Here is a 71,688-nt window from a genome sequence, read left to right as displayed (position 1 = left end):
CAGGTGTACTTTGGGACGTCCCATCCTCGCTCCTACCTGTCTGCTAATGTGATGGGCATCAAGTGTGTGACTGGGATGTCCTGTCTGATGAGGAGGGATGTGCTGGACCAGGCTGGGGGCCTTGGGGCCTTTGCTCAGTACATCGCTGAGGATTACTTTATGGCTAAAGCAATTGCCGACAGGTACGCTCACATCTATTTTACGTCTCAATCTTACCCTCCTCCACAGCCAGGACCAGGCTGTGGAGGAACATGCTTGACAAATGAGTCACACGCACACTGGATACTGCATCAGGGAATTCAATGACAGGATGGAGAACATTGTTAATGGATTCCAGCACTTCTATGACTTGCCAAGAAAGTTTCTGGGAAAAATGGACAGATTACTGCAGCTATTGTATGCTGATCCAGTACTCACTCAATCGTGAGCTCCCTTTATAGCTATCTTGTAGCACATGAGGTCTTCATCTCGTGTTCTGGACGTTTAGGCTTCCTCTGCCTCTTGAACCATTCCTTTCTTGATTCCTGGAAGAGACGGCACACATATTTTGGCAAACAGTTTGGCCTGCAAACCAAAGATCCTACACTTCGTTCCCTTTTGTTGGAAAAATATTTAACGTTCAAAATATAAAAATTAATGGGACTAAATTGTATTCATACAATGAAACAATTCAATTTTAAATCACATTTCAATTGCGACTTCAAGGCCTTATCCTGTTCTTTAAGTTGTCGGATCCACTTGAAGTCTGGACCTGCTTGACATCTGGGCAACTGCTGCCCATAAGCAACACAGCCATTGGTCATATCACCAATGCAACCTAGCGAAAATCTTGAAGGAGCCAATCGCATATAGGGATCAGATCAAAGAAGCGAAAGCCATCTGAAGTCGGTCTATATCTTTGAGACCACCATAGAATACAAAACAGGATGTGATTTCACCGTTTCCTGATTGAGAAAAGGGGCTCCCACAGGTGTCATTAGACTTAACTGTTATTGCGTGTGTGCAATAGATTCAGACAAACCACAGAGAGCATGTACACAGACTTGTACATACACTGTACAAGGCATATAAGACATATTTGATGGTTAGCTCATTGCTGAAAATGCTAACAAACTTCCATTGTTTTCTATTATTGTTTTAATTATTTTAAAGAGGCTGGAGGTTTGCCATGGCAACTCAGGTGGCGATGCAGAACTCGGGCTCCTACTCCATTGGTCAATTCCAGTCACGAATGATCAGGTGAAAAGAAACAAGTTTCAGCTTACAAACGCAGATTGTATACAATAACTGCAATCTAGGTTTGTCAGTGTGCTGAGCTATTACCTTTTCATCTGCGGGTATATGCCTTAACTTATGCCTTGACTTACTAGCTTTATTGTTGTTTCAAAAAAGACCAAGCTAACTACCGGTATTGTTGTTTCTAGATTGGCTAAGATAACTAGCTGTTTTGTGTTTCTAGATGAGCTAAGCTAACTGTATGTGTTGCTGTGTTTCTAGATGGGCTAAGCTTACTGTCTGTGTTGCTGTGTTTCTAGATGGGCTAAGTAACTGTATGTGTTGCTGTGTTTCTAGATGGGCTAAGCTAACTGTATGTGTTGCTGTGTTTCTAGATGGGCTAAGCTAACTGTCTGTGTTGTTGGGTTTCTAGATGGGCTAAGCTACGTATCAACATGCTACCGGGTACGGTGGTGGAGCCCATCTCGGAGTGCTTCGTGGCTAGCCTCCTCATCGGCTGGGCGGCGCACCACCTCTTCAGGTCTCTAACCCTTACCCTTCAGTTCTCTTTTTCCAGGTCTGAAATGTATCTTAACCACACAGTCACACCTTTGGCTGGCTCCTGTTCATCTGCGGGGGAAACGAATGAATTCCAACGTGTATTCAAATATGGGCTTAATCAAAACGAGTGACAGTAACAATATAACAAGATTGTTGTTTGTCTGTCTGCAAACACATAGATAATTCCACTATTATCAGCGCTTTGATTGTAAGGCTATCTGACGTTAGGCTGCAGGCACAATGATACTATCAGCTGCTACTGGCTGGGTAGTCTTCATCGGGTTGACCTCGGGACGAAGAGAATTTTGTGAGCACTGACTTCATTTTTCTGTTCAAGTTTTCAACACTTTCTGCGAACCAGACCGTGTTCGCGGTCGGTGGAAAATACTTATTTAATGGAAAAAGGGCTTTGTTCAATTGGCTGGCGCGCTCGTGTTTATGTTGTTCAGTGAGACAGAGGGGGTCAAATCCCCCGTTCGTCATGGTGCAGGCTTTCTTGTTTCACTGGAGAAGGCAGGGCTGCGCCTGGAGTCTAGACCGCTTTAGATTAATTTTCAAAGTGGACCGGCCCACCGGGAGACCACCGATCTCCAGCCTCTGCTGCAGAGCGAATTAAAATCTATCTATCTATCTATATATATATATATATATATATATATATATATATATATATATAGCATTCCACATTAATCGCAATTATTACACGGGTCTTTTCAAAGCCATGGACCGTTCATGCATGGGCCCTTCACAACTTCCGGTGGTGTATTATATTTGATAATTCACCGTTGCTAAGTATAATCATGAGTATAATTGACCGCTGTCAAGGAAAACAACAGATTTTTCGCCTCTAATGACGTCTTTGGTATTCCTCCGCAAGTACCGGTAACTTGTCAACCCAAGCGTCTTCGGTCGCTAAGCGACGTCAACGTATTTGGCGGACTATTTCTCTGCTGATCAACACTACGAATGCTGGTATCAAAAATATGGTAAAAAGACACACCATGTGAAGTCATTTTTTCGTTTTGGCAAGTAGCCGTGTAATAAGCGGTATAATGTAGTGATCATCGAAAATAAGCCCATTCAGGGCGAGGCAAGTTTGCCTTGTCTGGGCTTTTTTTCCAGATAATTACCGGCGTTCTATACATTATCCCTTGCATATCCCGCTGCTTCGGGTTTGCCTTTGTAGGCGCATTGCGAGGAGGAGCGGGTGAATCCGGTGTCAGTGCGTGTGCTTGTATGATACGCAGGTTTATCCAATAAGTGGTAGTGTACCCGCGCACCATTGGCACTTATGCGCGCTTCTCTCTGTGTCCGTGTGTGAACGAGAATGACAGGGAGAAAGAGTGCTACGCGGAGATGAATGAACGGAATGATATTTATATTTCAAAATCGCTAAAAAATAATAAAAAAATCAGAATCAATTTGTGGCGCTCTGTTGATCCTGTGGCGCTGCGCCACACAGTGTTCAATGTATGGAAACACTGCTCCCCAATGCTTTTATGAATGAAGACAGCCGCATGTGAGAAGGAGTTCACCAGTGTTGCGATAGTTCACTTTCTACGTCAACTAGTTCAAAGTTCAGTTCACAAATTTAAAAATGAACTAGTTCAGTTGAACGTTCATAATTCAAAATTTTGAACTAAGTTCACAGTTCCAAAAAATGAACTAGTTCATAGATCTTTTTTTCAATATGTGCTGTGAGCTATTATTTTTTTCCGGTATTTTGAACATAGAGCCCACTTCGTGGTTTGTCTAGGTTGAAATAGAGTGGTTGAATCAAGCATCGTAGCGAATACAGTTTCTATCGTGTTTTATTGCACATTTAGCGCATTTTGTAAATCCCATTGATTTCTGTTGGAAGACTCATTGCTCGTTGGCCGGAAGCGGAAAGGGGGGGTTTTCACATTTGGTTGTAGTCTTTTCGCTTGGTTCTAGCCCTACTGTTGAGTCGGAGAACCGAGCGAAAAGACTACAACCAAACGTAAACAGCCCCCATTTCCGTTTCCGGCCAACAAGCAATGATTCTAGGAGGTATTCTAGTCCGCTGAGCTATGAACCAGAGAGCTAACGTTATGGATTGTACATATTTATAATTCGATATTCGTCTCAGCCTTTATACCACAGATACTCTAGGTTCTATAGCATATAACCGTGCTGTCTGATTACAGTTTGATTCATTTTTCACAATATAACAGATCTCGTTTTGAAGAATAGTAACCGCGCCATTCGTTTCAATGGGAATCGGGACGGTCTATACTTTCAACATAAAGTGTATTTATATTTTTTAATTCGTCCCAGCCTTTACACCACAGACACTATAGAAAAATGTACTCCAGGTTTACCAATAGTCTTCCCAATATTATTATTACTACTACTACAACTATAGTTATTATTAAGGAAAGAAATACGATCTTCATGTGCATATAGCAGGGGTCCCCAACCTTTTCAGCACCAAGGACCGGTTTGATTCTCCAAAAAATTTCACGGACCGGCGGGGCGGGCCCGCCAAAGGTTGCCAATTTGTTGATATTTTCATATAGTGTTGTGCATGCATTAATTTAAAATAACTAGTTACAGTTATTTGTGAACAGTGAAGGTAACAAACTCTTAAAAAAGAATGTGAACTTGAACAAGTGAAAAAACTATGAAACATAAATATATTGAACTAAACTTGAAGTAACATCTATCAAGTGTAAACATGCACAACACAAAATGTCAGTAAGGGAACTTAACACGCGTTTGTGAGGCCACAAAATACGCTACAATTCATTTTAATCAGTGGGAGCCCTGTGCTTGTTTCCCTGCAACAAGAAGGTTCCATCTGGGGGTGATGGAAGACAGTGACACCCTTAGCGGGTTTGAAATGTCCAATCGATTGCGCAATTTGGTTTTAGTTGCATTCATTGCCGAAAACCCGGCCTCGCATAGGTACGTGGTGGGAAATAGAAGCAACATTTTCAGCGCTTTTACAGATAGCTCGGAATACTCTGCTTTGGTTTTGGTTTTCCACTCATTCGTTCGCGTGGATCTTTGGAGGATGGGAAGTCGCGTTCGAATTCATTTGAAAGCGCAACAAGTTGATCGCGCACCAGCTGCGAGAGAATTGTTCCTGCCTCAGTCTCTCCCAAAACCCCCACTAATGTTTGGAACATATCGAATACTCCCCTGTCCACTCGTCGTCCCCACAAATCAAGCTTGGCTTTAAATGCAGCAACTATATCTGCCAGTTTAAAGACAGTCGTCATTCTCCCCTGGAGTGTCAGGTTGAGCTGAGCTCATAGTGTGACACTACTGAACTGAACAAGTGACGTGAGCTTAGGCTGCGCACGCAGCCGCTGAAGCCAATACGTGTTGAGGACGGGACAGACACAGTTATGCCTGAGAAAATAAGTTAAGACCTTGCCAAAAATGCAAACATGTTATATGCAATCTAACAACTGCATATATACTTATGGCATGTAAAAGAGTGACAGTATTGCGAAGTAAATTGAGTTTATTAAGTGTGCATGCATTTTGCATGATTTAATTATTATTTTATTGTTTTTCTATTCATGTCGTAGCCTACTAACCTACGGCCCGGTTAGGAATGTCCCGCGGCCCGGTACCGGTCCGCGGCCCGGTGGTTTGCGGAACGCTGGTCTATAGCATATAACCGCATTTTCTGATTACAGTTTAATGTAACAGTAAGCTGACAACACCGCAACTGCAAATTAACCACACGGAGATAACCATGGCAACCGGTCAAACAAATGTTCTCATTCTGCGCGCGCATCCGCCATGTTGATAAACAAATAACCCCCCATTGAACGAAGTTAAACCGAGTGCGCGTGCCGTTCACAGACACCAGAATGAACGAGTTCACAGTAACGGGCAGTAATCAGACAGTAATACAGTACGTTCAGTTCACGTTCGCCGAAAATATGAACGAATTCATGAACTATCGTTCAATGAACGCGTTCAGGCACAACACAGAACAAAACAGAGTGTCGGCTACAAGCGCGATTAACTAAGTGCAAAGACGCAACATATTATTTATTTAGCTGACCACTTGTTTTTTATCCCGACAAAAGCCTCGAAAGGTCAATTCCACTGGTCTCTCTCGTAGATCGCACCATCTTTCTTTGTTTAATGCGACTGCATCACCTTATCTTACATGATCAGCAGCTCGCGGATTCCTTTCTTTTCAGTTAGAACTGCTCACGATGATATGCTGCGTTGTCTCTTTTGAGACAACGCAACACCTCTACCCAAGCCCCCCCCCTTGATCCGCGGAGCCGTCGCATTTACATCAGAATGAAACCCAATAAACCGCCAATGTGTGTAGGGTCCGGGAGGGTAAATTGGGGTTCTAGCTCAAGCAGGCAATTTACCTCGGGCAGTGTAAACGCGCGGACCGTGCCGCGAAAAAGACGTGCATAAGATGGCATATTAGGCATTCACGCGCTGCTCGAGTGGCAAGCAGTGCGAGAGCCTGCTGCTCTCCGACCACAGTCGCAAAACTGTGGTCACGTAGACCAGAGTTCTGCGACTGAGGGCGTTGCTTGTCATCTGGAAATAAATATATTATTTCATCAAGATAGTGTATTGTTTTTATTAAATTATCAGTAAGTAACATCTCAAAATGTAAAAAAGATTTATGGGAAAAATTCGGAACGGTTCAAAATGTTTTTCGGGACGTTTCCGGGACGGTGGTGAAAAAAGTTCATTTTTAAACCTGCTTCACAGATATCTCATTATTTTAAACACATTAACATTCATCTGAACCACCCTAGCCCTTTACTTAACTAACCTTAACTAAAGTAACCGTTATCCTAACTTAACTTGGCCGTTTCTTCACCAAACTAACCAATTTCTTAACCACACTTAGACTTATCCAAACCATGCTGCTATCTTAACTAGCCCTTATCTTAACCATGCTAACGTTAATTTTAACATGCTAACCCTTTTAAAGATTTTTAAAAAAGCCGAGATCCGTTGTTGGTTTGAATTAATGTTAATAGTTTGAATCCTTTCATATATGGGCTCACTTGTTCTACAAATAACTTGATGGTAAATCAAGCTATATGATGATGATTTGTTCTTCTAGGTGTGACATCATGGTGTTCTTCTTCTGTCATTGCCTCGCCTGGTTCATCGCAGACTATATCCAACTACGAGGAGTCCAGGTACCGGCCTCTTAAAGTTATAATCTTATTTAGTTATTATCTCAAATTGTAATTGTTGGTTATTAGGTAAGTGCTTCATGCAGTGCTCAACTATTGTTCTTCTTAGGCTTTATTCTTTCTTTCTTTGTTATTTCTTTCTTTGTTCCTTTTTCTATCTTTGTTTGTTTGTTTGTTTGTTTGTTTGTTTGTTTGTTTCTTTCTTTCTTTGTTTCTTCCTTTCTTTCTTATTCTCTACAAATTTTTGGGACCCTACTCCTTCAACATTTGTTCACCTAGAGACTTGATTCCACTTTTAAAATGTTCATTTTAGTTTGGAATCGCACGCTACCACTCAACATTTTACAATGGGAGGACGGCCTCGCCGTCCTCCCATTGAAGCTTGCTGCTTCTTGCATATCCTGTGTACTTCAGTTAGAAGCTAAATACTAATGTTAACTATATTTTTCATGTCACACAAACAATATGTCATATGAAAGCTTGGAATCCAAGGAATTCAAGATCAATTGAGCATCAGTCAAACCAACCAACAGAATGATTTCAATAGCAAATAATCGCATAATACAAAACCAAAGTCTGTTGTATTTTCCATCCCACAAAACAAACTAGCTTTAATTTAATTTAATTAATGTGATGGGATAGGAGAAGAAGCATCCAAACAGCACAGTCACATGCTCTCTTCTGCTGGATGAGAAGTCACCCATCTCATCCACCAGACCTAGGTAAGATCCATAGTCACGATCTATAGGGCTTATCTAGGTTGAGCTATGATCAGGTATTCACAATGAAGCTCCTTATACCTATTTTTTTCTTTGTAGGCATTCTTATTCTAGTTTTTAATACCCGTACCTCAGCCTGTGACAGTTCAGAGATAAACTTTGGCCAGACACCCTTTTGGAGGAAGTCTGTGCCTTTCCACCGCAGGGAGGACGGTCACAATTATGTTCTGCTGACATTATTTAAAACCCCCAAAAGTATCTGCTCCGAGGGTAGTACTTTCCAAAGTACAGGTACGTTGGGGATCGACCAAATTTAAAACTCTGAAGCTGCAAACTGACTAGTTGTTTAGTTGACATCCATATTGGTCAACTACATTCATGCCCTGTATTTTTCGAATAAAGGTTGGTTTTGAAAACACTGTATGCTATGATATGCTATGCCATCACACAGCCTGTGATGGACTTCTTTTAGTTATCAAACAGGGAACCTCAAAAGCATTTGTCTCCAATAAATTGAGGAATTTGAGAATTCTCCAAAAACCCACAAGGCACCCGCTTAAGATAACCCCCTCCATCCCGACCACGTCAAACGCTATACAGCTTTACATTTGGATTAAAAAGTGAAACTCTATAATGATTGTGCACTTTAAATACATAGGATATTGAGGTGAAAGATCCCAGTTACCTATTTCTGGTACTGTGTGTTTTCAGGGCGGGGCGTTGAGCTACTCTAAGCTGGACTACTCGTTGGCCTGGTTGATCAGAGAGTCTTTGTCGCTACACATCTTCCTGTCGGCGTTGTTGGACCCCACGGTCAGCTGGAGGTCCAGCCGCTACCGCCTGCGCTGTGGTGGCACCGCCGACGAGATCATCGACGTGTAGCAAACCGTTGCCCTTGGACACCACCAAGACGAATATGTTTATTATATATCGAGGACTTGTTCTCAAAGGTTTTTTGTTTTTTTTAAACACACAAACCAGGAAGTAAGAAAATGTGATTTTAGTTTAAGTTTTATATTTGTGTGTGTGTGTGTGTGTGTGTGTGTGTGTGTGTGTGTGTGTGTGTGTGTGTGTGTGTGTGTGTGTGTGTGTGTGTGTGTGTGTGTGTGTGTGTGTGTGTGTGTGTGTGTGTGTGTGTGTGTGTGTTGTACAAATTTGTATTATTAATATTTATGTTTTATTGGTGCTCTTAGAAACTTGGGAAAGACTCAGAATCCGTTCAAATCTTTCACAAATGAAAACAATTTGAACTGTTTATTTTTTCATACATTTATAAACAGTTTGGTGTACAACTTTTACATGTGACAAGATTGAAGGTAATAACAAAATTGCAATTTTCTTTTTTTTCTTAAAATTGGTTTTGATGAAGTCATTAGGAATTAGGATAAATGTATCATTCCAAATAACACTGCTCAAAAATGAAATAAAATCAGCCAATTTTAGATTTTGTTGTTGAAATATTTTACTTAGATTTCTGACATCCAAATTGGAGCTGGTTAGAACTTCTAAATGAAATGTATTTATTTATTTAAACATTTCCATTTTTTTTATTGCTTAAAAAATAATTGATTAAGAGATGTGCGTAAAATAGGAAATAATTTTAATTAATGAGTTTTGAATAGGTTGAATTCTTTGTACAAATTAGATTCTAAGAATGTTTTTTTTTATTGTAACATTTTGATTTTGGCTTAGTAGTTACTATGATTAAAAGAAAACGTAGGAAATCCAAAAATTTTACATTTGAACTAGTTGGATGTTTTCGTTATTTTTTTCTTTTATTATGGTGGGATTCTTATAATTCAAACATATGTTGAAAAATATATTTAAAAAATTGTTTTTCTGAAAAAATGCAGGATTGTTTTTGTAGTATTTTTGTTCTATTGTTTTCCAAGAAACATTTCCTCTGCCTGTGTTTCTACAGATGTTTTGTTGAAACTGATGGGGCTGAATAAAAAAAGCAAAGATAAAACCCATCATAAAACTGTTGTTCAAATATGTCTCCCTTCCCATATTATAATTTTGATTATACAATTTTGATTTTACTTCATTGTTTCCAGGCGCATCCTGGCCTTTTTCATAATAAACAGTAACTGGTTACTGGTAGCACTTTAAAATATGGTTACATTAAGGGACAATAACTAAATATTAATGAAGACTGGTTAATTAAGTAAGTATTAACTAAGTTAATTATCTATCTGTCAAGTGAGCATTTACTTATTGTGGTAGTGCTAACAAGGGTTATATTCCTTTTACCCGAGGAAGTCATTTATACCTTATCCCTGCCCCTAAGCTGATGATGCAATATAATAACGCTTATTTCTTTTATTAACGTTCATTAGTCTGAAGATTTGGTAAATTCACACAAATTCAACTCCACGAAAACAAATAGTGGGCAGCATATTACCAGAAAGTTTTAATTTCCCCACCTGCTGTATTTGAACTGATCTGATGGCTATATCTGACAATCCTACATATTAAGAATAAGCTACCTTTATATGCTATCTACATAGTCAAAGTTAGCATTAACAGCTGTTAATAAAATTAACCATTAGCCTCATTTAGCTATGGTGGCATTAATTAATTATATCTGAAGTGCTCCAAGAATATTTTTATGGCACAGTAAAAAATATTTAAGTCCTGCATTACATTCTTTAGTGTTTGAATTCAATCTGAAACAACGGGTTACCTTATTGTTGTTAACCTGACGTTTATGAGCACAATGTATTGACATTGACATCTGTTGAAGGTGGATTTTGTAAATTGTATATGATATTGGATAGTTATGAATAATAATAATGAATACTTTTTTATCTATTATATTGTGAGTATTTTAGATGCTAGATTCTTTCAATCTAGCATGCTATTATGACACTCCTGTAGCATTGGCTTAGCTAACCTAACTAACCTGCTAACCTGGTAGCATTTAGCAACAAAAGGTGTTTATATCACTGTAAACATAATACACTGGTTCCTGCCTTTATGTTGCATTGATTTTGTATTTTCCTTACCCTGACCCTAACTCCTTCACCTTAACGCTCCAACCTTAACCCTGGATGGGTTTCATAAGTAGTTCCATTTCCACTTAGCTCTTGGTATCACATTGCAGCACACGTCGAATGGAGGCCACTTAGAGTGCAGAAGGAAAGACAGGCAGGAGATTTAAATCAAACGCACCTGCCCTTGTACACCTTCAGTCCAAAGTATCATGGATGGGCTGCCGTTATATGCTGTCGTGGCAATTTCTCTACCAGAGCAAAAAGCACACAATACTTGCAGACAATTGGTGGTCATATATATTTGTAATAAAAGTACGAACAAAGATACATCACAACATGCATCAACAAACAACATAATAGGCATACACTACAATAATCTGAGGCCTCAGATGGGAGTTCGCCCTGCGTCTTACTTCATACTCTAAAGGTACGCTCGGGGACGACCGCTGTGTGTCTAAATTCAGGAGTTTTTATACACTTAGATCGGATCCTTGAGGGCAGTGGGCCCCCAATAAACCAAAAGCCTTTGTTAACCAGATGTTAATCTATTGATTGTAGTTCCTTAAGAGGTTGAGAAGGTGGTTGAGGCTGTTCCTTATCACCTTTTGCTTCTCTGCGCTCCCCAGGTGGTCAAGGAAAACAGGCCCAAACCAAACTACAGACAACACGGAAACGGATGTGAAACCTGATTACATCACATGAAACACTAAGATTAACATTTAAGAAGACCCTGCAGAATAGCAAGATGGCAAGACAATACACGGAACGGAATGTGAAACCAGATTACATCACACGAAACACTAAGATTTACATTTTAGACAACCCTGCAGAATAACAGGGTGGCAAGATCATACACGGAATAGTATACAAACCCTAAATTCATAAAGAAAAATGTAACATGTAGATTTTCCATCACAATGCTTAGACATATGTTGCTTTTTACATATCCTCAGAATTGCCTGCAGACTCATTTATATGAGGCCAAGGTGTCTACCGCATATACATCAGCACTTGGTAATGTGCTGCAAATCATATTCTGTGGTAAGCATTCCACGTTTTGTATGCATTAGTGCAAAGGAAGACTATGCAGAGTCCAGCTGATGATGCTAGCTACTATAGGGATCCAGTGTAGATCAAGGAAGGGGGGGGTCACACGATGACATTTCGGTACGTTAACACATGGTGTGCTGCGACGTTCTGGATACGCTGCAAATGTTTGGTCGCGGAGGCCGGGAGTCCAGCCAGGGGCGAGTTGCAGTATTTGAGGCGGGAGATGACGAGCACTTGGATGAAGAGCTGTGATGCTTTCCTCCTGGTTGTCCATTACCAGACCGAGGTTCCTCACAGTTGCTGATGGAGTTACCGCAATGTCCTCGACAGTGGCCAATAAGTCCCTTCCTCGCACAACAGGGAGCTAAGTTTTGTTGTCTTTAAGCTTCAGTTGATTGCAGTCGTCCAAGTGCTGACGTCTGCCAGACATTCTGAGATGCGTGTTACAATCAGGGTGCTGTGTATAAGAGGGGAAAGATAGGAATAGCTGAGTGACGTCAGCGTAGCAGTGATAGGAAAAACATTTGATGAGATTAGAGCCCAATGATCTAGTATTATAGGGAGAACAGCAGGAGAGTCAGCGATGCAGAGTTCAGTGAGAGTGGCGAGGAGGATCTGGCGGTTCACGTTGTTGAACGCCATGGATGGGTCGAGGAGAATGAGAACGGATGAGAGGGATGAGGCTCTGTCACCACGAGAAGAGCTGTCTCTGTGGAGTGTCGGGTCTTGAGGCCTGACAGATGAGGGTCAAGCAGATTGTTTTTTGAGAGGATAGGACAGTTGGTTCCAGATGGCACATTCCAGAGTTTTAGAAAGGAATGAAAGAAGAGAAACCGGTCTGTAGTTCCGGATTTCAGTGGTGTCAATGTCAAGGGTCCATTTCTTAAGGAGTGGCTTGATTCTAGCAGTCTTGAAAGACACTGGAATATGGCTTGAAGTGAGCAGAGTTTATGAGGGTGATGAAGAATTGCAGGATGTCTGTGCAGAAAGCCTATAGAAGGGAGTAGGGGGTAAGGTCAAGGGGCCGGTGGTGGCATGGTTAAACGTAAATATTCTGAGGATATTTTCATAGGAGAGAGGAAAAAAGTGGTTAAAAACTAAAGGTAGGGGGAGAGAGGATGGCGGTAGAGGTAGAGGAGCTGATCGCCCTGGTCTGGGGTGGAAGGGACAGACGAAGTCCAAAGAGGAGGAAGAGGGATAAATGCAGTCTCGGAGTCTCAGTGGAGAGCAGAGAGAATGGTTCTAGAGATGGTTGTAAAGGCAGAACAGTTGATGTGAGAGCAGAAAGAGAGGGATTCCAGGTTACGGGAGAAAGCAACAAAGTGATGGTCAGACACAGGGAGCGGGGTAACGGAGAGACCTGAGGTTCCGCAGGACCTCTTGAATATCAGGTCAAGTTGGTTCCTGGCCCTTTTTGCGTTAAAGCCTATCTTTCCTAACGGGTTTCTGCAAAGAAAATAATTTGATAACGTTATTTTGTAGCTATCACTTTTAGCATTTGCCTGTGGCCACTTTCCTCCACAGGCCCTGTAATCTAATATAATAATATAAGGGATAAGGAATAAGGCGGAGGAAGGTTGGGGGATATATATGCATGCTTAAAGAGGCCCTGGAGCCTTGGATATTTGTTGTGTAGTGTGGGAGAATACGGGAGCCGCATTCTGGAGGAGCTGCTGAGGACAGATGGCACATGGAGGCAGACCAGCCAGAAGTGTTGAAACGGGAGGTGACCAGAGCCTGACCCAAACCAGGCTGGCCCGTCTGAGGCAGGACTTACAGTCTCTGATGGAGCGGGGGTCACAGCAATTCATTTCAATATTTTGAATTCTGCATAACTCAGCCATTTTTTATTTAGAGGCTTTAATAAGAATTGTCCACGAATTATAACGCCCCCTATGGGGAAAGTGGTATCAATCAGGAGGCTTGCTTACCAGGAATAAATTAGTTTCCGACCAATTTAAAATCAGGCTACGATAGTATTTTATAAAATTGTTTTGAAATCTATTTTGAGGTAAAGTCATAAAGTTACAAGATTAAAGTCCTTAATTCGAGAATGAAATCATAATCTAACGAGACATTTATTTGAAAATTTTAAAGAATAAAGTCATACAATTTGAGAACAAAGTTAAAAAATATTTAAATAACAAAATTGGAAAAATAAATGTTAAGCATAAAAGCCAGCTGGATCTGGTTCCCTTCCAGGTCCTGACTTCTGCCTACAGCCAAAACCAGCTTGTGGCGACTCCTACGGGGGTCGCGCCGGGGATTCTGGGGATCCGATATGCCGGTTGGGAAAAAGGTGTTTTATTGTCTTTTTGTGTTGGGGTTAAAGGGTTTGGGGTGTGTGGTCGGTAGGGTGTAGTTGTGTGTTGTGGAGTGTTAACTTGTTGTGTGTAGTGTTGCCGCCACCGTAACCGAGAATTGCATGTATGTTGGTTGGGTGTGCTGTGCGCTGTGTGTTGTGTGTGGTTGTTAAATAAATGCAACTCTCGGAGTCGTGCGGTGTATGGGGCCCGAGAGTTGCGCATCCGCTTGACCTGGGCTCCCGTCTCGTCCTTCCCGCGCTGCTTGCCACAATATTATGCTCTGGTAATTTTGGTATTTTATCAGTGTTAGAATTTGTAAACGCGATTTTATTTTAACTATAGATTAGGAAGTAGCTACTAAGCTAACAAAGGCTGTGCAACTTTGTTGATAGACATGCTTAGCATCTGATCTAAACGGTACCGGCCTCCGCGCCGTCCGTGAGAGCGCCGCTAGCACTGGAAACCACAGAGCTGAGCGGTTCTCCGGCGCCACTATAATCAGGGACAATCTCTCCTGTCTGACCCGTTCCAGAAGAGGAAGGATCAGCTGGAGCGGGGGAAACGCATACAAGAGAGCCCGCGGCCAAGGTGTGTGCGCCAACGCATCTACCCCTAATGGGGGGAGATCCCGAGGGTTGAGAGAGAACCACCACCTGCAGTGCATGTTCTCCCTGGACGCGAAGAGGTCCACCTGAGCCGTCCCGAACCTCTGCCAGATCAGTCTGACAATGTCGGGATGTAACCGCCACTCGTCTCGGCGGGGACCGCCGCGAGACATGAGGTCTGCCCCAAAGTTCTGGGCGCCCGCGATATGCAGGGCTCTCAGACTGAGGAGAAAAACTCGGTCCACAGAGGATTACTCTTGCATGGATGGATGCATGTTTGTCCTTAGCCTCAGGTTCAGACTCTCCATTTGGTGTGTTTCCTTGTACCATTTCAGGTAAGAATGGCTGTTTATTTTTCCTTTTCAGGTTGATTCGATACATGGCTAGACTTCTCATTCAGAGATTTTTGCATGGAAACGATTTCAGGTGAGTTAGGAACTTTAGCCGGTTCATCAGGTAAGTCATTTTCACAAAAGAGGATATCCTGATATTCCAGTGGTTCCGAACCAGGTGGATTTACACATGGCTCTCCTTCAGATTTTTCATATTTCTCTCTGTGAGTGTCTGTGTTCTTCATTGGGTTGTCAATGATTTTGATGAAACTTGTCTCTTTTATTCCATGTGATGGCTCAAAGTGATAACAGATATCTTCGTCATCCTCTTGATTCCAGCTGTTATCCTCTGGTTGATCTGGGCTTTTCGAGGTTTACTAATGCGCTCTGGTTCCTCCTCTTCTGCGAGAGAAAACCACAAGGGAGAAAGAGATCCCTATGGAGTGTTCCCAGAGGTCCATCCTCTTTCTCTGGTCTCACTGTGTATACACTGTGTAGGCATTCCTCCCATTCGTTTGGTGACTATATATATTGTCCACTCCCAGTTTGTGTTTACTTCTGAGACGAAGATTGTGGGCTAGGACTCGGTCTCCAACATCCAAGGTAGACTCACAAATGACTTTGTCAAACCTCTTCTTGTTTTTGTCAGCCACTTTGCAAGAGTTATTGATGGCTACTTGGTAGCTCTCCTCAAGATGGCTTCTCAACTTTTTCACATGCTGTGAATGTGAGAGGGGCTGTTTGTCGCTGACTGGTAGTCCAAAAGCAATATCAATGGGCAGCAGGGTTGCACCCAAACATAAGTTCATATGGGGAGAAACCTGTGTCGTCATTTCTGGTACAGTTGTAAGCCTGAGTAAGCGGCTTAACAAAGTCACACCAGCGGGTTTTCTCTGTGTCCTTCAATGTTGGTACATTGCTCAACATACTCAGTAAAGTCGTGTTGTAGCGCTTTACAGGATTACCTCTGGGGTGATACGGGCAGGTTCTCACTTTGCGTATACCTAGCAGGGGGCACAGTTCTCGGATGGTATGTGATTCGAAATCTCTTCCCTGGTCACTATGGAGTCGCTCTGGAAAACCATAATGGACTAAGAAGTGTTCCAACATACTCTTCGCCACAGTACTGGCCTTTTGATCTCTTGTAGGGATGGCCATGGCGTACTTGGTGAAGTGATCTGTGACCACTAAGATGTCTTTTTTGTTCTTGCTATCAGGCTCTATTGAGAGGAAGTCCATGCAGACGAGCTCCAGCGGCCTGGTGGTATTGATGTTTACAAGTGGGGCTGCCTTGTCAGGAGGGGCTTTTCTGCAGACACATCTCTCACAAGTCTTCACTTTCTTCTCAATCTCTTAAGCCATTTTGGGCCAATAGAAGCAAGATCTGGTAAGTTGTTACCAGACTGTTCGCTTGATTCCTAGATGGCCCATATTATCATGTTATGTATTATCAGGTTTTGCAACACAGTGGATCTGAGGGCTTCAGGGAGAACGAACTGCATCAGAATCTCTGTTCCAGACAGGCGCTTTCGGTAAGGAAGATCATCTTGTAGCTCAATCATCTTGTAGACCGTCCTCCTCATAACTCATGTCATCTTCCACCACACCATGTTGCCTTCGGGACAGACCATCTGCATCGAGATTGTGTTTTCCGGCGCTGTATTTGATGTCGAAGTTGAATGTGGACAATGCTGCCAGCCAGCGGTAGCTAGCGGCATCTAGCTTCGCTGTGGTGAGAAGGTAGGTTAAAGGATTGTTATCTGTGATAACAGTGAATGTGTTACAATACAGATAGTCGTGAAATTTGTCTGTTATGGCCCATTTAAGGGCCAAAAATTCAAATTTGTGAGCAGGGTATCTGGACTCACTGCGGGATAAACCTTGGCTTGTCACTCTGTTCTGTTCTTGGTACAGAGCAGTTCCAAGAAAGATGGTGCTTACATCTGTATGAAGGAAGTACTGCAGTTTTGGATCAGCATAGCCTAGCACAGGTGAAGAGGTAAGTTTTTCTCCAACGTTCTCCAAGCGGTTCCTTGGGGTTTAGGTATTTACCGTCACCTGGACTCGATTTACAGCCTTTCCGACGAGGTTGATAGCCTGGGGCTTATTTCTCCTCACCAGATTGACCTGGACTCAAAATTCTTTCATAACATTAATCTCTAGAATCAGATGCATCTATAAAACCTGGGTCTTATGCCCTAAAAATGTTTACTTTTCCCACAATTTCATATTAAAACCAAACATGATAAAAAGATTCACAGGCTACAAAAATAATAAAAAAATCACCAAAATCGCCATATAAAATCATTAGACCAAGCCTCACAAAAAACATCAAACAGAATTTGTTTTATTTAGTTCCATTTGAGAAATATAGACCAATGAAGTTGGAGCAGTTAGCTCATTTTTCTTATATGGACATTTTGTTATAGTATAAAAAAAACATACGACTATTATTAGGTGGATACCAACTACCCATAAACCCAAATTGTGGTACTGCACCCAAAGGTGGCGCTATTTTTTTAAAATATGAACTAGCCTTATTTCTCCTTTACCAGAAAGATAGATGATCTGATACCAGAGAGAAAGGATAAGGGTCACTAGAATCCGGGTTGGAGTCCCAGAGAAAGTACCAAGTTCCTTTAGGTCGGGTTGGAGTCCCGACGCGGATACCAGAGAGACTGTTGATCTGATCTTAAATACATTGCACTCATTTATTTGCATATGTTTTCTTTTACTTATTTATTATTTTATTTTATTGTATGACAATGTTTATATGTGAAGCACTTTGAGTCTGCCTTGTGTATGAAAAGTGCTATATAATTAAAGTTGCCTTGCCTTGCCTTGCCTAGATTGACCTGGACTGAAAATTCTTTCATCATATTAATCTCTAAAATCAGATGCATCTTTTTCACCATGGACTTCTGCTATGCTATAAATATGTTTACTTTTCCCACAATTTCATAGAAAAGCCAAATTTCCACAGTCTCAACCCATTTTGCCTACATAATATATATAATAATAGTCAAAAAATGTAGGCAGGCTATACATCATTTATCTGTACTTTTTACACACTAAGTAATTTAATTAATACACACACTGATTTTCCTGTTCATAATGTAAATATTTGACATTGTTGTAAGTTGTATTTATTTAATTACTTAGTGTGTGTAAAAAGTACCCATAAATCAAGTATAGCCTGCCTTAATTTTTTGTATGCAAACTTATATAGTATATAGTTCACAGGTATGTTTTGATATTGGTAGGTGAAAAGGTCATGTCGTATCATAGATTTAGAGCATATTGTAACGGCGGCCAAGATGTACACAGAGTCAGGCTTAACTCACCAGTAGCTCTGACTGCGTCCCATACACCGCACGACTGCAGGCTACTTTTATTCCACACCAACAACGCACGAGCAACAGCAGACCCAATGAACAAGCATGCATAGTCAGTGGCGGTGGCGGCAACGATAAACACACATGTTAACATTGAACAACACACAACTAAATAATACCCCGAACCCATTAACCCCACTTAACCTAGTAACAAACAATGGCGACCAAAAACCCTTTGATCAACTCAGAACAGCAACTCCCAGGATCCCCTGCGCCACCCCGGAGGAGTCGACACAATATTTTGAGAGTAAAGAAATTGTATAAAATTAAAAGGTGGGTTTTTAAAAAAGATAAGCTTTGTGTTTTGTGTGGGGCAGTTAGCTGGGTTCATTAGATGTGTTCTGACTTGGGTAGGTGAAAAGGTCAAGCCGCATAAAAGATTTATAGCATTTTTTAACATTAAAAGAATTGTATAAAATCAAAAGGTGGGTTTTTTGAAGCTTTGTGTTATGTGTGGGGCAGTTAGCTGGGTTCATCAGATGTGTTCTGACATGGGTAGGTGAAAAGGTCAATCCGCATCATAGATTTATAGCATATTTTGTGAGTAATTTTTTTTTATAAAATCAAAAGGTGGGATTTTGGAAAAAATAAGCTTTGTGTTATGTGTGGGGTAGTCAACTGAGTTCACCATAGCATTTAATAAAATAAATTATACTTTTATTTTTTTTAATCAATGGGTGTTTTTTGGAGAAAATAAGCTTTGTGTTATATGTAGGGCAGTTAGCTGAGTTCACCCGATGTGTTATGACATGGTTAAGTCAAAAGGTGAAGCCGTATAATAGATTTAAAGCATTTATCAACATTAAACATTGTGTAAAATCAAAAGATTTTGTATTTTTTTTGCAAAATAAGCTTTGTGTTATTTAGACAGGCCTTGCATTAACACATCAGTGTTAGTTTGACACAAATTTGTCCCTCGTAGACAGTGCTAAATAGATTTTTCGAATGTGCCGACGTCCAATATAAAACCGACTTTACCACGCTTCGTAAACAGGAACCTTGATACTGCATGCGAAGTACTAACCCGAGCCCTGATGGCTGCACGGTGTTGACCGGAAACTAGTGGGACTGGGGTAAAGGTTGACTTACGTCACAACGCGGCAGGGTCTCCTTCACTCTTTACCTTTACCCGTGTTCCGAAGTTTGTAAGGAAAGGTTTCGGTCATTCCAATAGCAAAGAAAACACAAGTCTTCGTCATGTTGCAGAACACAGGGTGAGTACACTGCTTGTGCTTAGCTATTGCTGAATGACATCTAATATATATATATATATATATATATATATATATATATTGATATATATATTGATATATAGAGAGAGAGATGTATGTATATATATATAGAGAGAGAGAGAGAGGGAGAGAGAGAGATGCATATACATATGTAGATATAGATATATAGATAGATGGTTATATCTTATCAGATCTTATGCAATACACCATTCATTCATTTCCATAACTCTTACATATGAAGGACGCTTGGGACGTCATGTCACAATGGAAACTTAAGAGCTTTGGAATATTGTTGTGTTGTAATAATTGCTTTGTTGATCATTGTTTAGTAATTAATCGTAAAATGAATGGTTATAACTAAGTTTTTATTAGCCTAGGTTATGGTACAGCACTATTACAGCACACTACTATTGCTGTACTTTCTGATGTACAAACGCTATAACAATGTACACTGTCAGTAGCCGCGTTTACATGGCACATCTGATCCGGCATAGATCTGTCCCTAAAATGTGTTCCGAATGTACTGTATACATGGCAGTAACAAAAGTGTCCGTTCTGTCTCTCGCGCACACCTGACACATCTCTGGACCGGCGGCGACATAATGGATGTCTTATCACTATAAATTTGATTTTAATGGAAGCACAGCAGGAGAGAGCTTTTCTCTGCCTGCTCCTTCAATTAAGAAGGAGGACGACAGCGCAGCAACGTCAATTTCTCGTCAGATCTTTATATTTACCCTATGCTCCGCCGCAAACAAGAGGAATTTGGATGCGAGTCCGCAGCCAAGACTGGTGGGAGAGAGTGGTCTTACGGGAATTTAGTGACCAGGAATCCTCGAAGGTGAACTACTGCAGCTGCCATCTCTCTAAGTTAAGAAGTATTTTAACGTTCAGCCTGCAAAAGTACTAGTAGTAGCCTACTCATTTACAGTTATCTCGGACGAGCGCGGACACTACGATACGCGAACACGTCATTAATAAACACCCATGTGTCCCGTCGCTTAGCAACCGGACACGCTTACCGGACTACTTTTACGGAGTGATAACAAAGACGTGAATCAGGCAATAAATCCACTTTCCTTGACAGCGGTGAAGTTCGGTGTGCTTAAAAGTACCGACGGAGCTCAGTGGACCAATTGCGAACTACTGCGGCTGCACTAAGTTAAACCCCAATCTATGCGGAATAAGTGTATACATGGCGATTTAAAACGGACTACAGCACCTCTTCTATTCGGCATAGAATCTATGCCGAACAGATAATTGTATTCCGAATGAGGCGTATACATGACCATTTTCTATGCCGCATAGAAATCTATGCGGCATAGATGTGTCCATGTAAACGCGGCTAGTGACGCTGCAAATGCAAAACCTCTAGTGGATTCTGCCGTAGCTACAGTTATAGCTATATAACCTCTAGTGGCTTGAGTTGTAGCTACAGTCATATAACCTCTAGGTTAGGGGGTTCCCAAACCCAATCCTATGCGATATATCGTGATATATCATACCAGTGTATCATGATCGTATCGCAAAGTCCTTGACGATACCCAGCCCTAAACCACAAGCATAGAGACGGTTGAGTTCCGACCAATGAAAGCCTGTCTTAGCTTGTGCTCAGGAGCATTGAGCTTAATTTGCTTGGTGGCCTTTCTTCTTCATTTCTTTGTGAGCTATGAGGGTTAAGTGGGTCGATGGTGACCTGTTCTTTGAGCAACGTGTGGATGCAAAGCTGCAGTGTGTGGCCTGCAGTGTACTTACTGAACCGCCCCGCCGGAAGGCCGATTCTTTCTGCTGCTCTGCTACAGTGTCATGAGTCATGTTTCAGCATTATCTAGCACCACTGCCACCACAGAATAAGGAGCACCCTGTCACACTGATGAGGATCCTGAAACACTTCTGTAACACCATCAGGATCCTGAAACTCTTCTGTAACACCATCAGGATCCTGAAACTCTTCTGTAACACCGATCAGGATCCTGAAACACTTCTGTAACACCATCAGGATCCTGAAACACTTCTGTAACACCATCAGGATCATGAAACTCTTCTGTAACACCATCAGGATCCTGAAACACTTCTGTAATACCATCAGGATCATGAAACTCTTCTGTAACACCATCAGGATCCTGAAACACTTCTGTAATACCAACAGGATTCTGAAACTCTTCTGTAACACCATCAGGATCCTGAAACACATCTGTCACACTGGAGTGAGGGTCCTGAAACACTTCTGTCCAACTGCACCTGATGTTAACGTCCTTGGTTTGCGTATGCCGTCAGCATTGAGCTGTGTGTTCTCTGTACTGGCAGGGCCCTCGCGGGTCGGACGCTCTTCGTGACCGGCGCCAGCCGCGGTATCGGTCGAGCTATCGCTCTGAAGGCAGCGCGCGACGGAGCTAATGTGGTGGTGGCCGCAAAGACGGCTGAGGCCCACCCCAAGCTGCCAGGAACCATCTACACTGCAGCCAGAGAGAGTGAGCTACACATGTGGCTATATATACACATATGCATAGTTATATAAACGATACCAATGTATTGAGTCAGATAATATGCTTCACATACACTACAGTTCAAAAGCTTGGAGTCACCCAGACAACTTCATGTTTTCCATGAAAACTCACACTTTTATTCATCCGTTTTTAGCAGTGCTAACATAATTGCGGGTTTTCTATTCATCAATTAGCCTTTTGTACACGATTAGGTAAACCATTAGACCACAGGAGTGATGGTGGCTGGAAATGGGACTCTGTACACCTATGTAGATATTCCATTAAAAATCTGCCGTTTCCAGCTAGAATAGTCATTTACCAAATTAACAATGTCTAGCTGCATCCTAATCTCCCCTATTGGGATAATTTAATTTGACTTGACTTGACAATACTGTATTTCTGATTCAATTAATGTTACCTTCAATGAAAAAAAAAAGTACTTTTCTTTAAAAATAAGGACATTTCTAAGTGACCCAAAACTTTTGAATGATAGTGTATGTATAAACCATGGTGTCAGTTTTATTTATATATATATATATATATATATATATATATATATATATATATATGTATATGAAAGTTGATGGTCTGCTGCGTACTGTGTGCAGTCGAGGAGGCTGGAGGCAAGGCGCTGGCCTGTGTGGTGGACGTCCGGGATGAGGAGCAGATCCGCTCAGCTGTGGAGCAGGCGGTCGCCAAGTTCGGAGGTAAAGAGATCTATGAAGTAGAGGTACATGAAGTAGAGGTATATGAAGTAGAGGTATATGAACTAGAGATATATGAACTAGAGATATACTGGTCACAGATACATTACATCTGAGAGATGTGATCTAGAGATATACTTGCTAGAGAGAAATTTAAAGCGATACATTTTCTATTATATCTATCTAAGTATGAATATATATATTTACGTATAAAAATATTTCCAACATGGAGGACGTATTCGCTGGTATATATATATATTGATTGTATGTATTGCAGGTATTGATGTATTGATGGTATACTGTTGCAGGTATTGATCGTATATTGTTGCAGGTATTGATATTTTGGTGAACAACGCCAGTGCTATTAATCTGACGGGAACTCTTGGGACGTCCATGAAGAAGGTTGACCTGATGCTGGCTGTCAACCTGCGGGGAACTTACCTCACGTAACAGAAAAATACACGCACACACACACACACCCCAGCACACACACTCTGGCCAACCGCAGAGCAGAAAACAAATTCCTGTTAACACCAGCCCAAATGAGCCCAGTATACATGGACAGTCACCTGATGTACCTTCCAGGCATGTAATATGGACAGACAATATTTCTGCCACAGTGCTACGACTCTCGACTGGATGGAGATTATTGTTGTTTTTTAGAACGCCGTTTGAAAAAAACGTAGGCTAACTTTGTCCCTCTCTCTCCTGTCTAACTCTTATGTCTCCCTGTCATAGCTCTAAGCTGTGCATTCCTCACCTGTTGAAAAGCTCTAACCCTCACATCCTGAACCTGTCTCCGCCTCTCAACCTCAACCCCATTTGGTTCAAGAACCATACAGGTAACCATGAAGAACACCTTCCCAGCACCAAACCTTCACTTCAGAATAATATTAACATGAGGCTGATTGGGAAAATGGCTGGGCTCTCTCCCTTCTGAAATGTCTCCGTCTCTCGCCCTAGCCTACACCATGGCTAAGTATGGGATGTCGATGTGTGTCCTTGGGATGGCTGAGGAGTTCAGAGGGCAGATCAGCGTCAACGCCCTCTGGCCCAAGACTGGTAAGCTAATGCTGCTTTGCTCACCTAGCTAACGCTTCTAAAGTGTTCAGCTGATTGTTACCAATTTAATGCTAATCTAATCATCTCAATTGATCCAGCAGCGTTCTCTGGTACCAACCACCCAGATGGCTGCTATGTATGGATGGGTTGTCTGTTAGCCCTCCAGATGGCTGTTAACAAAGATTCTGTGCAAAACATTTCTGAATAGTTTCTGGTCTCATTTCAGTCTTTGGAAAATTGAACTAGACCTAATTCCTTAGACCCCGCCAAAACAAACTCTTCAGATCCTCCGTTATCAGGCTGATGTCATATTTTGAAATCAAATCGACATATTTCTCCAGACCCCCTACAGTGGTTGGCTTTCCAACAATGGCACCCTTTTTACCCCTTTCACCTCTTATGAGTTTTCTGATCTGGTAAAGCTAATGTATTGAGTTTTCCATTAGCCAGTTATGCTATGCTAATGCTAATTTCCAAGTTATCCTTTAGCCATCCAGACGGCGGCTATGGATATGCTAGGTGGTGAAGGTATCGAGCGGCAGTGCCGTAAGGCTGATATCATGGCGGACGCAGCCTACTCTGTGTTTTCCCGCCCCCTGGCTGGCCCCGCCCACACCACGGGTCACTTCCTGATTGACGAGGATATCCTGCGAGAGGCGGGGCTTGGTGACATGGAGGTCTATGCTGTGGAGCCAGGTCATTATGAGAGCCCATCATTGATTAGTAATATTTACGTATTCTTTATTATTTATTGATTGCATCATTATGATTAACAGGTCACCCCCTCATGCCTGACTTCTTCCTCGATGTGGAGACTGATGGTAAGTCCTGTCTCCTGGTGTCCTTCTGTGTCTCCTAGTCTCCTTCAATGTCTCCTAGTGTCATTTTAATTTAAATTGTTGATGTCATTTTTCCAGTAGACACACCCTCCTCCAAAGCCCTACCCTCTTCCACGAAGACCAGCAACCCTATTGAAGAAACGTTTGCTCTGATCCGGACAGTCCTCAGCCAGGACCTGGTCCAATCAATCAAGGGCGTCTATCAGTTCGACCTATCAGGTTCATGATTTCTCCTGGACTTCTACCTCCCCGCAGTGTCTCCTCCTAACACGTTTCCTCTTGTCACCACCCGCCTCGTGTAATATGCTCTAATTTGAAATGTTAACAATACTTTCCTTGATGCGGTTCTAATACAAAAGAAACGTTGATGATTTAGACTATTGGCGTTTAATGTCAATCTCCCCTGACAGGCGAGCACACGGGCAGCTGGTTCGTGGATCTGAAGCAGGGGGCGGGGCTAGCCGGGCAGGGCCTCCCCCCCTCCCCTCCTGATGTTGTGATGAGCATGGACTCCGCCCTCTTCAGTCGAATGTTCCGCGGTAACCATGGCAACCCTGCTCCCTATTGGATGTTAAATACAAGATTATTACCAGTGATCCTGCTATTATGGGATGTTATTATGGGTCGCCTAACTATTATTCTGGGATATCTCTCTAGGGGAGCTGAAGCCCACGATGGCCTTCATGACCGGGAAGCTGCGTATCCATGGCGACATGACGCTGGCTATCAAGCTGGAGAAGATGATGGCGGCCATGAGCAAATCCAAGCTGTAGCGCACGTTGCCAGGAACACCAGTTTGTCTGCAGATGATCCATCAAGATTTAATTTGAATAATATAACAAACTTAATTTTGCTGCGGTTACCATGTTGCCTATAAAGTCATGTTAGCTATGGGAGAACCTTCCTTTAGGATCTACACCCAAGGTCTTTGAGTTGGAAGGTTGAACAGCTAAAATACATGACATGGAAGTACTGTAATCTGCTAGACTAATGCTGATACCTTGAAATATGTTGATATGTTTGTAAATGGTTTGGAATGTATTGAAGATGTATTATAGATGTTTCTGAGACTTTGTTAAAGCCTTACCCTTATTGTGATGGTTAGCTTGGCGCTAGTCCAACTGCAGAAACATTTTCTACATTTTGATATTTAATAAAAGAAAGAGTTAACCTGTGAACCTAACATGGCTGATTTATCATCTTAACATTTTTTGGACTCATTGGTCCATTAGTCCAATGAGTCAATAATTCTATTTAAAAAGTGAAACTCATATTATACGGATTCATTACACCCAAAGTGAAATATTTCAAGCATTTATTTGTTTTAATGTTCTTTATGGCTTCCAGCTCATGAAAACCCAAAATTCAGTTTCTCAGAAACAAAGCATAAATGACAGCCTAGAACTACTTGTGGATGTCTAGACCAGCCACTTCAGCCTATTCTAGACCAGCCACTTCAGCCTAATCTAGACCAGCCATTTCAGCCTATTCTAGACCAGCCACTTCAGCCTATTCTAGACCAGCCACTTCAGCCTATTCTAGACCAGCCACTTCAGCCTATTCTAGACCAGCCACTTCAGCCTATTCTAGGCCAGCCACTTCAGCTGTTTCCAGACCAGCCACATTCAGGATTTTCCTTCCACTTCGATTCTTCAGATTCATAAACTTCCTGAAAAAAAGAATACAATTTAATCCAACTTACTTATAATTTATATCTTATTATTGACATATCCCAGTTTTTAAAGCTTCTGACAAATATTCAAAATTCATCATCATCAGTAAGAGTGAAGTGCTATATTGTGAATATACAACATATTTTAGTATGAATAAGCGTTCTTCAATATCAGAATTGATTTATAAAACTATTTTGCTTATCAGCGCCATAGGGAAAGGGCGTGAATATTGCATGCCCAATAATAAAACTGATAGTGAGGTAGCCTGATAGTTGGGTTTTGGAAATAATAATTTTCTTATCCTTCGATTTGTTTTATTCCAAATTAAGTGGGTAATAATTTGAACTAGGCTTTAAAAAAATACTTTTTATAAGGACTACGGTATACATTGAAATAAAAACATACATTTAGGAAGCCTGTTCATTTTGATTAATGCCAGCCAATGTAATGGGAAGCTGTGACCACCTATCACAGGCAGCCATAGTGTCCTCAAGGAGGGGCTTAACATTCAATTTGAATAAGTCTGACATTTTCCTTGCAAGAGTCATACCAATTATTTCAGAAACTTGATTTTGATGTACAAAGTTGACAGTTTTGGTGCAATATATATCATTAAAATATAAAAAGTTTAAACACCCCGCCCCATTGGTCCACGTGTCTCACAGCACCCCACCCCATTGGTCCACGTGTCTCACAGCACCCCGCCCCATTGGTCCACGTGTCTCACAGCACCCCGCCCCATTGGTCCACGTGTCTCTGTTTATGAGCCCAGTAGCTGCTGCCCTCCCCTCACGCTCCAATCAAGATGTATCTGATATTTCTCATCCAAGTTGTTCGAAATTAAAAAAGTTTTGTACTTTTAATCATGATTTTGTACATTTTTTGGATTCAATTAATGAGAAACTTCAGATCTGTGGATTTTGAGAAGCAGTTTTCAAGTCACCTAATTTGGGGAAAACTCAAAGATGGAACTGCTTTTTGACCGGACCTCAGGGTGAGAGGAGAATGCGCAGGCCTACATTTATTTAGATTAGGTTATGCCAGACCCCCAGAATCTTCAGACAAGACGAGGTCGGAAGAACGGGGCGCCCCCAGGAGACGGGGCTCCAGCCCCTCTATAGAGCCGTTGGTCGGTCAATATCTCCATCCAACCAGCCCATTACAAGTACCCTACCCTTCCCTAAACAATCACTAAAATCACTAAAACTCCATCCACCAGCGTGACCAGCAGGGCTCTGGTGTGGCTGGAACACAAATGGATTTACTAAGTGAAAACCGATTGTATAAATCCAGGTATTAGTATAAAGGACCCCAAATTAATCAAAAATATAAATTAGCCTTGTCAGGGGCTTCAAAATAAGTATTTAAAAGAGGCAATCTTGAAAGTCTCAGTTTAATTTTCTATTGTGAAAAATATATATCCCTTGCTGCACACAGAAGTGAGTTGAAGAGTCTGTTGCACTAGCTCAACCACAGCTGGGTTATAGAAAACCTGTCCCCAACTGACACGGAGTTGGGGACAGGTGCAATGCAATGCGGGAGTGTCGCCACACACCACACACCACACCACACCACACCACACCACACCACACACACCACACGCACACACACACTTTTTATTACCTTCTTCCAGATTGGGGCGCTGGCCTTGAGAGCATTGATGCAGTAGCCCACAGCCTCTTGGGCCTCGCAGCGATGTGGCGAGGAGATCGCTATGGCAACGCTCGCCTCAGCAACCGGAACCAGCCTCCAGTACCAACAACAAACGAAAGTCAAATACTCCAAATACTTAAAAGTATAAGAGCTTTTCCACACTATTTGTCCACATTTACAGTACCACTATATTTTCTTATTTAAATAAGTAGGTAATACTTCAGTAGAAGGTAAATTACATTACCCCCCCCACGCCAGTATGCAAGATACCCTTAGGTCTGTTTACCCCTCAAGTCAATTCACCCCTCATGTACCGTTTCCCCTCAAGGTGTGTGGACCATAAAGCCTGGGTTCTAGCCTCTCTCTTCAGTGCATCAGGGCTGCATGTGTGTCAGGCTTGTATTGGGTTACGGTTGGCTCTATTGAATTACGGTTGGGTTTGGGTTATTAAGATGACACGAGGGATAGGTTAGGGTTAGTTAGACTGAACTGGAAAGAAAGTTCTACGAAACATTTCTTTGTTTCATAGATATCTGTCACTCCAGATAGATATTCACCAGCAATGATGACCCGTTTTGGCCCCAGTCACGTTCCATGTTAAACATTAATATAAGATTTTTTTTTTCATTCATAGGGTTAGCGCACTGCACTGATATATGCTCAAAGTTTTGGCATTGATTTGGGGTTTATACCTCCATCTGTAGGAGATAATAACAGAAAATAAGGCGGAAGCATACAAATAATAATGTGTGGCTTGCTTTGCAAACACGCTCATAATAATAATAAGTCATCCCAAGAAGGAAGATTGTTGAGCGCTGCCTTGAAGCAGTCACCTAATAGTAGGGCATTATCATAGAATAAGGGCATGATTCACCCTACAGACCCGAGACGATGCTGGATGCAGATGTGCTTCACCATTGGCCAGCGAGATCTGATGTCACGACACACTGCAGACAGTTCCGATTTGACCATGGGCTCATAGGCTTCGTACTCCAAACGAATCACCCGTCTGCCTTCAAAGTGCTCCCGAGTCGTTCCTAAGGAACACACACACACACACACACACACACACACACACACACACACACACACACACACACACACACACACACACACACACACACACACACACACACACACACACACACACACACACACACACGGCGGGTGAGGGGGTTAAGCATTTCAAAGAGCCAGTGAACCCACTTTATTATACTTTTTTAGTACCGATGTTGTCTAACTGTTATGAGTGTAATAAGCGATGTTCTATATGAAATCCAAAACACTGTAGTGTTACACTATAGGAAGCCTTACCCTCGGACGCAGGTATTAAATACATCGCTGCTCAGACGGAGCTTCACAATCCACACACACCTTGGCGTTAAACAATAAGTCCACAAAAGCCCAGCTTTCTTGTGGACACCACAGTCCACCGCTGCCCAGACAGAGCTCCACCCATCCACACACACCGCCCAGACAGAGCTCCACACACACCGCCCAGACAGAGCTCCACACACACCGCCCAGACAGAGCTCCACACACACCGCCCAGACAGAGCTCCACACACCGCCCAGACAGAGCTCCACACACACGTCCACACGGGGAGAATGCCAGAAACATAGGACTTTACCTTTTTTCTCTAAATTCAAGACTTATTTCATTAACAGTGATAAAATGGCATAGATTACTATGTTGATGGTCAATAACCACGTTTCGTAAGGGTTATGGTTAGTAAGTTTAGGGTAGAACTATACACCTAGAGAGGGTGAGGGTTAACAGGGTCAGGGTAACACTAAACACCTCTATTGAGGGTTGGGGTAATAAGGTTGGCAGGGTTGGGGTGAGGGCAACCCTTCTAGAGGGGTAGGACACTAAGGTTAACGCCACACACCTATGAAGAGGGCCACTGCCCCACAGGAGGGGCTGACGGCTGAGCTGTAGACCCTCTCAATGGACAGTGGCTCTGAGGACAGACCAATCAGGTCCCTGCTCGGCTCCATAGACCCGCCCACTTCCTCCCTGGAGGACATGGAGCTGGGAGGGAGAAGGAGGAGGATATAAAACAGTACGGCAGTGTGAGCCACTTGGCCCCAGTGTAGCGCTGTTGACAGGTTAGCAATAGCACAGCGTTGTGGATCATGCTGGCAGTGCCACCACCTTGTTGAGCGTGTATAGCATCGTACCGTTAGCCTCCGCTGAGCGGCGGCACCACGGCGACCTCGTCACCGTCCGCAAGGAGGAGGGCCTGGTCGCCGAGGGCAACGTACTGCTGACGGACGGCGAGCACCACCTGGTCCTGCAGAGCAGCGAGGCTGAGAGGGAGACAGAGTTACTAAGGGGACCACGGTTGCTAGGGTAACAATGGTTGCTAAGGTAGCAGTGGTAATACCTGGGGTGGAGCTCCAGGAGGAGGGCCCAGAGCTGACAGCTACTAGTTGCCGCCGGCAATGGCACGACCTCTGACCTGTGACCCGTTAACTCGGCACTCTTAGCAAAGTACAGAACAGTCACCTGGAAACACACACACACACACGCAAGGGTTACACAAGTGTGTATACACACACCCACAAACCTTGTCCAACCAAAATATTGCACGTCTTCCCTTGGATTTTCTCGCAACCGTTCATCTGACGGATGGTGAACTGGGTGGCTGTGTTGCTGAGGACCCCAGTTAGTGCAGGGCCCTCTAAGCCAATGTTAGTCTCCTAGAGCTAACTTCGATGTGTTAGCAAACTACAATAAGTTAATTTGTTGATTCAGAATTTAGCCAGCTTGTACAGGCTTAAGGTTATTTCATGCAGGTCACTTAACAGGGCCAGGTCATACTCTCAGTCTAAGACAGTGGTCGGAGGTGGGCTTGGACTGTTTCTTATAGGTACTGAATATTGTTGTTAGCGACTTTACACATAATAGATAGTATCTAAGGCCTGAGTTAATCCGAACATGGACAGAATAGAATAGCTGGTGTACAGTTGTCCCTTCTGTTGCTACTGTACATAATAATCAGCTTTACGAATAATAATTCATAATGAAGTTGCTTAGTTATGAATGAGGGGTTGAATGGGCGGTGGGCCAATGCTGTCACATGTGGTTATGGTTAATATATTATATTAATATAATATATTAAAATAATTGAAAGCAACAAAACAAAAGGCATTCAAAGCTTAATTTTTTATATACTTTATTTAATTCAAAGCTTATTTGCTGTAACAAACCATAACCATGCATGACAGAGACAGTGATCCCAAAATAGTTGTTCTGCTTTAAACATGGTAATTTGTCATATATGATCGTCAACATAGTAATATGCCATTTTATTGCTTTGAAAGAAGTAAAAAATAAGCATTATGAAATAAATTACACACCGTGCAGTGTTTGCATTATATGAGTTTAGTTAGGTTTAGCTGGTATTATTTGTAGATATTTGAGGACACTAAGTAATAAGTATTAATTTGTGGTATGAAGCAGTGGTATGCTTCAAAAGTTAGAGGTTAAATAGTTGAAGAGGTTAAACTCACCCTCGCCGTCATGGAGGCACTTTAATCCTCTCACCCTCGGGAGGACTTTTTACATATACACAAACAATTTCGTTGTCTGAATAAACCAGAAATGACTATATAGTCAAGTGGTACCAACGATTATGTTTAGATATAATAAGTTTTACACGGTCGCCTTCCGTGTGCTCGTGTCACATGACAATGGTCACGTGAGTGATGAGGTTCTCAGTTATGGCGCGTTCACTTCGCTGGAAAACAAAACATTCTCGCGACGTCGGAAAGTTCTCGTGAACGACACCTAATGACGCGCTTATTTCAATTCTACGTTAGGCAACGTAACCCATCGCCGTTAGCCAATAACAGAGCTGCCCAGTTGGTGACGTGTTGTTTACTAGTGACGCGCATGGACATGGCGGAACATGACAGTTTTACTCAGTATAAAACAATCAACCATTATATCACATACTTTACTATTGATTGACGTTGTAACCGTCTGTTGGCACCGACTTTGCTCAGTTTTAAACGTTGTGTACTGGTAAACCAGCTCAAGGGTAATCAATAAGGGCAAGTGTAGCCTTCCATTAAGTGGCAATACAATGTGCCTCATAAATAAAAGTAAGGAAGGAAATAAAGGCGTTCGAACTTGAAATTGATACTACTAAGTTCTGACTGGTTTATATCGGATACAAAAAACCTGCTGTGAAGAACTAACCAACGCAGCGCACATGAACGGTTGCTGTCGGGAACACGCATACGCTTTAGCGTCATCACTGCAGGGCCGTCTCGTTATCACAACAAGGACCATCAACGAACCTTAACCTGTGTGTTTCCATACCGTAGCAGCTAACCCTATACTTTGTGCAGCAGTAAGACTGGAGTTGATTAACATCAGGAAATTGTTCACTAAAATTATGTTCCAACACAAAAACATATTACAATATATATATTTTTCCCAATGTATCATTTATTTAATAAAGATGAAGTATAAATAACAACAACAATACAACAAGAAAGAAATCTCTCCAATGTTTAATTTAATTAATAAAGATTAGGCCTCAGTATAAATAACAACAATTCAACAAGAAAATACTCTTCAATGTTTAATTTATTGAGTTAAATAAATTATAATTAGTTAAATATATAAATTAGTATAAATAACAATAACTCTTTGATCTCCCTTTAAAGCGCTGACAGTCCTCTCTCCAGATTGGCCGACACCAAGGCGAACCAGCAGCCAATGAAAGAGCAGCGGGGGCGTGAGGGTTTGGCTTTGGCCATGGTTGCTGCGGTGATTGGCCTGAAGCCCTGACACTGTGAGGACTTGATGGATGAAAGACAAGTCTGATCAAACACGCACATATACAACCACCCTGTAACACAATAACACTCCAATTCAACAACAGCAACTCACCTTTTGGTAGACAGTCATCAGGTCTCCGAGAAGGAGCGGGATGAACTGATGCCATGCAGCGTTGCCTTGGTCTGAGCTGAAGTTGGTGGGGCTTGGTTGCCGTGTCCAACTGAAGATGCAGCTCGGCTGATGAGGAAATGGGTTGGAGTCTTTAAAAGTACTTTTTAAATGTAGGGTTACCACATTATAAAATGTACAACCATTGCTAGTAAATAGAACTGCTAGCAGTCACGAAATCTGTTCACAGCCCAGGCACCGCCGACACAATGACCAGCCTTTTCAAGCGATTCATGGGGGCACGTCATTACTTCAGCCGGAACTATGCCTTTGACAGGGGCCACAAGGTTCACCATAAGATATTTTTATACTTCCGAAAACACAGGCACACACAGACATACACACAGAGAGAGAGACAGACACACAAACATACGCACAAACAAAGATAATAACACACACACACAAATACATGCACGCACAAAGACACACGCACATAGACACCCACATACACAGAACACAGAAACTGGTTTAGTACAAAATGCCGTTTATGTGTGATTCTGGACCACCTGCAGGCGAAGTGGTGCATTCCTTTCAAAAACACTTGAATGTGCCATCTCTAACCAACTGCCCTCCCATCTCTCACAAAACAATCTGCTTGACCCTCATCAGTCAGGCTTCAAGACCACACACTCCACTGACAGCTCTTCTCGTGGTGACTAAGTCACTCCGTGCTGCGAGAGCCTCGTCCCTCTTGGGGACGAGACCCTGAACCAGGAGATCCTACTCGCCACTCTGGCGGAACTCTGCATCGCTGACTCTGCGCTATCCTGGTTCACATCCATGACGAATCGCACCTATCAGGTCACATGGAATGGCTCCAAACCCTGCATTCTTGACACTGGTGTCCCTCAAGGCTCTGTACTGGGACCCCTTCTGTTCTCCCCTATAATACTAGATCATTGGGCTCTGTAATCACACCACACGTTTTTCCCCATCATTGCTACGCTGACTACACTGTATTCCTCTCTTTCCCCTCTTACGACAGCACCCTGATTGCAGCACTCACCCCAGAATGTCTGGTAGACATCAGCCCTTGGACGACTGCCCATCACCTGAAGATTAACCTTGACAAGACTGAGCTCCTCCTTATACCAAGGAAAGATTGCCCACACATGGACCTACTGGTCACTGTCGAGAACATCGCTGTATCTCCATCACCAACCGCGAGAAACCTCGGTGTGGTACTGGACAATTAGTTATGCTGCAACGCGAACATCACGGCGATGACCCGATCCTCCACTGGCTCCCTGGAGCAGCTTGTATCAGATTCAAGATGATGGTACTGGCCTACAAGACGGCTAATGGAACAGCCTCTTCCTACCCCCAAGCATTGACCACCGTTGCAGACCACACATCCCTACTCTAGTACCCTCTTATCCTAGCTATCTTTGTTGTATTCGGGGTATGGGTTTACCTAACGATTGTCAGTGCTTTGCACTTGGTTCTATAAACATCTTTATTGTACAGACAGCGATATATTGTTTCTCCTTCTACTGACAAATGTACTTTTTGTAGGTCGCTTTGGATAAAAGCGTCTGCTAAATGCCCTAAATGTAAATGGCGCATTACGCTTAATAGCAATTACTGTTTTTTTACACTGGCGTCATGGAAGGCGATGTATACACAAAAAAACGTTGTACACATGTTAAAGAGCCAGTACACCAACTGTTTGAGATAGAATTCAAACATTGTAATAAAAAATTAATTTAGTTGAATTTTCACATTTTAAACGTGGTGATTGGTCTTATATCATCGTCAACAAACTAATCTATGCCATTTTATTAAATGGCATGGATTTTTATGCTTTAGATTTTTAATGGCATTCACTTTATTTAATTGGTTACATCTTTCAGTAACAGTGATAAAATGGCATAGATTACTATGTTGACGATGACATAGTGGTTTTGGGTTCACTGGCCCAAATTTCTAGTTCTGAGCATTCATTCAATTGACACTGTGACCTTCTAAGCCAAACCTTCACACACCTCTTAATGGGTTGGAGACCTATGTTGCCCATCTAGTTTCCAGTCCTTGACCATTTCTCAAGTGTCATTGTAATTTTTTTAATATTGAAAGATTTTTTTTTCCGCATCAGTCTTGCACTTTTTTTTACAGAATCATGACAAACAACCCGTTTGACTGACTAAGCTTTTGTGCCTAAAAATGTATTTCCAATGCGGAATAATACTACTTAACTCTATAATAACAATAGGTACTGAATACCTAATTACCATTTACAACAAAATAATTATTGTATTACTTGTAATTACACCATTCAGTTACAAGTATGATCACTGATTAGGTCACAGTTCTACTACCTTGTACTCCTTTTCGTGCGACTTTTTACATTCTTCATCAGCTCTGGACAACTCCTACAAATGGAAATGATACAGACAGCTTTATATTATAGTCGTACGATTCGAAGAACTGTACACAGCACTACTAGTCGTAGTACCAGAGAATGTGGTAGTACTAATATTAGAAGGACTCTGTCCCCACCTGCTGGTAGACCACCGACAGCAGGTTGAAGGCGTCGCCTTGAAGCTGCCGCAGACAGCTCAGTCTCCCTGACGTCATCGAAGTAGAATTGGATAAGAGAGGGTTTGGGAGCCGCAGTAGTGCTGGGAAATATAGGATAAAGATACTGAATATGTAAAAGTGAATATGAATTGTTGCTATTATAATGATCCATTTTACATTTAACAAAAAGCAATTCTTAAAAGTACCTTTACTTCATAAATAATGCATACATTTATTATAAATAAATACTTACTTGCTGTTAAAATTTTGTACAGTAGGCCTAGTCCCATTTTTGACATTAAATCAAATGTAGTAAGCCGTTTATAAGTTAATAAAAAAAAGTATACAATTACTTATACTTGTAATACTTTAAATACCAAGTAGAAAATTAAATATAAAAAATGATAAAATATTAGGAAAATAAGACTAAATATGTCACGTTTAACATAATATAAAAATGAACACTCGTACTTCAAAATAAAAGCCGTAAATGAAGCTGCTACAGGGGAGAGTATCTTATAGAAGCAGATCATCCACGTCACGGAATTCTCCGTAAGCCTCTTGACTCATTTTACCAACAAACAGAAATAAAGTAAACATAGTTTGTTTAGTATTTGTGCTTACATGCATCTTTTAATGCAGTTATAAGTGTTCCGTTTAAATTAGTTTTACAAATGTTCCCGAATGGTGACAAGGTTTTAGGATAAGGTTCCAAGGTGATAGGGTGGGGGCTATATGCTGAGTAGAGGCTGTGTGTTGGTACTAACCCTACACCCCAAAATGGTGCTCCCCTCACCTTTAATGCTTGGTAAACCTACACCAGTTGGCCCTTTAAAATAATAAATACTCGACTAGTTAACTTATACCAAACCTAGGCAGAGAAAGAGTGAGTAATCTATGTTGACTCTAATATATGATTAGGATTGCTTTCAAAACACAACATGAAACCTTGAAAGATTCATATTACTTTAATTGTCACCATGGCTACCTTGTAATATTCAGAGGAAAAATGTTGATAGATATCAACATTTACTTTCATTCAACATAATATATTCTTATCACATTTCTATTCATCATTTTTATTTTTTATATGCTGATTCATGCAATTGTATTGTCTCTTTAAAATGAACCACCCTATTAAGTGCATCTTGAGTCATTTTCCCTTAAGTTACAAATGCTATTTTGAGACCAGGAAGCGATGAGACCTGGTCGACCGGGAGGTTAAAGGGGTTTGATGATGAAGGTCTTGTGTCTTACATGGTTTGGTACATTGTGTTCATAATTAGATTGTGTTTTCAACAAGAGAGGAGCTAGTGTTAGCGGCGTGCGGCCACGGCGCTGTAGGCGGTGCGTGCGGCCCACAGCGCCGCCGCCTGCAGGCCGTACTGCAGAAGGACCGCACCCACCCCCCGGTACAGACAGGCCCCGCCCACCGCTGTGACCGCGGGCTCCGGGGCTCCGCGGCCCCCGGTTAGCACGCCAGCGCTAGCGCCGGTCAGCGCGTCGTGTAGGCCGTCGTATTGAGTGTTGATGGGAAGCACCACCCCGCCCCCCGCCGCAAGATAGGCCAAACCCCCAGCCAGGGAGGCCACGCCCCCGTCGGTGTCGTCCACGATGGTGCGTGTGCCCTGTACCAGGAGGCGGTGCAGGGCAGTCTCCAGGGGATACAGGGCCATGTCCGCCGCCAGCGACGCCACCAGCGACGCCGCCAGCTCGGCAAAGTGGCCGTCCACCGCTGTCTCTGCGCTGCTAGCGCTAACGATGCTCCCCTGATCGTCATGGAGACCAGTGTTCTCCATCGCAGCCTTCTTCCTGGCAGCGGTCCGGGACAGGAAGTAGCGTATCAGGGCAGTGATGGCGGTCTGTAAAGCGGTAAGCAGTGCGTAGCGCAGGAGGGAGTGGAGCAGCGCAGGCGCTAGCAGGCGGCGGAAGGGGAGGAGCCTGCGTTGAGGGAGGAGCCTAGGACCCAGCAGCCGAGCCACGCCCTCTCGTAGACACTCCAGAGGGCCGGGTGGTTCACGTACCACCTCACTCTTTAGATAAAACACATCACCGGCTCTTTAGAAATAAAACTGTATAGACACTCATACATAAAATCTCTTAAAAAAATAACACACTTTATATCAGTAGTTTGGCTTCGGGGCCAACATTTTCCCATCGTAGATAAGTCGTGACCCACCTTTATACAAAAAGCTTGGTTTAGTGGTCAAACCAAGCAAATCGATTTCTCAAAAATGGGCTGGTAAACACGAATACACAATGACATCATGACCTTTTGTAAGCATAAATAAACAAAGATTTTAATCCCTGCCTTCAAAGCACATTACACTAGCACTAGAACTATTTAGGGATTTTTCTCGTTCTATATAGAAGTATAGATATTTTTGGAGCACACACTCTGCGACACATTAAGAACAAGTCCACAACCTACTTTTGGGTCGCGAACCATCAGTTGAGACACACTGCTTTATATTATACTTTACATTCAACATCTTCCAAATAGTACAAATTCAGTGAGTCATATTTTGAAATACCAAATAATACCACACAATGAACAATGAGCTTTATATTATAATACATTATAGTAAGTGTCAAGTGTGTGCATACGTAATAGCATGTATGTTAACCAACCTGCACGGTTTCCACAAGGCTGGCTGCATAGAACGGCAGCGCGACCATGACTGTCAAACTGAGAGAGAGCAGTTCATATTATTATACCAAAATATACTTATATTACCAATACTTACCTGAGAGATGACAATACTCATTGGATAATGATACTTAAAACAACCATAATGATAATAATAATATAGTAGTCTTCATCAGAATAATAGACTACTACTCATAATATTATAATAAGATGAAAGTACTACTAACAATATACATTTACTGATAATACTAACCATGATAATAGTCTACTTCTAATACAAATTATAATATACTAAATCTAATAATACTAGTATAGTCAATCAATCAATAATTGTAATAGTACTTTTCTTAATATAGTAAATATAATACTAAAATAATAAACTCATAATATTAATTCTAAGAAAACTTAAAATAACATGAAAAATACTATTCATAATACTCATACACTAACAATACTTATAATATCTAATTAAATATACTACTACCCATAATAATATATAATAATATAGATTAGGACTACTACTAATACGCTAATGTTACCTATCATAATATTCAAGTACTTGTATACAAATATTAATAAGAAAAGAAACTACTACTTTTTATAATATAGTAATCATAATAATACTCATACTAATAATACAAATACTAATATAATATACTATACTAATAATACTAATATCACTCCCCAACTACTACTATTACTTACTATTACTAATAACTATGAATACACTAACACTAATAATAATATACACATAAATAATAATATAATTACAATGAATCATGATACTAATAAAAGTAATATACATCATAATTACATACTAATACAAATCATAATTATCATACTACTACTACTACATACTACTACTACTATAATGAAGAATTATATATATATATATATATATATATATATATATATATATATATATATATATATATATATATATATACACACACACACACACAAACATCAGCGGCGGTTGGCGGTTTTTAAAGTGAGGGAGGAAGGACTGCGCGCTTGGTTGCCATTTGACCTGCTTGCACTGTTGGTGGCGTATGATGGCATAGGTATGTGAGACTGAAGTTGCGTCAGGGTGTTTTGGTGAACTACAAAAATAGCAGGAGGGATAACATGGAAATGGGCTACAAGGAAAGGATGCAAAGCCAATTAGTCAAATGAGGCCTACTCTTGATTTGTAAAACTAAATAAAAAAATCTTATCATATCAAGCCTATCATTGGGCCTATTTTTGCCCTCAAGGACTGAAGCTATTGGTGGTCATTTGGCTATGTTTATTTTCAGCTACAATTGTTTGACAAAAATGAAGACACAAGACTAAAAGTGATTCCATTTAAAATGCATCATGCTCTGAATCATTCACTAACATCCTTTCCACAATATCAAACAGAACGTTCAGAGTAACAAACAAAAAAAAGAAAAGTTGTTTGTTTTGCAAAGATATCAGCAACCTGGTCATACCAAACTGGATCTATGAAGTGATTTCAGAATTACGTTGTGTGTAGCTCCACGTTTTCTGCACCCTTTCAGACGGCTTGGTAACCAAATGGAGGAGTGCCAAAAATTGGTAGGCTCAGCTCGGCTATTTCGGAACCTTGCCCAACTTTTTGCGGTGGAAACGGCAATATAAGCGAACCGAGCCGCACCGAACCACAACTCTCGGTGGAAACGCCAATATAAGCCAACAGAGCCGCAACGTACTGCAACGAACAGTAGCGAAGCACTTTGACATGGGATAACATAGTGTTTCATATAGTGTATATAAATTAGACCACCATGCCTTTTTTTCGTGGTCCCTGTGCCTCTCCGAAAGCAGTGCACCAGACGGCCCATCACGTTCAGAAACATCAAACTGGTGTGTATATCCATTCTATCTGACTCCCTAGCGACCAACCTCGCCACCCACCCCCCTACCAAACAGTTGATGGCATGGTGGAACACTACAACCATGCACTCTCTCTCAGCCTGGACTTTGTAGCTCCTCTCACCACACGCTACGTGTCATTCTCTCGTCCCGTCCCCTGGTTGACCCCTGAGCTCCGCAGGATGAAGACCACAGGACGTAGGCTCGAGAGATGATACAGAAGATCCGGCCTCATTGTCTATCGTGAAGAATTTAAAGAACACGTCGCAAACTACAAAGAAGCCCTTTCCTAGGCAAAAAAAAGGCATTACTCCACACTCATCAGTAACCAACAAAAACACCCCAAACTGCTCATCTCCACCATCAACCATCTTCTTCATTCTCCCGATTCCACTAAACCCTCAGATGCTCCTGACCTGGAATTCTTCCAGCAGAAAGTGGCAGCCAACTACAGGCAGCTCCAGTCTCCTGGGTTCTCCCCTAGCCCCACACTGCCACAACAAGATTCTCACCCCTCAGCTGCTTGTTCAAATCAGTGCTGCCTATCTGACTTCTCTCCACTGGGTGCTGACCAGCTGAAAAAATGTGTCGGGACTTCAGCCATCAGTCTGGATCTGATGCCCACCAACCTGGTTAAGGCCTGTCTTCCCATCTTCTGCAAACAAGTGGAAAACATCATAAATGCATCTCTGGCTTCTGGTGGAGTACCATCCAGCTTTAAATGGTGGCAGTCATTCCCACTCTCAAAAGGCCAGGCTCATACCCGGACGAACCAACAACTATCGTCCAATCTCCAACCTCCCTTTCCTCAGCAAAATACTGGAAAGAGCAGTGGCTGCCCAGCTCCAACACCACATGTCCCACCATGTGCTCTTCCAACCCTTCCAATCTGGTTTCAGAGCCCACCATAGCACTGAGACCACCCTCATCAAAATGACCTGTTTCTTGGTGCCGACAAGGGCCATCAGCCTTTGACACACTCTCGCACACCATCCTACTCCATCTCCTCGGCACAGCAGTGTCTTGGTTCAGGTCCTACCTCACAGACCGGAAACAATTCTTCACCCTCAATGGCTCCACCTCTGATCCGGCACCTGCCCATCAGGGCGTGCCCCAGGGCTCGGTTCTTGGTCCCCTGCTGTTTACCATCTACATGCTGCCCCTAGGTCATATCATCCGGAAACATGGACTCAACATCCACTGTTACGCCGCCGTTACTCAACATCAGCACAAACCCCTCCTCCCAGATCCCACCCACACAACTAGTCAACTGCCTACAGGAAGTCAAATCATGGATGACCACAAACCTGTTCAAACTAAAATGTAACAGGACAGAGCTCTTGGTGGTGGCCCCTGCATCACTGCTCAGGAAGGTTGGAGACCTGGCCCTGGTTGTGGACAGGTGCTCCATTTCCCCACCTCCTGAGGTGCGCAACGTGGGCGTCATCCAGGACTCGACTCTTTCCTTCCGGTCCCACATCAAGAACATCATCATATCCGCCTTCTATCAACTCAGAAACATCTCATGACTCCGGCCTTCACTCACATTCAGTAACTGAGACACTCATCCTCGCCTTCATCACCTCCCGTCTGAATTACTCCAACGTCGTCCTGCCCACCAAGGCCCTTAGCAGGCTCCAATACGCCTAATATTCTGCTGCCAGGGTTCTAACCAACACAAAGCCCTGGCAGCATATTACTCCCATCTTCCAACAGATCCACTGCTTACCAGTAAAGTCATGCATCATCTTCAAAATCCTCATACTCACCTACAAATCTCTCCATGGACTCTCACCCCAATACATCACAGATTTCCTTACCCCCTACACTTAAGTCACGCTCCCTGCAGTCCTCTGACAAGGGCCTGCTGGCAATCCCCCCGACATATTGCGGACCTTTGGGGACAGGGCATTCTCTGCCAATGCCCCAAAACTCGGTAAAGCCTACCGATCCACATCTGCTCTGCCCCATCCCTGCCCCAGTTCAAAAAGCACCCCAAAACATCTCTTCACCAATTCATGTGCTATATAAATTATTATTATTATTATTATTATTATTATTATTATTATTTAGTGTTGTCAGCAACATTGTACGTTCCTTTGTTCCGAACTGTCGTCACAGCATCATAACGTTACTCATTTTTCATACATGTACATCTCATTTCCTCTACAGCTCTAAGAACTACTCTCTAACGTTCCATTAATCTATGGGAAATCCTGGATGCTATGGTAAGCGATCGAGTTCAGTAGCATCAGTCATTGACGACTTGGCTTTCGCGGTAGTAGCTAAACGTTTCCATGGTAACAGCGAGGTCCACCAATCAAAGACGTTGTGTTACTCTTTAGGATTATGAGTAGTGAACTGTTTTCAAATGACATCGCGAATAAAACATATTTTTCTAAAAACTAGATCTTAACGTCTTTAACTTATGGTTTCTACAGGAGCACATACCATTGATTCACAATATAACAGCACCTTGTAAGTATACTTTGGTTCGTTACGACATTATGGCTTTTAATCAAAACCTCTATTGAGTAAATGAATGGGATTTTTACTTCCGAAACCACAATGTTGCGCTCTATACACATACCGACACTAAGCTTACTACTAATGAACAAATTATTTTTACCCTTTGAGAAGGAAGTGTCCAGCGACTTGCTTGAAGGTCCATCGATGAGGAAGCTCTCTTTAACAAACAATGCAGAAATGAATTATGAACCATTACAGTTAGTACAATCCTGAATTACTATTAATTAAATAAATAAGTAATCAATTATTAATGAACTATATTAAAAAGACATAACTATTAAGAACAGTACATAAATAAATAATAAACTATTAAAACTCTGCCAATAAGACAGGAGGGTTATTGACAGTTAACTATCAATTAAATCTATTTAAAGTGTTGTTGTTAGTAACTATGAGATTATAAAATGATTTTACACCTGTTTTCTCTAAATTAAATGTGACAAAATGGCAGATTACTATGTTGATCATATAAGACGTGTCACCACATTTAAAACAATTATTCATCATCTTTTTATAATTACTATTAATTAACTATTACAGTAAATACACAAAACACAGTAATTAATAATGAACTATTAATAGACTATAAGGGACAGTTCAGTAATGAATGATTAACTCTTGGAGATTTGATAATGAACTATACGAGAGGCAGTACAGTAATTTAGTGGACAAATTAACCCTATAGTATTCCCATAATACTGTTGTGTATAGTTCATATTTTCGTTTATATTGTATACTTATATATATATTTTAGTTTATATTCTAGTATTACTTGAGTTGATATTGTATTTAATATCGCTGTATTGTTTTATAGATTATTGTGTAGTTCATATAGTAGTATTACTGTATAGATAATTTTCTGTCCATTTTGTATTGCAATATTACTGTATTGTTCAAATGTTTCTTCTAGATTTACTACATAATTCTTATACTCTTTATTGCAGTATTTCTGTATATCTTATTTTGTGTTCTTTATATACTGCACTGTAATAAAATACTGCAATGACTGCAGTATTATCCCCTGGGCACCCTTGTAAAAGAGATTTAAAAATCTCAATGGGACTTCACCTGGTTAAATACAGGAAAAATAAAATAAAGTAAAATGACTGCGGTACTACTCACCGCGGCAGCCCGCAACACTCACTGAGGAGCCCCTCGGCCCCCAGAGAGATGCCCTGCACTAGGAAGGTACTGCCCATCCCCTTCCACAGCGCCTTAGGACCCTGTAACCATGACGACAACATCATAATGACATCACCCTGGAGGAGGGAGGTACTGCCCATCCCCTTCCACAGCGCCTTAGGACCATGTTACCATGACGACTACCACTTCATTACCTTGGGCAGTAACATTACTTTCACCCTCTGAGTAATAAATACAATAACATAAACAACCATAGGGTTAATAAATACAATAACATGAATGATTTAGCGTTAAGGGTTATATATATATATATATATATATATATATATATATATATATATATATATATCGATATACACATGTGTATGTGTAGTCAGTATATGTGAATGTGTATTTAGTCTGTCATTCCTTAATTTTTGAGTATGAGTATGTGTGTATTCAGTATGTGATTATTGTGTGTATTCAGTGTGTTTCTATTCAATGTGAATCAAAGCCCACAATTGTTGCCAATTGGTGGAAATTCTATTTGTTTGATTAGCAAAACCTAACAAATCTCAATAAAGATGATGGATTATGTATTGCTTACCTGGGTCTTGCCCACATGGTACATCACCGTGACAACGGTGAATGGAGACAGGTGCTGGCAGCGAGCATGGTAATTAATCTACAAAATGAAAAAGAAATGCACTGAGGTATGTAGTTTATTATTGACAATGCAATTTGTATAATTTCATACAGAAAGAAGTTACCATGAACAAAAATAAACTTAATTTTATCTTAAAGCAAAGTGAATTTACCTGACACTGTCGTCGAATCACAACGCAGGGATGAGCTAGCACATTTTCTGTGAACAGACTATAGAAAGACAGAATACATGAGTGTGTGTATGTATATAAGGTGTGTGTATAGAGAGAGACACACACAGAGACAGACAGACCGAATGTACCTGACAAGGCCGATACCGAAACCAGCGAAGCGATCCAGCTGATCTGAGAAATAAGAATTCTTATCAGCTGTTGGATATTATTCATTTAAAGTGAGGACAACAGGCATCTGAAATGTACTTCTAATTATGTTATTGAGGGTTATAAAATGAATCCATTGAAAGCTCACGTCCTTTCAGTCCGACAATTTCCTTCTATTCCATAACAAGGCTGATTTAACGGAGTCTTATTATCCTTCTTGCTACCGAATCAAGTTGGTGGCCTCTTACTTACACACTAGGCCCAAAATGTACAATGGCATTATGCAGTGTGCCGATCAATCAGTGTGTGTGACTACCGATGGATTGGCTTTCGGACATTGAACCACAACACTATAATCATGAGTCTTTCCAGGAGTTGAGAGGCATAAAAATGTGGTTTGAAATTTTCAGAACAAGATTTTTGGTAAGTCCAAATGTAACTAGAAAAAGATGCATTTCCTGCAGAAGATGCGCTGAGTGCTGTAGTACAAAGTGAGGTTGAAAATATTTTTTAATAAAGCCCCATAGATTAAGACAGAGAAACGTTAAATGGCTTAAATCAAGTGAAGGGATAGTTGAGCGCTGCATGCAGCACTCACCTAATTATGGTTATTATAATATCCAGTAGTCTTTCACAATTATTTTTTTTATGTTCATCAACACACAGTACTCTTACTTCATCCATAGTGGTAACCAACAAGGAGGGGGTCATGTTATCCCGGTGTTTATGCCCGTTGTGATTATTTTTTAGTACTGTTGTTGCGTTTGAAAACTATAATGAATATTTGCACATGAAATGCACCACACACCATGGAGTTATAAAACCGGTGCTGGAGAAGCATTAACCTCTTGCTGTTCACTTTTGTTTACTTTTTGCAAATCAAAATCAATGAATGGGTAGCCTACTTGTTCATGTAGAGAAATGGAGAGGATTTTTTGATGTTACCTACATTTATTATTATTCATTGATGTTTAAGCATGTCTCTTTTCATTATACTACATTACATTTCGTTAATGTTTGTGACCCCAAGATGTCAAATTATAAAATACCAGTATATTTTCTTGAGGATAGCTGATCAAAGCGACTTTTGTGTAACTGAAGAATCTTTTTATGATAGCTGAAAATATTTGTTTGACAATATCGCTAACCCTAACTACTGAAAGGGTTAGGGTTATGTACTGTAGAGCTAAACCTCCTACCAAACCATATACCTATAATCTAATCTAACTATAACCTGGTTCAGTAGTACTATACCTACCATGCATGTACTATACCTACAATATACTAGGGTTACATGTAAATACTACTCGGATCTCCTCTAGGCTGCTAGGGTACCTACCCGGACCTCCTCCAGTCCTCGAGCTAGGCTAAGCTAGGCTAGGCTACGCTACGCTATTCACCCGGAGCTCCTCTAGTCCTCAGGCTAGGCCAGCCCAGGCTTATCATCTGGTCCTCCTCCGGCCCTCAGGCAAGGCTAGGCTAGGCTAGGCTAGGCTAGGTTAATCAACAGGACCTCCTCTTGTACGCAGGCTAGGCTAAGCTATGCTAATCACTTGGACCTCCTCCCGGTCCAGAGGCTAGGCTAGGCTAACCCACGGCATCTCCGCTAGTACGCAGGTTATGCTAGGTGTCCCCCTTAGGCTAGGGCTAGGCTAACCTGCCAGACCTCCTCCAGTACTCACCGGTCGACCCGCCCGCAGGCTGCGGTTCCTCTCCGCCGTCCCCGCAGTGAGTCGGTGTCCGCTCCCCGGTGTGGAGGTTCCGGCTACCCGGGATGTCTGGTGGCGTGGTCACCCAGTGCTGTAGGTCGGAAGAGCTGCTGCCGCCAAATGACCTTCCGCCGTAGAGCGGCTCGTCCCGGCCCCGGTAACCGGCGAGGCCGTCGAAGCTGTCGGGCCGACGGGACGACATGGCCCGCTCGAGGTCCAATAAACCAACCGCTCCGACACTATCACGACCCCTCGGTATCTCCACACAATTTGCCACACAAAATGAACGTTAGACGATTAGCATCGAAAACGATGTCATACTAATCAGTTTATCTTCAATAGTCTTAACGTTTCTCTTGTTTTCTAAAAACAAACCGAGCTGTCAAATATACCGGAAACGGAAACAATGTCACAGAGTCAGAGCCAGCTGACAGCGGAGAAGATGTTTTGAAATATTAAAATGCTCATATGATATATGTTAAGGTTTTTTATTATGATAGATCATTTTTTAATAAAATATATTCATTTTATAATGTTTTCGAGCTTCTTGAAAAGTACGTTATCAATGAAATGTATTATTATTTTAACAGTAGTCTGGCTGAGCGGAAATGGACAGCGTCCTGTTGCTGGCATTCCCGTATTGTGCTCCCCCTCAAACTCGGAAACTAGGCAGTATGGCAAGTTTTGAAGAGGACTTTGACGGCGCTGTAAAGCTAGCATGTTTGGCTCTTTCCGTCGAAAATTGTAAAGAACTTCAAAAGATTTGCTGACAGCATTTGCTGAGGAAGAAAGATGTTCTTGCCTGTTTTCCCACAGGCTATGGCAAAGGTTGTATATATAAAGCGTGGCCTATTGTGTGCAGCGAGCTAGCAGGGGTAATAATAATAATAATAATAAATGTAATTTATATAGCGCTTAATATGGTACTCTAAGACGCTTTACATATTGGCCTATCAAAACTATGTAAGACACGAATATCTGGTAATGTTCAATTCGACCTCGGAGACTTGTAAACACAGTATTGTGTCATTTTATATAACTATAAAAGGATCTTCACATAGGCGACATACATCTTTAATCTTTTCTTGAGGCGTTTGCGGTTGGGATTGAGCCATCTCTCTGACAGCCTCTGAACGTTAAGACGTTCCATCAAAATAATTTCCCCCCCGGCACTATTTTGCATGGACACCGCTGCTGCTTCCCCGGGTTAGCCCATGGGTTAGCCCCGCCCTAGACGATTGTGATTGGTTTAAAGAAATAAAAACAGGCCAGCCCAGAAGCTCTAAAATGCGTGGTTCCAGACAATTCTACTTGCTGTCGTTTGGTCTGGCTTTGCGAGACTATTTTAACAGTATCCTTATCATTGTTATTATTATTATTATTATTATTATTATTATTATTATTATCTTATTTTTTTTATCATTATTATGATGATGATAGAAGGCTCGTGTGAACGGGAAGCTTTGTATGCGGAACTTCCATAGCTAAGGAGAGGGGACCGTGTTTGGTGTAACTCATCTAACTATAAACACGCGGAGCGTGCCGTTCACGTCATCTCAAATCGATTCCAGTTGTATTAATCCAAGCTCTGGAATTATCATTTCTTACACTTATATTAAGGTCATTGGAGTCGCTACGTGTGAGTTGTGGAGATGCTGGCTCACGAGGTGACCGGGAGCTCGCTGTTCTCCGGGTTCCGTGCGCTCGGGCTGTACTCTAACCACCTCCCGCACGTGCTGAGGTACCACGCGAGGCACCGGGAGTTCTACGTGACCACGGCGGTGGGAAACCGTTTCCACACCTATAATGTAAGTCCTAATGTGCTATACTATGTCTTTAGTTTCATATGAATTAGGTTAAATATGTTTAATTACAATAATACTGACCATGGAATGTGATGATGTAGGGTTGTGATAAGAACAATATGTATAACGATAAAGACATGACTTAATTATGGTTGTTGACATGCTGGCACTGCAGCCTCAGCGGCTCCCTGCTGGCCCGAGGCTGTACCTCCTGCTGCGGCAGATGTGCTGCTGAAAAGATTTGTAACTAGTTAAGTCAATTCTCAAATCAAAAATCACCTGCAAATTAACGTTGTCCATAATAAGGCTGCAACCGAAAGAAAGTTGTCTGCAATTTCAACATTGGCGTAAAGCACCACACTCTTTTATCTCCGGCAAGAATTGTCCGTCAACAGTGGCAATTTGTCGGTTAGAATGTCCAGGACCAGGGCTTTAAGTCGGGCAGGGCGTACTGGTCACTCCGGTAGTCGAACGGCAAGACATTTTTTAATTTCTAATGGTCTTGTGGGTTTGTAGATGGTGCTTTAGACCAAACCTGTCGATGCGTGGCAATTATGACGTGACTTCAACATTCCCAGCCAGAGAACATGCTTTCTCCCACATTTGTATATATAATTATCTTGTTGGTTCCTAAGCACTGTCACCAGATCCCTAGCCCTCTGAGCAGCCGCCGGTAAAGTTCTGGTTCTGTAAGCCGATAAATTCAAACTACTCCATAGCTCGAGTGAGTGAGGATGCCGTTCAACTGCATTCGCTCTCTGTCAGTTTTCAGCTGAACCAAGGTTGTTAACACGTCTTCATAGTTATAATTTTTTACGGTAGACTAGACAGGCACATATGATGTTTCGACCAGCGGGTATCATAACTTTTGGGTTTGTTTCTCGCTGCTACGGTTGCTCACTAAGCATTCCCCGAAGTTCTTTACGGACGCTGTAAATAAGCTCATGAATGAAGCTCATATCTCTTGTGTTCAGGGCGTTGCGGATGACAGTGATTTCTTCAGTGCAGTAGAAGGCTGCTGTACTCTGATGTGCGCCTGACACCTCTTACCTGTCCACCTGCATGCCCAGCACCATCATACCCCTGTCCAACTATATGAGCAGGATCTAAATTCATCTCTCAATCTGTACAACAAATGTTTTACACGTATACTCGCCTATAGTGTCAAAAGAAAATAATCCTGAAAACTCCTCGCGCACTGAGTAGCTGCCTGAACAGTCCATGAGACAAATTTACTATGGTATCCCTGCATTTGCAGAGAATTTAGTCTTGGATCTGTTTTCGCCATGTCTCCATTATGTTCTGAATTTGACGGGATCGATGATATGTAGAATCGATGACCGCTTGAGTCTATAGTCTTTGCGCTCTGTTGCTTGTTGGTGTGAGAAATTTCACTTGGAATATATAGACTGGCCCTTTCGCAAGGAAACATTAATCCAAGTCTAGTGATGCACAGTCATTATCAGCTCATATACACCCTTAACACATGATACAAATACATTTATAAATAATCTCACATTACATTTCCAAACTTCAACCTCAACGACCTTCAATTGGTTTGTTTAGGATGGTATTCTTCTGTCTTAAGAATATGCTGACCAAATGTCCTGTTTAGGAACAATATCTAAGTAAGATATTTGGATCTAGAAAGTATGTAAAAAGTACTTTTAAGAAAAAAGTACTTAAAAATGTATGTCATTTCTGATTTAATAATGCATTATTCTGTTAAATGTTACTCTGATTGTAGTAAATGGTTAAAAGTCATTCTCCTGTCAATCCCTTTTACTTATTTTAATGTTTTAATAACATCTATTTATAATATATATTTTTTGATTTTATTTGGACACAGGTTAAGAAGCTGGGCATCGTTGCTGTCAGTAAGTTTACAACTCCTAGTTTCCTCTTATTCATTGACATGTCTTATTTTGTTAACTTGTTGACAACAAGTTGTCTTGTCAACACATGATTTAATCATGTGTCGACGTGTAGTCTTAATTCATTAATTTGTTGACATGTCTTATTTGGTAATTTGAGCCAATGTCCATTTATAATCTTTTATAAAGTTTAACTATTGAAAACGTTTTTAATATATTTACTCATGTGATCTTTTTTTTTTTATGTTGATGTTTTGCAAACCTGAACCAACCTTTTCCCTCCCCAAGGTAATGCTCTCCCAGGGGACATCTCCTGTCTTGCGGCTGACAGGATGTTGGTGTTTGCTGCTGTTGGTCGAGATGTCTATGCCTTTGCCCGCAACAAGGAGGTCAGGAGGGTTTCATACTCTATTATATAGACTATTATATTATCATTCTTTATTATTACAAGGGGCGTTCATTATGAGTTGACAATTTGTGGCTACACTTGCAGATCAAACCAGAAATACTGGTCGGTTAAACACTCATTTCTATTTTCTGAGAGATGCATTGCTTCCCAGACATGAATTAGGGAACCTGCCATGCATTGAATTACAATATAATTTTTTATGACATAATTAACTAATTTGAAACAACGTGTAGTTTCCCAAAACCTATAATAATGACTCTAATTAGGTCAGTCAGGCACTACCCTTCGTCATCAGTTGGGCTTTCCTGGTTTAATTTGAATTTGGGCTTCGATTAGTCGCATACTATTGGTGAGTTAACTCGCGATTAATCACACTTTTAAAATTATATTTTAAATACACCCCACTTTAATTTAAATGAGAATATCAAATGGAATGACACATTGTCATTCATACCAAATGTACTTAATAAGCAAAAATTTGTGATCGTGAGGGAGTTTTATTGACTCCCTCAGTGTGGGTTGAATATGAAACTTACGGAACACCACAGATTTGGGAATTGTTAACAGGCAGTCAATTAGTACAATTGTAAACCAACAGTTACTACAAGTGTAGTTAAATTCAAATAAGTAGCACCACAGATTTGGGAATTGGAAACAGGCTGTCACTTACTGCAATGGTAATCAGGAAGTCACTAGCTGCATTACTAATGTAAAGCAAGTGGAATTTTTTTTACTTGCGTTGAAATAAGATTGTGTTAATAACACACTCATTTTGACAGCCCTGATTTAAATACATTTTTGTAATGATTTGACTATGGATTTCTTGGGGTGTCACCGAATGAAAAGTGACAAGTCCGACAGTAAATGTTAATCCTGTGATCCTTTACATGCAAACAGTCTAATGGACTTCAAACGTCTTCCTGAGTCTACCCATCCTTAATCATCATACTCAATTATCATACTAAATCTCTCTCTTTCTCTCTCCCATCCAGATAGTCCACCACTACTCGCACGCACATGCCTCAGACGTCCACCTCTTATTGGTTCTGGGAGACACGCTGGTGTCGGCTGACCGTGACGGACTCCTGCTAGTCTGGGACGTCCCCACTCAGGGTAAACCCTTTACATTACATACATTAAGGGGATTTTGCTGAGACTTTTATCAAAAGTGAATTCCAACCATTCAATCACACATTCAACACCGACGGTGGAGTCAACCACGCAGGGCGACAGCCAGCTCGTTGGGAGTAGTTAGGGTCAAGTGTCTTGCTCAGGGACTCCTCGGCTACTGCCGCCCATAAACCCTTTAACCTCTAACCTCATATCTCCTCATCCCAAGGGGAGTCTCCCTTTAAGTTGTGCAGATGTACTCTATTCTCTCTGTTCCCCACGTCGGATCGCTGTAATTCAGGAGCATGAATATCATTTTTTTTTTTATAGAGATATATAGATGGATGGATATGGATTGTTTCTATTGTATATTAGTACCTCTACTGACCTCAGTTTGTTTCTATGTATATTAGTACCTCAGGTTGTTTCTATTTTATATTATTACCTCTAGTGACCTCAGGTTGTTTCTATTGTATATTATTACCTCTAGTGACCTCAGGTTGTTTTTATTGTATATTAGTCCCTCTAGTGACCTCAGGTTGTTTCTGTTGTATATTAGTCCCTCTAGTGACCTCAGGTTGTTTCTATTGTATATTAGTCCCTCTAGTGACCTCAGGTTGTTTCTATTGTATATTAGTACCTCTAGTGACCTCAGGTTGTTTCTATTGTATATTAGTACCTCTAGTGACCTCAGGTTATTTCTGTTGTATATTAGTCCCTCTAGTGACCTCAGGTTGTTTCTATTGTATATTAGTCCCTCTAGTGACCTCAGGTTGTTTCTATTGTATATTAGTCCCTCTAGTGACCTCAGGTTGTTTCTATTGTATATTAGTCCCTCTAGTGACCTCAGGTTGTTTATATTGTATATTAGTACCTCTAGTGACCTCAGGTTGTTTCTATTGTATATTAGTCCCTCTAGTGACCTCAGGTTGTTTCTATTGTATATTAGTCCCTCTAGTAACCTCAGGTTGTTTCTATTGTATATTAGTCCCTCTAGTGACCTCAGGTTGTTTCTATTGTATATTAGTCCCTCTAGTGACCTCAGGTTGTTTCTATTGTATATTAGTACCTCTAGTGACCTCAGGTTGTTTCTATTGCATATTAGTCCCTCTAGTGACCTCAGGTTGTAGTTCCGCTATCAGCCAGGTCGACTAAATTGTGGGAATTATTGTAAATGTCGAGTCGTACTGGAGTTGTGTCCAAAAGGGTGTCCAATTTTTATCATCTTAAACTTTTTGTTATACAGGACAATAAGTAAGATGACGATCTATAACCAGACATTTCGCCATATGTGCATTTTAGGGGAAAATTTGTGTGGTTGCATGCCAAACTGTTTTGTGATGACACTATTTATACATTATATTATTAGTTTTCTGACAGCTTCCTGTCTAACATCCTTATATTCCAACCCCAACCTCATTCCTGTTCCCTCAACTTGAATTGACCAGAGGAGTACCTGCGCCTGACCTTTGACCCAGCCACCTTTGACCTATCTGCCCTGGCCCACCCTAGCACCTACCTGAACAAGGTGTTGTTGGGGAGTTCCCAGGGTGCTTTGCAACTCTGGAACCTCAAGACCAAGTAAGTAAATTCTAGATGTACTTAATTTTTTTTTGCAGATTGCAGGGGCCAACCACATGACTCATAAACTACTGTGTACAAGATGCATCATTAGGTTCACTCACTGAGACGGTAACGTTTTCTTGCTTTAACGTATTTCATCTGGGCTCACAATGCAGCCAGCCTGCATCTCACAGGCTTCATTCTCCCCGTGTTTTTGTTTTGTTATATAGGTTTGCTGTAAAATAAGTAAACCTAGACTTCGCACATCCCCATGTTAGTTGAAACTAACTTGCTGCTCCGCGACTTTAAAAAAAAAAAAAGAGCTCATGAGAGAAGCCGTTGACTGCACACATGACCATGGGCTCACTGGCAAATACAGAATACGCTTCTTTTTGCTGGTTATTAATGTTTTATATTTTAATTGTAGTTTCGGCTCATTTTATTCATTCTAATCATACATTTCCAACTTTTTAACGCGTGTGCAAAAGTGAAGTCTCTTTTTAAATCCCAATAATTCTTGAATGTAACCACTCGCCATCGTGGCTTACTTAGAACCATAATACCAGACCTGCCCCCTTACGTCTAAACTCATAGAAACAGTCAGAACTGCGTGGTTCCACTCTTAACTAGTCAAGACTAAACTAACTCCATAGTGCCCTTTGTGGTTCCACTCTTGACTAGTCCAAATTAAACTCGCTAGTGCTGTGTGTGATTCCTCTCTTAAAGATCCTGTATTCATTTTTATGTTATGTGATATTATTGAGAAATCAAAGCGTGGCGTGTTGTTTTCTGCATCTACTGCTCTCAATGGAATGTCACGTGAGCATAGATAGATGCAGGCAGATAAATACTTTAATAATCCCAGGGGGAAATTATTTTTGTCACAAGGTTAGTATATAGGTTAGTATACCAAACGCTTGACGCCCACGTGGCCCGGTGTGGCCGATTCCGACTGATTGGTTAGATTGCGTAACATTAAAACAAGCACTTTATTTTTTTCTATTACATTATGGATAAGTATGAAATCGATTAATCGTTCAGCCCTAGTATCAATGTATTAATTTTATGAAAATGTAGGCATGTACTTTTAATATTCATAAATCATAAACTTTCTTTTTTTAGTAAATTGCTGTACTCCTTCCAAGGCTGGTCGTCAGGGGTTACAGCTCTTCAGCAGGTCAGGCCACCCACTTTCACGTAATACATGGTGCACACCCACAGACAGGAATACTGAGATTACACTCGCCTAATACATGGTGCACACCCACAGACAGGAATACTGAGATTACACTCGCCTAATACATGGTGCACACCCACAGACAGGAATACTGAGATTACACTCACGTAATACATGGTGCACAACCACAGACACGAATACAGAGATTACACTCGCGTATGTCGTTTCTATAAAAAACAATTTTCTGCCCAGAGTCCTGCAGTGGACGTGATGGGCGTCGGCTTATCCTCTGGACGAATCCTCCTTCATGACATCAGAGCTGACAAGACGCTGATGTCCTTCAGTCAAGACTGGGGACCTGTCACCACACTCAGCTTCCGCACTGGTAAGACCTAGTTTGCTCAAAACCCTGTAAACCAGTTCAAACTAGAACCTCTCAAAACATCTCAAAACAATCATTGTATTTTTTACAATCGTGGGCTCTATTTTTTTGCTCCATGACTGTCCGACTCCAAATATGTATATTTGGAGTCGGACAGTCATGGAGAAAAAAAATAGAGTCCATGATTGTAAAAAATACAATGATTGAATGCAGTTCTCCGCAGATGTTTTAGGGACCAGCTATACATGTTAAAGAAAATACTTCTTGAATGTTTTGAATGGCAGGGTTTGTTATTTCCCCCGCAGTAGTCTCTCATTGGTGTGCCTGACTCACGTGAACACTGACGTCCTTTGTTGCTCTGCTGTTCCAGACGGCCCTCCCATCATGGCGGCCGGCGGGCCTGGTGGTCACATGGCCTTCTGGGACCTGGAGAGCCGTCGCTTGGTAACGCAGCTGAGACACGCCCACCGCTCTGCTGTGGCCGGAGCAACCTTCCTACCCAGCCAGCAGCTGCTACTCACCAATGGAGCGGACAATGCCCTCAAGGTAAGATTTATTGGATAATCTTTATAATTTATAGCTTGGGGTGGAGCGGTACACGTATTTGTAACGAACCGTCACGGTACAGGCACTTCGGAGCGGTTACAGAGGTGTACCGCGGCACGTAAATGTGGCGTACATAGCGGGCAACGATCGTCGAATAGTCTGAGTCACGTAGAATATCAAATAATGAATGTGACTATCGTTATTTATTACACGGCTCTTCTCAATGCTGTTGAACGCTCCGTTGACTTGCATGGGCCTTCAAGACAAGGTGGTGAATAGCGTTGCTAAGCGACGTCATCGTCTTTGGCAGACTATTTCTCTGCTGATCAACACTACGAATGCTGGTAACAAATAAATTGTAAAAAGACACACCGTGTGAAGTTATATTTTTGACGTGTCTAGTTCACCGTCATGCAGGCTGTGTTCAGTAAAATAAATAAATAATTAGCGTTCCGTTTCGGTGCATGTAGGTCTATCTGCATAAGCCCACGTTGAAATAATTTTGATGTTGAATGTTGATGGCGCAGTTGTTGAAATAAACAGATTGATTTCATACAAATCATAAAAGCCTCTCCCTGTGTCATTGTGTGTGTGCGTGTATCCGAGGTGCGTGCGTGCGTGGAGGGTTTCTTCATTGAGCGATTTTCGAATGTTATTCAAATACTTCTCAGCGAATATCGAATAGTATTTTTGCTATCTCAACAACCCCTGTCTGGGAATTCAGAAATGCAAATGCCATAACCAAGATTATTGGTGTTTTCATTGCTGCTGATCTACGGCCATTCTCCGTTGTTGACAAACAAGCAGTTTTTTTTAATTTTCCCCTTAACTATGAACCGTACCGTACCGAACCGTGACTTCTGTGTACCGTTACACCCCCAGGAAGGGGAGTGGCTAATGCAAATTCTCTCTGGTAGGTGTGGGTGTTTGAGCAGGAAGGGGGCGTTGCCAGATTGCTACGGAGTCGTCAGGGCCACAGTGCTCCTCCCACCACCATACGTCACCACGGCAATGCTGGCCGGGACATCCTGAGTGCTGGTAGGAACAATGATGCTTCAATACCACATCAATAATATTACAATACATAACCAACTATACTACAATACCACACAAATAATACTATATCACACCAATGATACTACCATACCACACCATTAATACTACAATACATCCCCAACTATACTACAATGCCACACAAATAATCCTACAATTCCACACCATTGATACTACCATACCACACCAATAATACTACAAAATATGAAACTTGACAAAATATGATATTTCAATATTGTTCATGGATGTCGCTCAATATTGTAGTATTAATTCAGATATTGGGTTGGGGCTGGGGTATTTGTTTCAACAACTTACTCTGACTTGAGTGGGCAACTTACGACTTGATATAAAAACATTTTTTAAACTGGTGTGACCTAAGGTGTGTGTGTGTGTGTGTGTGTCTAGGTCAGGATGGGTCACTACAGTCTTTCTCCAGCGTCCACGAGCGCTTCAACAAGAGCCTGGGACACGGTCAGTGGTATAATCATGTTATAATAATAAAATGTTGCATGAATAATATTCATTACTACATTATTATATACGGTGCATTGTGTAGATCATGGTGCCATCTAGCAGTGAGGCTACCCACCCCAACCCACTCAATGCCCCCAAGCCCCACCCCAACCCACTCAATGCCCCCCAGCCCCACCCCAACCCACTCAATGACCCCCAGCCCCACCCCAACCCACTCAATGACCCCCAGCCGCTTTGGAAGGCCCAGGCCCTTGAAAGTTGGTCTGCACATAGAGGATACCCCCTAGTTTTGTGTTGATAGCTCAATAAGGACGTCAGTGTCGATGTGAAGATGCCACGGGAAGCATCTTCGCCAAGAAACACATTTTGCACTTGACCCAAGACGCTGGCTCAGTCCAACTCAATCGGGGAAACTATCTAAATTCCCCCAAAAAAATCTTCTTCACGAAACGCAGGAAAATGCGGCGCTTTGTGAGCAGCCTCTGAGGCTCGACAGCAGTAATGATGTCCTCATTCTTATTACTACAGGCTCTGCCAACAAGAAGATGACCAAGAAGAAAGGGTTGAAATTTGAAGAGATTCTGCTTCCACCAATCACCTGCTTTTCTTCAGGTAAAATATACTAGAGCTGTCAATCTTCCTCTATAATTCCCTCTATTCACCCCGTCGTAGGGCATTTAAACACATGAGAGAGTAGTTATGTGACACACCACTTGAAAGATTAGATTCTCAACTTTAATTCTATCATTACCATTGTGTGCCAAACGACATGCAAGTCGAACCCCACAAATGAGCAGCATGCAACAAGAGTAATGTATTCCATAACAATAATCAAGAGCCATCTTTTTCACGTCATTAGATCTCCACAAAGCATATGAAAGATGAGACATGTTAAACAGTATATTGACTATTGATCGTGTTAAACCTTGTATTTAGTATTGATTGTGTTAAACAGTGTATTGGCTATTGATTGTGTTGAACAGTGTGTTGGCTATTGATCGTGTATTGACTAGTGATCTTGTTAAACACTGTAGGGACTATTGATCGTGTTAAACACCATATTGACTAACTAGTGATCGTGTTTAATAGTATATTGACTATTGATCGTGTTCAATAGTATATTGACTAGTGATCGTGTTCAATAGTATATTGACTATTGATCGTGTTCAATAGTATATTGACTAGTGATCGTGTTCAATAGTATATTGACTATTGATCGTGTTCAATAGTATATTGACTATTGATTATGTTAAACAGTGTATTGACTATTGATCATGTTAAACCTTGTATTGTCTATTGATCATGTTAAAACTTGTATTGACTATGAATCATGTTAAACCTTGTATTGACTATTGATCGTGTTAAACTTTGTAGTGACTATGGATCATTTTAAACCTTGTATTGACTATTGATCGTGTTAAACCTTGTATTGAGTATGTATCGTGTTAAACATCGTATTTATTATGGATTGTGTTAAACCTTGTATTGACTATGGTTTGTGTAAAGCCTCCTATTGATTATGGATCAGGTTAAACCTTTTATTGACTGGATTGTGTTAAACCTTGTATTGATTATGTATCGTGTTAAACATCGTATTGATTATGGATCAGGTTAAACCTTGTATTGGCTATTGATCGTGTTAAACCTTACATTGAATATTGATTGTGTTAAACAGAGAGTGCACGTGAGGGCGACTGGGACGGTGTGGTGGCACTGCACCGCGGTGAGGCGGCCGCGCGCACCTGGAACTACCAGCGGTGCACCATGGGAAAACACCGCCTGGCCCCGCCCGCTGACCGCCTGGACAACGCCCGCCTCAGCAACGTGCACACAACGGTAACACCCCTCAGCAACGTGCACACAACGGTAACACCCCTCAGCAACGTGCACAAAACGGTAACACACCTCAGCAACGTGCACACAACGGCAACACAATGTTCATCAACGTGCACACAACGGTAGCACAACCCTCGGCAACGAGCACACAACGGTAACACACACCTCAGCAACGTGCACACAACGGTAATGCAAAGCTCAGCAACGTGCACACAACGGTAACACACACCTCAGCAACTTGCACACAACGGTAACACGCACCTCAGCAACTTGCACACAACGGTAACACGCACCTCAGCAACGTGCACACAATGGCAACACAACCCTCAGCCACGTGCACACAACGGTAACACAAAGCTAAGGGGAAACACTCGGGGCACACAGGAATCACATCAAACCTTAACTAGAGTCTAACCCTATCGGTAGCGTTGTCTTTCCAGTTTTCTTTGCAATGTTCACAACACTGGGTAAGCCTAAAGAAGCAATGAGCTTGACTTAAAAAATGACATGTCTCCTGATTTAGTCAGATTTTTTTACTTGTAAAAGGGAACACTACAAACGAAGGCCTGAAGTCCAAATAAGAAAATAAAACAATGTTGCTCCGTAGGCTTCTAACTGAATTTTCCCGCGCATGAGGTCACTCCTTTTGACTTCATTACTCTACGGAAGCCTTATGGGTCCATGCTAATATGCAGTCTAAATGATAATAATCATCATATAATACGAAACATAACTTCAAATATGCAAACTAGATATCGACTAAATATGTCTCTTACAGTCACCATCGTATCAATGAATAAGCGCTACCTGCCCGTTGGATGGGTAGGGGTGTGTTTGTGTTTGTGTGTGTCTCAGGTGTTTCCTGTCTTTGGCTCCCACAGTTAAAACAGACAGTGGTGCACATTATATAAAATATTTCCCTGTTGCAATTTATCTGGAAACTTGGCATTAATTGTTTTTATTTTGTTCTCTTACATCCAGGCGGTTGACATTACTTCCTGTGGGAACTTTGTTCTGATTGGTTGGTCATCTGGTCACCTGGACGTTTACAACCTGCAGTCTGGCATCCACCGTGGTCACTACGGCAACCCCACTGGTAAAATAATAACACCATTAAATCAGATCTGTATCAATGCACTGATTCATATCACTGATCAGGATGTTCCCATGTTAGGTCTATCATGTATATCTATCGTGTAGATAAAACCCAGGAGCGCACACAGGTCAAGCATTTATCAATATGCTGTAATCCCAACTCATGGCAATTAATAGGATGATTGGTGACCTAAAGACCTGCTGCTGGCTAATCCCTTCTTTCTATTTCCATAAAGCTCACAAATGTGCTTCAGTTTGACATCTTCAGCCCATGCAACTTTCAAACCACGCTTACATATTCTGTTCATTCATTATCGATCGCTTTAAGGTGCTTTCACACGGACACAAGTTGATCAATGCATCATTAGGACAAACTAATTGAGCCAAACCAATAACATAAATAACCAGTTTCCAAAGCGAGTGTATGGCTGGAGGTCCAGTGACAGCAGACAGTGCTGTTACATCGCCTAGGGTTCTCCTTCCCATTGAACTATGTTGACCTGTCAGTACTATGACTGCCATCCTTTAGCTGCGTCACACTTGTGTTCTGCCAGTTAGAGACATTATTATTCTGGTATCACTGTCCCTCATCTTCCATTAAAGTGGCGAGCCGGTTAGTTTCACATAGAGCTGGACGCACTGTGAAACCTGTCTTATGCTGGGTAAGACAGACAGGCAGACTTCTCTACAGATACCTTATTCCTTTGAAGCTGAACGCCCTGGGCATGCTGTAATGGGACAATTCTGTTGTCACACTCCGTATCCCTAACTACCCTTGGTTTGTATGAGCTTTTGACCCTTGACCCCCTTGTGAAGGTCGAGGAGAAGGGTCTCCAACTGATAAGGCACCGCTACGTCTCCCTCTGATACGCACCTGAGGAGATCCATCTATTATTGAGGACCATCTGGTTAACGATACTATAGTTTTATTGGAGATCGCATCTGTTCTCAGCATCCTGCAACGATTGGCGTGGTGCAGAATTCCATCACAACGCCCTTCTGGGTTAAACAGCGGTTGGTTTCTCTAGAGGGAAACTACAGTTCGATTGATCCCCCGGTGTGACCACTAACGCAGAGCGACTCTGTAACGATGTGTAATGGTGTTGCAGCACACGTGGGAGCCGTGCGTGGCGTGTGCGTGGACGGTCTGAACCAGCGCGTGTTCAGTGTCGGGGCCGACTGCCTCCTCAGGGCCTGGCGCTTTAAGACCCGTAGCCATGACGACCCCGCCCACCCCCCTCAGCTTGACAGCGCCCCCTCTCTGCTGCGCCTCCACCGAGACAGGTAATATACACTATATATAAGTGTGTGTGTGTGTGTGTGTGTGTGTGTGTGTGTGTGTGTGTGTGTGTGTGTGTGTGTGTGTGTGTGTGTGTGTGTGTGTGTGTGTGTGTGTGTGTGTGCCACAATTATTTCACAGTCCACCAAAACAAAATCTCAACACCCCAAGAGTCTTATTTTAAAATCATTGAATGAATTGATCTTGGTTGCAATCTGGCTTTTGGCCAGCAGATGGCAGTACGTTGTAGACCTACTAGTTGACAAACAAGTGCTGATTGTAAATATACTATAAATATAAACAGTAAATATATACAAATTTTAGCTAGAAATGCAAGCACATAGGCGCGCAGCAAGCACGCCTATGTGCTTGCATTTCTAGCTAAAATTTGTATATATTTACTGTTTATATCTATGTCCCTTCACGAGCTCTCATTCCACACCGTACGAGACAGATGCTGGTAGCACGAAGCTGTCTCTGCATATCAGACATTGCTTCCGCAGGCATTTTCTAAAGCCAGTCCTTACGCCGTCACTGTGTACCTGTGTAAGGACATGGTTCCCTTTCAAAATGTCAATAGAAAGGGCTTTAAAGAGATGGTCAAAACACTCGATCCCAGGTACGCGTTTCCTGCCCACACACACTTCAGCCAAATTGAGATGCCGAAACTACGGCAAGGTCCGCAAGCAAGTGGAGATACAAATCCATCCTATTAAACATTCGTGTTTTTCAGAGATGGAAGTAACTTGAGAAAAGATTTTAAAAAGAAATTGTCTTGTGTTGGTAAGACAGTTTTGCTGCCGTACCAGTATTTTACCCCTTCAGAAGCATTTAAATCGAAATTAGAGGACACAATTAACATACCTTGATATAATACCGTTACCGTCTATGCCTCAAATCATACCGTGATATACATTTGAGTCCATACTGTACAGACCTAATTTGAAGGAACTATCTTATGTTAAATTCTAGGTTAGTCAAGCTTTTTGCTTGATTCAACTAACGTTAGCTACCGCTTTTTTGATGTGATATAATTTACAATAATATTATGTTTTTAGGACCGAGTCAACGCAGAGTACTGCACAAACGTAGACCTTGCATAAAGTTACTAAATTCTAACATGGGGCTATTTAGAAAAATAATCTGGCACGGGTGATGTCCCGATTTAGGCTAATACACCAACAGCACATTTCTGTATAATAAAAGGCCAAAATCTTTCCATTGTATTGTGTGCTACAACCTCCGTAATGAATATTCACGCTAAATCCCGCCCAGGGTAGCTCAGAATTCGAGGAGCCGTATATCTCGAGACACCGATCAGTCCTTGGACCAATGATTCTATGGTCCTTCTACGAAGCATGTGTGCAAACCTTGGAGTCATTTGGATTTATTGTTCATCAACATTTCAATTTTATCCTAAACTTTCTGTAATCTATAGAAAAATCTATCCTGATGGTGTGTGTTATGTGTGTGTGTGTGTGTGTAGCGGTATGCTAGCGCTGGCGCTGGACGATCTGACGCTAGTCGTTATCGACACAGAAACCGGACGCGTTGTCCGGAAGTTCTTGGGTCACAGCGGGAAAATAAACGACCTTGTAAGTATTGTCTGTCTGTCTGTCTACGTATATCTATATGTGTGTGTGTGTGTATGTATGTATGTATGTATGTATGTATGTATGTATGTATGTATGTATGTATGTATGTATGTATGTATGTATGTATGTATGTATGTATGTATGTATGTATGTATGTATGTATGTATGTATGTATGGGTTTTATATTTTGGGTACATGTACGTATACACAAAATATGGGCGGTTGTCAGGGTTGCATGTGTCACTGGTTGGATTTTAGTGATGCTGTTCCAGTTAGTTTATTATTATTTTTTTAAATATTGAAGAAAAAAAAAAAAATATTTAAAGGTTGGGTATGCGATTTGCGAAACGCCAGCAGATTTTGAAAATACACAACTCAAATGGTCCTACCCCCTCTCCTTCAACGCTGACTCTGACTCCACCCATTCCAAGTACCTGGACGCGCAATCATGCACGAGCGCGAACAGAGATGCGCGAGAGCGAGCCAGGCTAGCGTAGGTTTTCATTTAACAACATGGCACTACATTCAGCTGTAAATTGCACCCAGTACCGCGGGAAGTAGGGGTGCTGGGGGTGCTGCAACACCCCCTGTCCGAGGCCCTGTCTTATCACAGAAAACAATCATTTCTAAAAACTCCGGCCAAAGTGGAGATTTCTGAAAACGCCGGTTATGTGTTGTCGTGTCAACGGGGAGAAACGGGATTTTAGGTTCTGAAGCGTCACATTATGCACCAGGAAATGCTTAACGTCATGTGAGCGCCCGCTGTACCGTATTGGTCCGAATATAAACACAAACCCCATTGTAAGACGACCTATATTTGGAAAAAAGATTTGAAGACCAGATCTTGTTTTTATGAATAAATAAATTGTATTCATTGAAATAATATACGAAAATAAAAAGGCATAGAATAAAACACTGCATTGCCACTAAACAGTAGTGCAAATAGGCCGTACTGATGTGTACACCAAAGACTATTCCTGACACTCCTCTGCCCCGCTGTGTTTGCTCTGGCTGTGGTCGCTCCGAACTGTTTCGGCCCGTGGCAAAGCGAGTCATCCTCGCTGCTGTCCAAGGCATTTTGAGACGCAGCATTTATTCAATGCTCATATGACCTAGTGCTGAAAAAAGGTTATATGAAAAAGTGTGAGGGTAGCGGTGGTGCGCTACACTTGTTCTGTGAGCAGCTGGATGTGAACCATGGTGTGAAGGAAGTGAACACAACGATCGATTTTCAACTGTGCGCGCATGCACTGGTGTAATTGAGCTGCGCTGCTATATATCTTTTTTATCAATGTAACGAGTTGCGCTTTTTTTCCAGCACCCCCTGCTGAGAATACGTTCTCGCGGCTATGGTTGCACCAGATGTTATAAACATTAAACGGTCACATAAATCATTACTATTTTTAGAAAATGTATGTTTGTTTCATATAATTGTATTGGAAGTCCTGGTTTTCACTAGGGTTGCTGCGGTGTGGACATTTTTACAACGAGTAATACACTCGTCTCAACACCGGTATTACCGAGTATAAACGGTATATACTTTGAAACTAGGTCAACCGCCACACAAGCATCGGTTTTTAGACCCTTCTCGTCCTTCAGTTGCCGCCAACGTTCGAAAGCAGCGCCTAGGATTATTCTTGATTTCAGTTTTTCTCTTTCAGCGTTTTTATTATCAATTACTCTCTGAAAAAGAGTTTTCCTTCTCTTTGCTGGTGGTGGTGGTGGTGGTGGCGTCTTGTCTGCCATGGAAATTGTCTTCTACTGCTAGGTCCAAATGTGGATTAACTAGTTCCAGTAGCTACCGCAGGATAACAACAAACAGGAGCTTGCTCTGGGTCACGAGCTCTGGGTCACGAGTACTGCACGAAGGGGTCGCGCGCGGGGCGCGGGGGAGGGGGAGTGCAGTACGACCGTTGATTGACGTACTTACTGTCCAATGCAACTCGGTGGCAATCCAAATGATTGGCTGGAGTTTTTCGAGCCCTGCCCGTTCCACAGATGATTGACTTGTTTAATTTTCATGTCAGTACTTCTAACTCAGTGGCTGTAAGCGGGTTATGATAAGGATTTCAAGTAATTTTGCAAAAATGGCCAAAAAAGCGAATTCCATACCCAACCTTTAAGATAAAAGATTCTGTTGTATCTTGACCGAACTATAGCTCTGTAGAGCGGAGTGCTGCTGCCCGGCGGTTTGTCCTGTCAGCTCAGTCTCCTGGCCAGGTATATACAGCAAGACACACTGCGCCTCTGACGTGTGTGTGTTCTACTTCTAGACCTTCAGTCCAGATGGCCGCTGGCTGATATCGGCATCGATGGACTGCACCATCAGAACCTGGGACTTGCCTTCTGGCTGGTAAGTACACTACAACTCATTTACCTTTCATTGTTACCACAGCTGAAATGGTAATGGGGCCACCAATGACTACCAATTGCACTTTTTTTGGCTGCAAGAAGGGTATTTTGAGCACAAGCGGTTTTCCCATGAATAAAACAAAAACAGGGCAGCCCTATTGGCAAAGATTCCTCCCTCAGCGTTGAGACATGAGGTAGACTACATACTTCATGGCTTAGTGAGATGTACTGTATACTTGATTATCCTACAAGTTCAACTTATTAAGGATATATATATATATATATATATATATATATATATATATACACACACAAATAGTATAAAATATAAGTATATCAATTAATTGTATAAATAATATCAGGAAGACATCCCTAGATATAATTCGTTCCATGACTAAAACAAATACATTTGTCTGATTACCACACTAGTGTCTCAACGAAACTGGGGGGTCTGGAAACCCGGACTGGGAATGTGGGGCTGATGTATTTTAGTGTTTCTTGCAAGATCAGCTTGAAGTAAAAATCATAGAACAAGCGACAAATTGGACATGGGAAAGTCGCACTAAATGATTCAAAAACTCTTTCCTACTACCCTATTGGGAGCCACAAGATGTAAAGTCGGTGAAGACACCCTTTTAATCGTACCTACACCACTTTAATGTAACATTACTAATTCTAATTGAATACATCATAGCCAGTCGACATACTCTCATTATACACTTGTACTTTATTTTGTAATGTCTTTCTGCAGTATGGTGGACTGCTTTCTGTGTGAGACGGCTGCGGTCAGTGTCTCACTCTCTCCTATCGGAGACTTCCTCTCCTCGGCCCATGTGGACAGCCTCGGGATCTACCTCTGGTCAGTGCTCATGGATAACACTGCCCACACTCTGACGCACTGCCGCGCTCTGCCATCAAAACACTGCCGACGCCCTGGATATGAAGCGCATATCCAGCGTCCGTAGCGCACAGAATGTTATATTATTTTGTGTAGCGCAAAATTCGTATTTTAAAGAGATAAGCTGAAGCTCTCCTCTTGTTAAAAAAAAGAAATTCAGCAGCGGCGGTCATATTTTCACCTTGCAGCGGCGTACCGCCTCTGCAAGGTGCATGTAGGGGAAACACGGCACTATTAAAACACTGCTGAGGTATTGTTGACACACTGCTAACACACTAGATGCTGTCGAGGTAGTGCTGTCAAGCGATTAAAATATTTAATTGCGATTAATCGCATTAATGTCATAGTTAACTCACGATTAATCAAAAAAAAAGATTATATTCTAAATATCCCTTGATTTCGTGCTGCTCGCCTTTAAGTGGGATCAGAGAGTTGAGAAGGACGGTTATAAAAATATATTTGCTAAGATGGATATAAGAAGAGAGACCCACAGTGAATTCAACCCGGTGCATTTGACATCGGGTAGGTGCATGACGGTGGTAGGCCTACCGTAAGTCTTCAATAGCCCAGGGTTTTATTTGTTTTTATCACTGAACTTTCAAACAGAACTTTTGCTCAGCAAAGATGGGAAATAATATATTTATTATTTAAACCAGTATGAATATTCCTATCGTACGTAGGCCTATACACATTACCAGGCTATCGACACACGCACACGCACACACACACACAGTGGCGGAGTGGTAATTGGGAGGATTCGCGGTGGGCCGTTAACGTTTCGGGGCTGTCGGGCTGATTACTGCGGGATAACAATATTGCGTTTATAGAAGTTCCTTGCAGCGCCGTCCGGCAGCCGGAGCTCTGCACCCAAAACCTCTCACTCATTCAACAGCCGCAACACTCACAAACTGTCAATGTCGCAACCAAGTCGATTTTGTCTAGAGGGGAGTAACTGAGCGGCCCCTCCCAAAGTGGTACAGCCCAGGTGGACCTTGAACTGCGATCGGTCAAAAAGCGTAAAAGCTAATGACAACATTGAACTCTCGTGCAGGCTCGAACAGAGCGACACACAAACACACACACACACACACACACACACTTTTAAGGAGTTTTTCACCCGCTCCGTATCCTTGCATGCCCCAACAAGTTTGTGCGTTGTGCTTGTTGTTTTGTTTCCGGTGTAGCTAGATCCGGTATGGTGTTGTAGTTTTTCTGATGTGACTAGTTGTTGCTAGACAGCAGGTGAAAAAACGACGTTTGCCAAACCAAAAGACCAAAAAAAATTGGTTTGCGTTAACGCTGTTAATAACGCGTTAAACTGACAGCACTATGTCAAGGTAATATGTAATATTGCTAATAGTGATGCTAGATGCTCTAACGGTAACATTGGGTCATGCTAATGCTACAGGTTTCATTTCATGCTCCAGGTCCAATAAGAGCATCTATAGCCTGGTCTCACTCCGCCCTCTTCCTGCTGACTACCAGCCAGTGACGGTGAGCCTCCCTGGCTCCTCCCCCAGCCCTGGTAAACACCCCTTTCTTTAAACAACTCCACATCCAAATGAATCAGCCGTAGCTTTATTTCTTAAATGAGACCTGGTGTCCACGGTTTCAGACGAGGAGGGACACGGGGAGAGCTGTGTTACCCTGGGCGACGAGGACGAGGACCAGATGGCGTCTGCCTGCTGGGACTCCCAGGAGCAGCTGGAGCGTCACCTGGTCACCATGACATCACTTCCTGAGTCCCGCTGGAGGAATCTGTTCAACCTAGATGTTGTTAAGGTAACCAGGTTCAGTACACTGACCTGCTCAACCCCTATAAACGGAACCTCTACACACTGAGCCCCTACACACTGAGCCCCTACACACTGAGCCCCTACACACTGAGCCCCTACACACTGAGCCCCTACACACTGAGCCCCTACACACTGAGCCCCTACACACTGAGCCCCTACACACTGAGCCCCTACACACTGAACCCCTACACACTGAACCCCTACACACTGAACCCCTACACACTGAACCCCTACACACTGAACCCCTACACACTGAACCCCTACACACTGAGCATACTGAACCCCTACACTCTGAACACACTGAACCCCTACATTCTGAACCCCTACATTCTGAACCCCTACATTCTGAACATACTGAACCCCTACACACTGAACCCCTACATTCTGAACACACTGAACCCCTACACACTGAGCATACTGAACCCCAACATTCTGAACACACTGAACCCCTACATTCTGAACCCCTACATTCTGAACACACTGAACCCCTACATTCTGAACACACTGAACCCCTACACACTGAACCCTTACCTACTGAACCCCTACACACTGAGCATACTGAACCCCTACATTCTGAACCCCTACATTCTGAACACACTGAACCCCTACACACTGAACCCCTACACACTGATCACACTGAACCCCTACACACTGAACACACTGAACCCCTACACACTGAACACACTGAACCCCTACACACTGAACCCCTACATTCTGAACACACTGAACCCCTACTGTATTGCTCTGCATTTCTTCCAGAGGAGGAACCAGCCCCAGCAGCCCCCCCAGCGACCAGCCGCTGCCCCCTACTTCCTGCCCACTGTCTCGGGCCTTCAGCCCAGCTTCCAGACCCCCGAGGCCCCGGTCAACCAGGTACTGTCATATTATTATCATTCATGGAATATAGTTACAGCTTCCAGTCCACCAGGTACTGTCATATTATTATCATTCATGGAATATAGTTACAGCTTCCTGTCCACCAGGTACTGTCATATTATTATCATTCATGGAATATAGTTACAGCTTCCTGTACACCAGGTACTGTCATATTATTATCATTCATGGAATATAGTTACAGCTTCCTGTCCACCAGGTACTGTCATATAATTATAATTTATAGAATATAGTTACAGCTTCCTGTCCACCAGGTACTGTCATATTATTATTTATAGAATATAGTTACAGCTTCCAGGCATCCAGGTGCTGGGATATTAGTTATGACACCACGCTGATCATAAGTTATTAGACCACACTGATAAATAAATTGTTATTATGAAAATTAGCTTTAACTTTTAGTTGTTTCCAGTCTAAGGTTTTGAGGCTCGGAGCTATGGCGCAAAAAACAGCATTCAGCATCGCCTTGGAAACCGCGCTGGATGATGGAGACTGTAGGTTCACTTGCTGTCTACAGATAATATATAATTTATATAATTCAATTCATAATAATAATTTCATAATTACATTTTCATATAGTATGTGTTTCAGTAAATGTGTGTAAAGTAAATATGTGTGTACAGTGTATATGTGTGTACAGTATATATGCTTGTTTGTGCATTATTATTCCTGTAACATCAGTGTTATTTCATCATTCAGTATCTATTCTTTCAGAATACTAATTCTATGATGAAGATGATGGTGATGATAATGATGAGGATAATCATACCTATTATTAGTTAGTTATTATTAGTGTCCCTGTACGTCTGAACAGGAAGGTTTGAAATGGGCCCTGCACTAGTATGATGATATTTATTCCCATCAGATGGCGCTCCTTTGGCGTTGCTGAAGTCTCTGGGACCTTCTGCCGTGGACCTCGAGCTGCGCGGCCTCTCTCCTGACCTAGGCTCCTCCCCCCAGCCAAGCTCCGCCTCCCAGCTCCTAGTGGCCTTCCTCCAGATGCTGGAGGCCATGTTGGAAGAGAGGCGGGACTTCGACCTGGCCCAGGCCTACCTGGCCCTCCTTCTCAAGGTATCAGCCTGATCTATGGAGGCCGTCTAATGGTCTCTTTTCCTTAGGAATGTTCTCAACTGTCTGAAACGGCCTGGAGGTATTGAAGTGGCAGTAGGAATGGATCCGGAGAACTAATATTAAATGTACCGTATTTTCCGGACTATAAGTCGCGGTTTTTTTGTAGTTTGGCTTGCCCTGCGACTTATATTTCGAAGCGACTTATATGCCAAAATTGTGCGTACATAATCCTCGGCCGCAAGATGGCACCGTCATTCATTAGGCCTACAACTGAACGCTGCAAGCCTACTGCACCACCGAATAAATTATATTCTCGTCGTCATCGTCCTCAATGTCCTCCGGTTCAACCAAAGCTACCCCAGCCTTAGCTGCAATTTTGTGCAACATAGCTGTCACACATATCACAGCGCATGACTTGGCCGGCGAAAACTGGAGCCCTCCGCTGGACTTGTGAAGGCATCTACGCTCAGGTTTAGGACCGCGGCGCATACGCGTCCGGTGGAATCCCGGTGTCACTGAATTCGGTATACTCTCAGAACTACGAGGGACCGACACACCTATATTGCTATTGCAATTTTATTCAGTCTCTCCAGACTAAACGTTCTTGTTTAAATGTTTAAAAATAAATGCGACTTATACACCGATGCGACGTATATATGTTTTTTTCCTCGTCATTGAGCATTTTTTGACTGATGCGACTTATACTCGGGAGCGACGTATAGTCCGGAAAATACGGTATTTATAATATAGAATACTGAACTGGAAATTGCATCCTTCAACAAACGTAATCTTCTGTTTACGAGGAAAGCTTTATTTATCTCTCGCGTTGACTTTCTGTAGCTCAACGTGGCCAGCCTACAAATCCTATGAGCCAACTGGTTTTCTGTATGTGGAACGTGTGTAAAGGAACAGTGTGGTTTCTTTGTTCCCGATATAGCTTTACCTGCGGCCGTTGGCGGCTGACCCTCTTGCCGTTGCGACCTTGCAGCGTCTCCTCGGGCGCCTGGAGACGATATGGGCGGAGCTCCGCGTCTCATTTGACCAATCGCTGTGCCTGCTGACCTACACCAAGACCGCACTGCTCTGAGGCTGCTGGCGCCATGCTTTCATTTTGATACGCAGAAGACATGCCACTATAAGTGTATAGTGTGTGTGTGAGTCCTTGTCTCTCTGGCTATGAACACATCCCAACATCAGAGCAATAGTCAGGACCTATGACTCTATACAACCTATATATATATATATCTGTTACTCTTAAATTGGTATATCTTGACGAATTGTAATGTTTGTTTGTTTTGTATTTTACCCATTGTTGTCCTGCCTCCCTGGTCTTATTACCTTTGCCAAATGTGTTTTGACATAAATAAAGGATTAATAAAAAATTGACTAATAAACGACATACAACAGCTCAGCTATAAAATTACCATTTTATGAAATATTCCAACCTAGGATGGACCTTTCAAAGGGGAACAAACTGACTATCCTTTTGTCTGTATCTTTAAATGCTAATGAGGAGGAGAGAGGCCGGTCTAGGTGGAGGGTGGGGGTGTGGCCCTGAGCAGCTTGCGGACACGGTACAGGGGGAGCAGGATACCCAGTGCTCGTTTTACAGCTAACGCCATTTCTAGCCACTGGGGGACCATGGGCAGGCTAGGGGAACCCATATTAATGTGAGAAAACCTCATAAAGGGACATTTTCATGCCATGGGACCTTTAACTACAGTATAACGTGGAACAAATACTAATAAATATATTCTAGATATACTAGATTACATTAACTCTATCATATTCGTTACCCAACCAACAATAACATGCCATATTATTGTGAGACACATACAGTGAAACAGAGTGCATATAACTAGAGAAAAATCCATGCATTCACTATCTCCAAGATTTCATAGTAATAGCTACATGTGCCACAAGGAGGAGACAAAACACACAACATAACTGTTCTACCGCCTAAATCATGTTGGTCCAAACCTTTCGGACGTCCAACCAAGATGTTTGCCTCCTGACCCTCTACCATTAGATGGGCCAGAATCTCCAGTGCTGGAAGATGATAGTCTCGCCGAAGATGGAACGTGGCACTCGTGCACAGGGGCGGGCCGTACTATTAGGCAAACCAGGCAT

General features: G+C 42.1%; 6 protein-coding genes across 7 annotated transcripts in view; 3 read left to right on the top strand and 3 right to left on the bottom strand.

Moving 5' to 3' along the window:
• ugcg (UDP-glucose ceramide glucosyltransferase) overlaps positions 1-10,135 on the top strand; it is a 20,827-nt gene extending 10,692 nt beyond the window's left edge. The window contains exons 6-10 of the mRNA XM_056578831.1: positions 4-182; positions 1,153-1,239; positions 1,649-1,756; positions 6,863-6,941; positions 8,369-10,135. Coding sequence (XP_056434806.1) covers positions 4-182; positions 1,153-1,239; positions 1,649-1,756; positions 6,863-6,941; positions 8,369-8,539 — 624 coding nt within the window. The 3' untranslated portion in view covers positions 8,540-10,135. The remainder of the gene's footprint in view (positions 1-3; positions 183-1,152; positions 1,240-1,648; positions 1,757-6,862; positions 6,942-8,368) is intronic.
• A 9,225-nt stretch (positions 10,136-19,360) lies between these two features.
• On the top strand, positions 19,361-26,410 carry hsdl2 (hydroxysteroid dehydrogenase like 2). Its single transcript, XM_056579060.1, has 11 exons — positions 19,361-19,555; positions 21,881-22,044; positions 22,668-22,766; positions 23,095-23,209; positions 23,502-23,605; positions 23,727-23,825; positions 24,315-24,521; positions 24,602-24,646; positions 24,743-24,883; positions 25,075-25,203; positions 25,322-26,410. The coding sequence occupies exons 1-11, from the start codon at positions 19,539-19,541 to the stop codon at positions 25,435-25,437; spliced, it is 1,236 nt and encodes a 411-aa protein (XP_056435035.1). The 5' UTR covers positions 19,361-19,538; the 3' UTR covers positions 25,438-26,410.
• LOC130372901 (molybdopterin synthase catalytic subunit) lies at positions 25,925-30,020 on the bottom strand. Its single transcript, XM_056579062.1, has 4 exons — positions 29,882-30,020; positions 28,874-29,027; positions 27,961-28,084; positions 25,925-26,333 (listed from the first exon to the last, which is right to left on the bottom strand). The coding sequence occupies exons 1-4, from the start codon at positions 30,018-30,020 to the stop codon at positions 26,265-26,267; spliced, it is 486 nt and encodes a 161-aa protein (XP_056435037.1). The 3' UTR covers positions 25,925-26,264.
• A 155-nt stretch (positions 30,021-30,175) lies between these two features.
• LOC130372902 (molybdopterin synthase sulfur carrier subunit) lies at positions 30,176-31,768 on the bottom strand. The gene is made up of 3 exons (XM_056579063.1): positions 31,509-31,768; positions 30,380-30,501; positions 30,176-30,302 (listed from the first exon to the last, which is right to left on the bottom strand). The coding sequence occupies exons 1-3, from the start codon at positions 31,518-31,520 to the stop codon at positions 30,176-30,178; spliced, it is 261 nt and encodes an 86-aa protein (XP_056435038.1). The 5' UTR covers positions 31,521-31,768.
• Positions 31,769-35,939: 4,171 nt separating this feature from the next.
• slc25a46 (solute carrier family 25 member 46) lies at positions 35,940-46,773 on the bottom strand. Its single transcript, XM_056579059.1, has 8 exons — positions 46,323-46,773; positions 44,622-44,664; positions 44,473-44,530; positions 44,262-44,339; positions 43,655-43,755; positions 42,633-42,689; positions 38,107-38,164; positions 35,940-37,508 (listed from the first exon to the last, which is right to left on the bottom strand). The coding sequence occupies exons 1-8, from the start codon at positions 46,549-46,551 to the stop codon at positions 36,792-36,794; spliced, it is 1,341 nt and encodes a 446-aa protein (XP_056435034.1). The 5' UTR covers positions 46,552-46,773; the 3' UTR covers positions 35,940-36,791.
• Positions 46,663-71,353, top strand: wdr36 (WD repeat domain 36). 2 transcript variants are annotated; one of them, XM_056579057.1, is made up of 24 exons: positions 46,663-47,177; positions 47,970-48,157; positions 50,004-50,031; positions 50,317-50,417; positions 51,430-51,550; positions 52,996-53,128; positions 54,233-54,287; positions 54,540-54,672; positions 55,040-55,215; positions 56,133-56,253; positions 56,674-56,739; positions 57,271-57,354; positions 58,418-58,578; positions 59,560-59,674; positions 60,783-60,957; positions 62,439-62,547; positions 64,821-64,900; positions 65,651-65,758; positions 67,225-67,322; positions 67,413-67,579; positions 68,353-68,466; positions 68,900-68,981; positions 69,353-69,558; positions 70,496-71,353. In XM_056579057.1, exons 2-24 carry the CDS (start codon positions 48,002-48,004, stop codon positions 70,643-70,645), a joined length of 2,739 nt encoding a protein of 912 aa, XP_056435032.1. In that variant the 5' UTR covers positions 46,663-47,177; positions 47,970-48,001; the 3' UTR covers positions 70,646-71,353. The 2 variants fall into 2 exon arrangements, with proteins under 2 accessions (XP_056435032.1, XP_056435033.1); XM_056579058.1 differs by lacking the exon at positions 46,663-47,177 and adding an exon at positions 47,670-47,700.
• Positions 71,354-71,688: the final 335 nt, after the last annotated feature.

The sequence above is a fragment of the Gadus chalcogrammus genome, chromosome 19 (genome assembly GCF_026213295.1).
Source record: "Gadus chalcogrammus isolate NIFS_2021 chromosome 19, NIFS_Gcha_1.0, whole genome shotgun sequence".
Classification (NCBI taxonomy): Eukaryota; Metazoa; Chordata; class Actinopteri; order Gadiformes; family Gadidae; genus Gadus; species Gadus chalcogrammus.
This window is presented reverse-complemented; position numbering and strand designations above follow the sequence as displayed.

Bases quoted from the DNA above. Each gene is read 5' to 3' on its own strand.
- hsdl2 (XM_056579060.1), top strand. The intron at 24,522-24,601 runs GTCATTATGAGA...TATGATTAACAG, and splicing joins GGTCTATGCTGTGGAGCCAG to GTCACCCCCTCATGCCTGAC. The intron at 25,204-25,321 runs GTAACCATGGCA...ATATCTCTCTAG, and splicing joins CTTCAGTCGAATGTTCCGCG to GGGAGCTGAAGCCCACGATG.
- LOC130372901 (XM_056579062.1), bottom strand. From the start codon at position 30,020: ATGTCCTCCAGGGAGGAAGTGGGCGGGTCTATGGAGCCGAGCAGGGAC. The intron at 28,085-28,873 runs GTCTGTAGGGTG...TTGGTACTGGAG, and splicing joins TGCATCCAGCATCGTCTCGG to GCTGGTTCCGGTTGCTGAGG. The intron at 26,334-27,960 runs GTAATAAAAAGT...TCTTTTTTTCAG, and splicing joins GCGCCCCAATCTGGAAGAAG to GAAGTTTATGAATCTGAAGA.
- LOC130372902 (XM_056579063.1), bottom strand. The intron at 30,303-30,379 runs GTATTACCACTG...TCTCCCTCTCAG, and splicing joins CTCCTGGAGCTCCACCCCAG to CCTCGCTGCTCTGCAGGACC.
- slc25a46 (XM_056579059.1), bottom strand. From the start codon at position 46,551: ATGTCGTCCCGTCGGCCCGACAGCTTCGACGGCCTCGCCGGTTACCGG. The intron at 44,531-44,621 runs GTACATTCGGTC...GTCTTTCTATAG, and splicing joins TTCGGTATCGGCCTTGTCAG to TCTGTTCACAGAAAATGTGC. The intron at 42,690-43,654 runs GTGAGTAGTACC...TGTTTGTTAAAG, and splicing joins GAGTGTTGCGGGCTGCCGCG to AGAGCTTCCTCATCGATGGA.
- wdr36 (XM_056579057.1), top strand. From the start codon at position 48,002: ATGCTGGCTCACGAGGTGACCGGGAGCTCGCTGTTCTCCGGGTTCCGT. The intron at 55,216-56,132 runs GTAAGATTTATT...TCTCTCTGGTAG, and splicing joins GAGCGGACAATGCCCTCAAG to GTGTGGGTGTTTGAGCAGGA. The intron at 56,254-56,673 runs GTAGGAACAATG...GTGTGTGTCTAG, and splicing joins CCGGGACATCCTGAGTGCTG to GTCAGGATGGGTCACTACAG.